Source organism: Zingiber officinale, chromosome 4A (assembly GCF_018446385.1).
Source record: "Zingiber officinale cultivar Zhangliang chromosome 4A, Zo_v1.1, whole genome shotgun sequence".
Taxonomy (NCBI): domain Eukaryota; kingdom Viridiplantae; phylum Streptophyta; class Magnoliopsida; order Zingiberales; family Zingiberaceae; genus Zingiber; species Zingiber officinale.
In genome coordinates, this window is record NC_055992.1 from 93,455,268 (window position 1) to 93,526,574 (window position 71,307).

Here is a 71,307-nt window from a genome sequence, read left to right on the forward strand (position 1 = left end):
GTCAGCATGAAGAGTAGCCGATTCGACACTTCGACAGCTCGGCCAAATACCGAGCTTTCGACGCTCAAAAAGCTCAAGCATGAAAGGACGAAGGCCGAGCGATCGTCTAGTTCGGTTAAACGGTGGGTGCAGCCCCGACCAAGTAGGTAGGGCTCCCTCGCTCGACAGGGCGGAGACGGATAGCAGACCATGGGTCGAGTGGACGCTCGGGCCGACCACGATATCGCCCGGACAACGGACTAGCCGAGTGGCTCTCCCGCTCGACCCGGACATGGTATCACTCCTCCCGTTCGGCCCAATAACGAACAAAAGGAGCAGTTGGGAATATCTTCCTCGGGACCAGTGTCGCCGACAGGCGGCATGGTTGGCGGCATGGTCAGATAAAGAATCGTACGGTGGAAGCTTCCACTATCACGGCAGAGATATGCTCGAGTTGTTAAGGTATGACATAGGGCTGCAAACGAATCGAGTCGGCTCGCGAGCTTTTCGAGCCGGCTCGAAAAATATTCGATTCGTATTCGAATTTATCGAATTCGAGCCGAACTCGAACATGTTCGAACTTTTTTTCGAGTCGAACTCGAACCCAAATTATATTATTCGAACTGTTCGCGAGCCGCTCGCAAGTCTTAATATTTATTAATATAAGTTAAATATATATTAAATAAATAAATTTTGAGCCTTTCGAACCTATTTTCAAGCAATAATTTGAATAGTTCGCGAACATGTTCGAATATTTCGAGCCAAACTCGAATCCGAGCCCTAATTCGAACCGAACTCGAATAAGACATTTTAAATTTTTCGAGCTTCAAATCGAGCTCAAACTCGAATATACCTATTTCGAGCTGAATTCGAGTTTTATATTTTTATATATATTCGGCTCGATTCGATTCGTTTGCACCCCTAGCATGACATCAAGCACGCTTTTCTGACACGTCCTTTCCGGGTATCCTTTGAGAAGCGTGCACGCCTTGGGAAGCGTGCACGTGCCTCTCGGGAGCCCTATATAAGGACCCCCAGACTTTGACGGAGGTATGTTCACTCCTACTATAACTACAGTTACGCTACTACTCTTTACTCTTCTCCACTTCATTCGCTTGCCGCGCGGTGACTGACTTGAGCGTCGGAGGGCCATCGTAGGGGAACCCCTCCTTGGCTCGGTACTAACGACTTGTGGTTGCAGGCTTAGCTTGTCGGAGGTCCACATCATCTTCAGTCTACATCCAGTCAACGTGAGCACCCTCTCCCCAGCGTCCGTCGACTCGACTCTCGGACATGATCAAATTTGGCGCCGTCTGTGGGAACTCACCTGCATCTGAGCCGAGAAGATGGAAGAAGCTGGACGACTTCACACCGTGACGCTCACTCAGGAGGAGCTCGGCACGTTCATACGAGCATGAGCGGCAAAAATAATCGAGCAGCAGCAGCAAAGAGCGTTGGCCGATCGGCTGGCGCAACAGGCGACATCAGCCTCGGGAGGCCGAGCGGCGCAGGAAGACCGGCCTGAACAGTTGGCCATCTGGGGACAGAATAAAGGGCCAACCGACACACAAGGGGAGGCGCCGCCAGCCCCGGTACCATTCCACTGGGCTTTGTTCCAAACGTCCTCCGAGATCGCGCAAGCAAACCAAGAGCGAGGTTTTTCGTCAGATGAAGCGCCCGTTCGGGACGCTTAGAGAGGCAAAGCGCCGAAAGCTAATTTGTCTCCCGAGCGGATCAACCGCCAATTCTCTGAGGCGATATTGCAAGATCCGCTACCGAGGCACTACGCTCCTCTGATGATTGGAGAGTACAACGGATCAACCGACCCGAACGACCATCTTGGTAAGTTCGACAATACCGCTACTCTTCATCAATACAAAGATGAAGTCAAATGCCGAGTCTTCCTCACTACATTATCCGGCTCGGCACAACACTAGTTTCGGAGGTTACCGGATGGGTCGATCCAGAGTTTTAAGGACTTCTGAACGACTTTCCTCCACCACTTCGCGAGCAGCAGGCACTTTCAGAAGACAAGTGTTAGTCTGTTCTCCATGAAGTAAGGGCCAAGAGAGACTCTCCGAGCCTACATCCAGCGCTTTAACCAAGTAGCGATGGATATTCCCTCGGTCTCGTCCGAGACCATGATGAACGCGTTCGCACAAGGGCTCGTGGACGGGGACTTCTTTTGATCGCTCGTCAGGAAGCCGCCCCAAGACTACGACCATATGTTGAAGAAGACCAACAAATACATAAACGTAAAGGAAGCCCAGGCGACTAGAAGGAAGCGCCATCAGAACCATCGGCGCCGCCCGCTCTAAGGCTGCTGACCAACCACCAGCCACCAACAGTGCCCCGAGCCGAAGGAGCACGACCACATCAGGAAGCAAGGCCACACGTCGTCCAGCATGTGGCCTCCGAGCGGCCCAAGCCAAAGGGAAAGGTATGGACTCCTATGTTCTATGCTTTCCATCAGTCGGCAACCCACAACACCCGCGATTGTCGCAGATTCCCCTCGGTCGCTCAAACGGTCCCTAGAAATTATCGCCGCTGATCGCCTTCCCTTGACCGGCGACATAGGCGTCAGAGCATCGGACGACGGGAGGAGACCAGGCGATCACCAGAGCGACAGCACCATCGTCAGCCAAGGAGTGACGACCATCTCCGAGCCTCACACGAACGAGGCAGACCATCCGTTCGGGAGGAGGAGAACAGAAGCAATGCCGCCCAGGGGGAGATCAACATCATAGCTGGTGAACTGACCAGCGGAGACTCCAATCGAGCTCGAAAATCATACGCTCGGAGGCTGGAGATCCACACTGTAGGCTGTAGTCAAGAAAGGGCGAGCGGACCCGAGATCAGCTTCGACCCCAGGGATCTTGAGAGGATTGAAGTGAAGTATGAAGACACCCTCATTATCCGAGCGGTAATTGCCAACTATACTATTCACCGCATATTCATTGACACAGGGAGCTCGGTCAACATCATTTTCAAGAAGGCGTTCGATCAGCTCCAGATTGACCGTGTCAAGTTGCTGCCGATGACGACCCCTATGTACAGGTTCACCGGCAATGAGGTTCAGCCGATCGACCAAATAAGATTGACCATATCGCTCGGAGAAGATCAGTATATAATTATTTGAATTGATTAATTTTGAAAGTAATAAATAGCTTTATAGAAAATTTTCATCTTTCATCTGATAAATGAAAAAATACAAGTGAGGGACTGCCCAATAACTTAACATCCTAGATTTATGTCGCTGTAGAAAAATATCCTACTACTATACATAAAAAATTGAACCGTGCATATTTAGAAGTAACCGGAGAGTGTTTGAGAAACCTGAGTAATAGCAAGATGGTCCAACTTTCGTTAGAGTTTTTATAACTAGTGATCGTGTCCACGCGTCGCGTGTGTAATATAATACATTGAAATCACATTAACTCTTTATAATGAAATTATATTAATTAAAATACTAAAGTAGAGTAATTATGGTAAAGTACCTAACTTTTGAAAATCTGAATTATTTGAGTCTTTGAAAATTCAAATTGTTTGGATTTTCGAGTGTCACCCTTACTGTTTTGCCGATGAAAAAAATTAATTTAATTTAATATTATACTTATCTTAGTAAAAAAAAATTAAGAAAAGTATATTTTTTTAACATTGTTGGACTAAAATATTTATAGAAACTTCTTTGATGTCAATTCTAAGATGTGGGACTAAAAAGAACTATAATTTTTTATATAAACAACCAGAGAAAATTAGTGATGAGAAAAATTCATAATAATATGCCGCAGCTGAGTATCGATCACTGATTGTTTCGCTTGTGGAATTATTAATAAATCTTGAAATTATTTTTAATGTGAATAGAAAAAAAGATATTAATGTAAATACTTCACAAAATTAGTTAATAAAAAGGAAGATTTTTAATAAAATAATAACATATATAAAGTATTTTAGTCTTTAAAAAAACTCTCATATATTTTAATTAAAATTAATAAAAGATAGATTAACATATAAATCAAATATAACATTTTTATTATTTTTTAAAAATATTTTATTATTATTTTTTTCGAAAAATTTGTTGGTTTCGAAAAAATTCTAAATTTTTTAAATTCATTTTTTCGCTTGAATAAAATCTAGGACAAAGCTCTATGCTTCCTAAACTATCGCGTACGGATCACAACCGTCGCCCTAAGCTCTCTCTAAACCTCATAAGCTCTCCGGTAGCCACCGTCCTCCGCTGCCTCCTGAGCTCCGCCGTTCCATCTTTCCCCTAGTCGAGGAGGGAGAGAGAGACTACGCTTTTCGCTTCGCCGCCAGTTATGGCCTCCGATTCCGCTGCCGATGCCTCTGAAGTCGAGAGGCTCTACGAGTTCGGGGAGCGTCTCAACGAGGCCAAAGACAAAACTCTGGTGCCTCGATTTTACTGCTTCCTTCCTCTCTTCGCTAGGGTTTGCTTTCTTATATTGATACCCGTTTGCTGTACGTTTTCGCAGCATGAGGATGACTATCAAGGTATCATAGCGGCGGTGAAGGGGCAGAGCGTGAAGGCGAAACAGCTGGCCGCGCAGCTCATCCCTCGGTTTTTTAAGTTCTTCCCCAGCCTCGCTGCCGAAGCCATGACCGCGCAGTTTGATTTGCTCGAGGAGGATGAATTCGGGGTTAGTTTCATTCTTTTCTCTAGCTTTATTTTTGCGTGTTGGCAGATAGAATGTTTTTCGTTTCAATTGGTGATTTAAATAGAGGTAGTTGCTTGTGTGGTTGCTTGTGTAGTCTTTGCTTCATTATTGTCTGACAAATACACCGAGATCTCGTTTGTGGTTATTCCGTGATTTACCCTTGTAGCATGTGCATAATCTCCACTTTGACGCACTGAAAAGAAAACGGAGATAAATGTGCATTTGTTAGTAAAATAATATATATATAGATATATAGTGTGGTTCTCCGTGTATGACTCTTGCTTCTTTGTATAGGATCGATTATCAAACAGTACACAAATGAAGTTTGTCTCTAATGTGATAATCCATGATTGACCTATATTTTTCCATACTACATATTTAAGAGAAACTAGTTATGTATTTAGATATCGATTTTGTTCATATTTGGTGTTATCATGGATGGCCATACACGAAGTTCTTTGCAGATATTTTTGCATTATTTGATTTTCATGTCTAAGTTTTTGAAAATCATCAGAGTATTTTGCTTCTCATTGTAATAAGTTAATATCATTATCCCCTTCCAACTTACAAAAAAGAAAAACAATAAATAAGTGAAAATCTAAGTTCATGGAATTTTCTTTGTATGATACAATGACACAGATACATTGCCTTATACGATTCTCATGTTTACCATATAGAAATGTGAAACTCATTTTTATCAACTCTTATCCTTAACGGTTAATTGCAAAGCTTACTTCTGTATGTGTGTACTTGTGTATAATGACATCTTTAGTATCTTCTTTTCATATGCTTACTACCGTGTATATGCTAACAGATTAGAATACAAGCTATTCGAGGTCTTCCTCTCCTGTGCAAGGATACCCCTGAACATGTACCTAAAATTGTTGATGTTCTTGGACAACTCTTAATATACGGTACATATTAGTATTTGAGCACTGGTTTGTGGTATTCAATACTTAATATTATGTTTTTTTCCATTAATGTTTTTTCACTTTATTACTTAAGAGGAAAATGTAGAGCGTGATGCAGTGCAAAAAGCCCTGATGACCCTTCTGAGGCAGGATGTAAAAGGTAAAGTTAAAATGCTGAAAATTCTATGACTTATACAAATAATAATGAATGCATGAATTGTACATTTGTCATGCTAGTTTGTTGAAGATGGTAATTGATTATCAAGTGTTAAAGTAATTTCCTAGAATGTGCTGATTTTCTTACTACATTTTTTTTAAACCATGCAACCAAGGTTCTAAAATTCGCTACACGCTAGTCGGGCGTCAAACCAGCACCTAGCGCCTAGGCCGCTTAGGCGGGGACTAGGCGCCGCTAGGTAGATTCCAGTATCAATATAAATTACATAATAAATCACATTCTATAACTCCAACACAATAACATCAAATTGAAAATGATTTCAAAATTACACAACTAATATATCACAAATTTATTCTACTTCTCCATAATTTTCAACAACTTGTTCTTCATCGGACACAAACTCAATGTCACCATTCAAATCGATTTCTCTAGCCTTTTAACTATCTGATTTCTCATAAACGTGGGCTTCTTCATTTGCTCTGATTTCTCCAACTCTGGTTACTTAGTACGATGAAGATGAAGTTTGGTGCTAACCACTAGGGCAAGCCAACAAATCGATTTTCTTGTTGGACCAAAGTTTATAACTTAAGCCCAATACAAAAAAATAATGTTACATTTTCTGTTTTTTTAATTGGGCTTTATATTTTAAAAGTCCAAACTAAAAAAAAAACATGAAAATCTTGCACTATTTCCACCGTACCTAGACGATTCGATCGATTAGTCGGCGCCTAGGGCCACCTAATCCCGCCTAGGGCTGCCTAATCCCGCCAAGGCCACCTAGGCTGGCCGACTAGTATGTTTTCGGTACGGCTGGCGGCTGATTTTTAGAACACTGCATGCAGTTGTAGCTCGGTGATGAAAAGAAATAGAGGAGCTTGAGATTAAATAAATGCACTCAAATTGAATCAATAAGTTGTTTTTAGTTTTTGATCTAAGTAAAAATAATGAAACACTCTCAGTATTCTTTTAATTCTTTTATGAAATTGACTGGCTTTTAAATATCTATTACATAGTGTTACAATATTCACCAAATTGTCCCAATCAACTACCAAAACCTCTTAATCACCAAAGCAAGCATCAATTAAATCTTCAAACAAACAATATTAATTCATCCTCTAGACAATCATCCAACCTTTCAAATGAATGATTGTTTAACCAAAGATAAGATTGTACATTTGATCGGATATTGATTTGGCTATGTGACTGATGCCCTTTGATCAACAGATTAATGCTTGATTGACTAGTATTTTCTATATTCCTCTGTAGTAGATTGGACATGAATAAGTATGACAGACATTGACAAAAGGCATCCGAGAATTCCTTGTAATCATTTTGCCTTGTCTCATTGTCCCAATTCCCAATACAAGATCTTTTGGGAAAGTTTTCTGGAGAAGTATTCATGGAAAGATGCTCCTAGGATTAATTATGCTGGATTTCCAACGAATGTCATAATGTAACTACATGGTTACAAGATTTCAAGTTTTCTAGTATTTTATCTTATTAACTTATAATTCTTTTGCAAAGGCAAGTAGTCACTATTTGAACCAAAGAATCATGCAAATTAACATCACAACAATATGGTATACAAAGGCTCCCAAATTTCAGAGATCGGTGAACTAGGACCGAACAAGATAAGAGTATAAATTTAAATATTAACCATAATGTGGACTGCCCAAGACTCCAAACACAGCAAAAATAAATCATGTTTCCCAACTGTATATAGCCACCAGTTATCTTAATCATGTAGAATTCTATGTAAGATTGTACACTGTCAATATCTAGGTCTTTAAGTTAGGCAGAATTACATTAAATGAGAGTCTTATGATCTTTCTCTACCCCTCCCACATTCAACTATGATGGATTTAACTTGTCTAATCATAGAATCTATTAACTCCTTAAAATGGTCATACCTTTCAACTTATTTATCTGAAAATTTTCAGTCAATTTGAGCTACACTAATTGCACCTATGTTATAAGTGTCTTATCTTTTTTAACAACTTCATATATGCCATCTTAGCGTTCTAAGACTTCATACACAATAAAGCTTCAAAAATGAATTGTTCAGATTGTTTCCATTTCCTCCATAAACATGTATTTGTATTACTGGACTTTCAGCTGTAAAAGCAGCCCTGGGATGGTCTTGCATGGCTATTTTTACGACAGGCGACTTTACTGATTATCCACTTTTTTCTCCCATATGGATTTGTTAAGAACTTTTTGAGAAGGAAATTATTCTGCCTTGGTCCATCAAAATTTTTAATTATCTGATTGATGTTTCTGGTTTTTCAGCTTCTTTAACAGCTTTGTTTAAGCATATTGAGCAAGGAGCAGAGAATATTCGTGAGAAGGTTATTTGTTTTCTTAAGGACAAGGTAAACTTGAATTCATGTTTGTAACTTGCTGTAAATGTATGTTCTTTTCTTAATTGAAGAAGTGCAACCTCAGGTGTTTCCTCTCAAAGCTGAACTGCTAAGGTCACAAGCGGAAATGGAAAGATATGTTACTGATTTGGTGAAAAAGGTAAATCTCCAGTCCTTTTTGTGGGTTTTCGCTGTGTTTTAGATCTTAATTAGCAAATTTGCCATGATATGATTTTCTTATCTGTTTTCCAGAGCTTACAAGATGTAACTGGTGCTGAATTTAAGTTATTCATGGATTTTCTGAGGAGTTTTAGCATTTTTGGTGATGGTGTGCCCCCAGAAAATATGCAAGAACTGATTGAGATTATTGAAGGACAGGCTGACCTAGATGCTCAATTCAATGTAAGTAGTAGGCATCAAATGTGAATATAAATTATACATGATAATAATTGAAACAATTGTATATCATATTCTGTCAAATAAGCTCATTTTCTTTTCATTATGAAATTGTAGAAGTTAAATTCTATTTTTTTTTTTCTAATGGAAAGATATGTACAGTAACAAGTTTTTTTTTTTCCTTTTCATGTGATAGTATGCAATTTGTTGTTTTATTAAACTTTGTTTCTCTTATGATGTATGCATGCAAATCAACATTGTTAAATAGATCAATGCATTTTACTTTGTCTTATTTTGTTTGTTGTTTTATATGCACTTTTATCGTATGAATTTTCCTTCATTTCTTTTTCTATGAGACATGTCCTGCTACTATGTATATGACAGTTCCTTGGCGTAATTTTGAAGGCCAAGTAGAGGATTGAAGATATGGACTAACTCTTCATTTGATCCTTAAACATTTTTTCTAATAGTTTCACTTAGTATTTTGGATATGGGAAACTGCCACCTTTGTGTTTATTCATATTCTCTTTTCGAAGGAGTTGTGGTGGGGGTGTGCAAGAACTCAGACCATTTTTACCCTAATTTTGATTTTCTTTCATGGGGCTAGGTTTTCTACTTTGAAGATTCCACTTTCAAGTTTTGATATTGAAGAAAATCAGAAAACCCTACATGATCTGAGTTTTGTTCAAAGAATAGTTATGGAGATATTCAACTCCTTTGCTATATCACAAAACTATGGTAACATTTTAAAGAACAAAACAATACAATCTAGTATGAGTTAACCTACTAGTTTTTACTCAATAGGACCCAGATTTGTCTTAAAGGTCATTTACCGTTAAAATTATGTATACAAATATGGAAAAGCTTAAAACATCGTGAGAATACAATTCAACTTTGACTCCAATCTAAGAAAATTTGAACATGAAAAACAATCTAACTCAACTGTCTCCCATTCTGATTATTTTCTTTTCCCTAAAATTTGACACAAAGATGAAATGAAATGGGTAGAGCTCTATGTATATAGATTTAAAAAGACTCTTTAAGGTAGGTACAAACTAAAGATGGAAAAGTTGATGGATCAACATCGGTGCGATACTCCATCTACATTTTTGAGCATGGTCTTCTAAGCATTTACTCAATAATTCTAAACTCTATAGTGTAGGTAGAGATGATGTCACAATCTCCTAGATGGGACTAGTAACACATTAACTTTTCTATCCCCAAATTTTTTAAGTTCAAGTATAGTAGCTCATTCATTTAAGCTTATAAAAACTCTTCCATTATTCCACGATTCATAATATGAAACTAAATTAGCATCACAATCTCAGCCATTTAAGACTTAACATCCTTGTCACAATCTCAGCCATTTAAGACTTAACATCCTTGTCAAGATTCAAAGTTCAATAGTAGACTTTAATCCTCCCCAGTTAGTGGTATGTCAGGTGTTCAATGCTGGCTCCATCACAAAACCAGCACTTTCCAAATACTGCATCGCAATTTACCATGTGGGAATCAACTAGGGTGCAACAGGAAAGCCTATCTATTTCTACACTCTTGAAATTAGGTTCAGATGGCAACACATTCGGTTTGCCCTATAACAATCCACTACTCTATTGTTAGTTTCTCTACTTGTTTTATTTATTGATTGATTATTGGGCAATTTATCAACCCTTGATTTTTTTTGATTTATTGAAACACACCCCTATTTTTCTTTTGTCTCTAATATACTTCCCTTCTTTTTTTCTTTCTTTCCCATTATACTCTACATCTCAGAAATCCTTCAATTGAGCAATCGCATGTTGAGATTGAAATCACTTCGTGACAACATTTTCACATGATATCTTATGTAAGGATTCATTTTCACCTGAAATATGCATAAAATGGTCAACATGAAATCAACTATGACTATTTGAGATCTTATTTGTGAGTTCATTTCCACCTAACAAACACATTTTGAGGATTCTTGCATCGTAATGATGCCAAAACTGCTCACTTTGGTCTAAACAAGCTGATTTTTGAATCAACTTGCTTGGGGTAAAATGGTCAACAGGCTTTATTTAAAATCAATTTTTGACAGAATTTTCACTTTAAATCTTATGTGCAAGTTGAGTATGCTGGGGATACTCACCTCCTAATAATGCCTAAATAATCCACTTTTGTCCAAACAGCCTGATTTCTGAATCAGTCTACAAGCTGATGTCAGAATTAGCTGGTTAGAGCTAAATTTGTAATGGAAGTGTATAATGAGAAAAACAAGACAGAGATGCATTTCGGCAAAAAAATGGAAACATGGTAAATCTGGAAAAACAAGTGCATGCTTTGGAAAATTCCCTTGATAATTTTGTTTCTTATGTGTATAAAGCTTGCTGTGCCATATCCTTGTGATAGTGTAGTAATATTATTGTGGATACATATGCCACCATTCAAGACTCCAACTTAATGGAAGCTTAGTGCTTCACTCATGGGCACATTAGGATCAATTCCTCGTAGGCAGTTGTTTTGTCTCATTATCATATGTATGTCTGTTATGAACCGCAAGTGCACAGTTTCGTCGTCAGTAATAAAAAGATATCGAATCTACAGGGGCTGTTGATTAAGTACTAGTTAACTTCGTACGGTGAATTATCTAGACAAACGTAAGATTGTTGGAAAAGAGAGTAAGAGAAAGAGAAGAGAGAAGAGATGGTGGATCTTGAGAGGGATTGAGCTAAGAGGATGTGAGAGATGGTTTGAGGTGCGATTCTAAGATTTTGGTTTCCTTGTGATGTTAGGCGATGTTACATAGATTGCTTAGTTCCTATCCTCTATGTTCATGCTCTTGTAGGAAGTTAGATGCATTACCGACTCTCTCCTGCAGTGGATAAGTCGGCATGATCTCCTACTCCATGTCCTCTGCTACTAAATTGAAGTGATTCCTATGAAGTCCGTTAGTGGGACAACTTGTCACTAACGCCCCTCGGTCATACAACACAGAAAACACTAACACACAATAACATAGAAATAGAAATAGTGATTATGCCTGATCCCCTACTTGTGGAGATTTGCTTCTCCTTTCAAGGTGATACCCTAGACGTTCGTTAGCGGGGCAGCCTGTCACTAGCGCTCCTCGGTCATACGATCTAGAGTATCCCCTCTACGGGATTAACAATTCTACACAACCATTTGATAAAACATGCAAAAGATATATATAAGCTTCACACACACATTTCATCAAACATGAACAAGGCATTAACAAATCATTGAATAGAAACATGGCAAATCCACATAGTTTGACATCTCCATCACATCACAAATACTCCCTAATCCTAGAAAGGAGATCTACTCCATTGCAAAGGAAGAACAATCCCAAAACATAAAGTAAAGTATACTTACAACCCTAGATGTGAGAAGAAGGGGAAGAAGAGATGCTTGCCGATGTTTTCGATGTCTTGGGGATGCCTCCTTGCTCCGGAGATGGACGGATCGTCAAGGGATGAAGGTGAATGGAGCTTTTGGGTTTTCCCCTAAGGGGAGAACCCTTCCCCAAGGAGAGGGGCGAAGTCCCAAACCCAAGATGAGTCAAAGAATGAGGATCTTGACCCTTTTATACCTCTTCCAAATTGCCCAGAAAAACCAGGATTATAAGGGTCCGGTAAACCGGATTTTTCACCCTTTAAACCAGGTTTTCTCATGATTCACCCTGAACCAAAGTTGTAGCTCTTGAAATTGTCTACAATCTGATATTTGGATCGAACCGTGGCTCTAACCGAGCCGAAAGTTATGACAGTTCAAAGTTTGGTTTGCAGTCTGGGCGGAGGTACAGATGAACCCGCGGTTAGGAGGCACGGCCGTGCCATTTAGCACGGGTAGACAATGCTATCTCTCTGTTGGATCTGAAGCAAAGTTGTAGATCTTGAAATTAGCTACGTTTCAGTATAAAGAACAGTTCAAAACTCCAACCGAACACAAAGTTATGGCCGTTTTACGATCGGTCTGCAATCTGCCCAGAATTCAGCACAGCTCTGTTTCGGCGTGGCACGGCCCCGTGGCACGGCCGTGTGGCATCCACATGGCCAGCTTCTTCTTGGCCTCGGCTCCGGTCACACGGCCGTGTGGATTCACACTGCCTTACTCAATTTCCTCTCGGGTTGAGTCACACGGTCGTGTGGCTCACACGACCTTGGCCTTCTTCTTCACTGTTAGCCTCATACAACCGTGTGTGTCACACGGCCTTGGCCTTCTTTGCCTATGGAATGTTGGCACGGGGAGATTCACATGGACATGTGGGTTACACGGCCGTGGCTTGATTTGCCTCTAGTGGGGACACGACTGTGTGGGTCACACGGCCTGCGCTTGTTTTCTTCCGGAGTTGCTCCCATGTGCGTTTTTACTCCATTTTCACTCCAATATGCGTCCTGTCAATCAAAATATGCAAAGAGTAGATCTCCGAACAGAATATAATGGAAGTATGACATTATAATGAAATAGGATGCAATAAACATAGATTATGCTAATGAAAAACAAGTAGATGTGCGTCAAAATATCTATAAAAGTGTATATAATTTACGCACATCAATGCCTTCCAGATAAAATACTTCTGAGGAGTTTGCATTAACCAATGCTCCATCCTAACACCATTGTCATTTCATCCTTGTGATCTTTAAGCCATTTTAGCTGATCTGTTTGCCATGCCAACTGACTCAAACACTGTCGGAAAACAGCAAAGTTGGATATCATGTTGTTTGACATAGGTTTCTATGAGATACCCAGATACATTGGCACTAGATAACTTGATATTTTTGTTTTGTGCAATTGTGCTTCTGAACACAAGTCCCTTATACAAGTCCCTTCTATGTGTTTTCATCCACAAAGAGTAGTTTCATATTGGTTACTATTTTCCACCATACAGTAACAAATCATTCAGAATATATTGCATGGATGAGTGAAAAGATATGATAGCCATTTTTTCTTTTCAATTTACGAAGTTTGTTTTTCGAGCATGTCAAAAAGAACATTGGATTATTCTTCTGTCCTTGCTTTCTTCATAAAATTATAATTATTTCTCATAATTACTTAATTTTGCTTTCGGAGCCAACAGTATTGTTTACCCAGATAATTAGTTAAGAAATCTTACTGGAATCTCTGTTGCTTCAGGTTGAAGACATTGATCATATTGATAGATTAATTTCCTGCATGTGTATGGCTCTTCCCCTTTTTGTGGTAAGTTACAAGATTGCGGACAAGCTTATGACAATTGATGACAAAGTGTTACATTGACGGCTTCTATTGTATCAGAGAGGTGCCTCAAGCAGCAAGTTCCTCAATTATGTCAACAAACACATATTACCTGTATTCGATAAGGTAACTTTGTATGCCTATGTTGATTTTAATTTCCTGTTCCTTTACAGGCTTCTTAAGGTTAATGTGTTCCATACCTTGCCTTTTTAACCCAACTTTTTCATAAAATGTTCACCAAGGATGTTGTATAATGATCTTAATCCAAGCTGTCTGGATGTTTTTGTCTAATCATATTATTGCAATTTGTCTGGTAGCATACTTCTTTGTGCCTGTTTAGATGACTTCCCATTGGTTCTTTTGAGACAAAATGGTGCAGGTGCTTTATGATATGTTTGGTTGATAGAAACCACTGCAGTTTTTTTATATATTTTTTTTCTATTTGTTTTTGATTCTATATGCATTTTTTTATCTTTCGGACTAACCATGTATATATATTGTCCTATGCGAATGCCCCTATTGTAACTGTTTCTATGGTTCTAAATATAATGAAAATTTGATACATCCTTGCATTGACCTCTAGTACTATAATATTCATCATCTGTAGCATGTGTTCTGTGTCTGAGAGCATGTGATCTAATCTTCTCAGCTTCCTGAAGAGAGGAAATTAGATTTGCTCAAGAATCTTGCTGGAACTTCACCTTATGCAAGTGCACAGGATTCACGTCAACTTCTTCCATCCATTGTAATGCTATTGAAGGTATTATGTGTTGCACCATCAGTTCCTTAAAAGTATATAGCACTGTATTCCTTTCTCCCAGCATGCAGTCTTGACTAGAACATTTTACATCTATGCTGTTTTGTCAGCAGAGTGATATGGGATTAATGCATTCTTGGATTCTTTCATGCCATATCTATTGCTATAGACTCCCTTTCTTTGTTCCTTTTTTTCTCAAAGATATATTTGCTATGTTTCTCCGAAGTAATATCTCTGTGTATTTTATCTGGATATGTTTGTTTGACGATGTTGTTGATCTGCTACTAGTTTGTTTTCTTTCCCATTACCTAGAAAATCCATTTTTATGGGTATTTTGATATTGATTGCACTCTTTTTTTGTGCAGAAGTACATGCCTCTAAGAAAGACTGAAGAGCCTAAATATAATTATCTTGAGTGTTTATTATACTCATTTCACCATTTAGCACATAAGGTTATCAACTAGATTTTTGTTTCAGTTTACCTTCACACTTTGTGTCAAAACATATTTTTGTGGTGTCTGATATCATGGTTATGCAGACCCCAAACTCTACCAACAGCCTTTGTGGGTACAAGATTGTTACTGGTCAGCCTTCAGACAGGCTTGGAGAAGATTTTTCAGAGAACTACAGAGATTTCACTGAGAGGTGAAACAATCTTATCCTTTATTTTCCCTTTCAAAAGAAATTTTCAAAACTAGACTAGAGATCAAACTGGTAACACTGCTAATTTGAATGTTCAATTGGTTGAATCAGTTGACCTGGAAAATAATGTAACGCATGAGTTCTACTTTTACCAGTATATAATGTTTTTTTGTATTAATGCTTACCATATATATTTTCAAAATATACAAAAATATAAAACATACTACACAATTTACTATGAAACTCTAAGATTTTAATATTCAAGCCAACTGCCTATTTGGACAGTCAATTATGTATACGGTTGGCATGAAGACTCAATAGTACGACTAACTGCATTAGTGGATGCAAACTCAAGCACTACACCAGCAAGTTCTTTGCTTCTACTTTTGGTTTAAAATTATATTTAAAGTGTCAATCGATCACTTATCCAAAAGCTTGAGGTGGTAGGAGAGAAAGCAATCTATATATGTATATCCTTGATACTCCTTCATAAGTGGGCAAGTATGCTTCACCATCATGATTGTCATCATGGATTTTATCCCTATATTCAGTTGGACGCAAGGCTATATCAGAATCAGTATCCTCTCACCTCCGATTCTAAAATTACAGCCAAATGTCACTGTTCCTCTCACTGTAACATTGCATGCTGTCAATCAATTATCAGATGACTGTTATTTATTCTGTAATCTTGTTAGAGCATGTAGATCATCTATAGGGCAGAAGAGTTTTTTTATTTGGTGACAGTAATTCGTTTTTTGTTTTTATGTATTTTGCATTGCCGTTGTAGAGTTCTATTAATCCAGCGAAAACACAGACCTCACTTGCTAATTCAAGTTTCTTATGATGCCTGATCATCAACTATCAGTGTTTGACGCGCACTAAAATTACTTCGGACACCTTTCACTTTGAGGGCAGTTAAAAGGAGAGTGTTTCCTTATCTCCTATTCGATTCACATTCAATTCTTTCCTTGTTCACCCAGATTCCTTCCCAATTCACCATGATACTATCCCATCTCAATATCTGCCAATTATTTCATTCCCCTTTGTTTTCTTCCATTATTTGTTGTGTTGCCACCCCAAATAAAATATGGGTATTTTTGTAACATTGTTTAATAATGACGAATTGTTCCAATGTCAAATAATTTACATAAACAAAGTCTGGTTCTACTTTCTCCTTGTTTGTTACTCAGTTTTTATGGGTTTTCTTAATTTCTGTTTCTATGCATCAAATTGGACTGATTGGCCTCGGTACTCTGTACTCTAGTACTCTAGTTGAGGCGACCAATCGCTTGATCAATTACAAAAACACTGTTTTCAGGAAGAGAGCATTCACCAATTGGCTGGATAAACATAGCATATCTGTAGTTTCTTAGTTTATGATGCTAGTTTACTGTGTGGCCTCTCTTGCGTTCACAAACCACCACATGTTTGAGCATTCAATGGTGGGTGAGCATCCATTTAAGGAGAATTATTTACTTATGTTTATGCATTTTGAATATTTCAGAACTCCAAAAATATAGGAGCAAAGTTTTTCTATTGATGGCCGGTTTCCTTTGAACATAAACCTTCTCTTCACCATAGTGACTTAATGGTGTGGTTGGTCATATGATGGAATTAACTTGGAATAAAATATATATTTTTAGGTAATGTTCAACTTAACATTATTTTTCATTGAGGGCATATTGGTACTTTTCTCTTCTCCAAACAATTCATACAGGCTAGATTTTATAAAACTCACCTCCTTGGTGGGTTTTTATAATTCCATGTTCTGTAGGAAAATGGGAAAATGGCTACTGAATGAAAATCCTCCATTGACGGATTCCAAGCATAGTGAGCTAGTACTGCATATCAAATATTTTACATCAAAACTTATCTGCTGGTCCACAATGCTCCTTGCAATATGGAACTTTGACAATCATTTTTGTGACGTGAATTGATTGTCTCTAAGCTTGTGTTGGTATTTTAAGGTTTTGTATTTGACATCTTACTGGCAACCTTCATGAAGCAGATTAAAATCCACAGAAGAATTTGTGAAGAATTCTATGAAGAAATTAAACCAAGCAATGAATAATCACGATAAAGCAATGTCTTCAGCAAAGACACAAGAAGCAAAGGCGAAGATAGTGAGTCTTTCCTCATCATTGGTACCTTAAGAATAAATTTTCAGCGAGACTTAGGTTCACCTGAATTCACACTATACTGTGCAGAAAAATGAGCAGCAACAGACTACATCTGCATTACGCATCTGCAACAATATACTGGCAATGACCCAGGTCTGTGTAAGGAGGTTCATCATAAGAAGGTGGTCATCAAGTTAATCTAAACTTTGTTCTATTTCTTTATTTCAGCCATTACATGCCAAAGCACCTTCATTTATTGGAGATGAAAAAATAAACTTATCGTGGAAGAAACCAGTGAAACAATCGTCAGCGTCAGCAGCAGCAGGGTGTGTAAAAAGGCACTTCGACTTTAACCTTCACAGTGCGTTTTCTTCTTCTTCCCTTCCTCTCTAAAAACTATATTTGATACTTGATGCCCAGGGGTAAGAGAAACATGCCTTCAATCAATGGGTCAAGTGCAAGCACCGGAACCAACAAAAAGGCACGAGGCGGAGGAATTGCACAGAACCAGCTCGTTGACAGAGCATTACAAGGTTTGTCACAAGGTGGTAGGAGAAATGGAAGAGCAGGAAGAAGGGGAGCGCGAGGAGGAAGAGCAAGGGGTTATCACTAAGTTATGTAGGAAAATCAATCAGTAGGATAGCTCCAGATGAAAGTGAACTTATCATGCTTTTTTCTCAGCTTCAGACCAGGCAAAAACATAGACGTTTGTTCTGCTGTTTGTATGGTTGTAGCAGGAGACAGCACACTTATGACTCAAGACATGTAGAAACACAAAGAACGTGTTGTAACATTTATTGATTCATCGTAGCTCCTTTTTGTAGTGTTTTGAAAAAAAAATTCTACTGTCATCTTTAGTGCTTTTCGATTCCTTTACGACTGTGTATATCACACATCTTTTGCTTTGAAATTGTTGTAATTGGCCAAGCCCAAGTTTTGTTTGAATGCCATTTTTTCTCAGTTATGTCATTTTTTTTTTTGATGAAATTCTCAGTTGTCATTGCCAAGCCAGAAAACTGCTGATGCTCAAACATTCTTAAAGGTACCATTTCATTTACATCAGTATATTACTTTTTGTTAAATTAGAGTAATATAATAATTGTCACATGATACTCTATTTTATTAACAGACAGATCGTCATCTTGATGAAATGCTTGTGAGTCATATTTAACAAAGTTCATACCTGTCCCGTGAACAGTCTAAAGGCTGAAAATGGCTCTTGCTTCTGAATCATATTACTTAATTGACAATCCTTCTTTTAATTAAAGTAATGGATAAGGAATGATGATGATTTATTACTTCAAGTTACACGATAAAGATGTTTACTACATAAACAAATGTGCTCTTTATCAGATGTTTCATTAATTCCAAATGGATGCCCCCAGGGAAATGTGCTCTGTATCGTATGTTCATTAATTCCAAATGGATGCCCCTAGGGTTAGTGGGGTGGTAAAAGGTAGGGTATATTCTCAAGTGATCATGTTCCAATTCTCACACAAAGTATACCTACGACGATTAAACTATTGGTGATGCTGGATTGCCACTTTGCCAGAGTTTACTTGGTTGGTTGCAAAATTACAAAAAAAAAAAAAAAAAAAAAAAAAAAAATCAAATGGACAAGTATGATGCTCTAATCTATATATATATATAATTTAAGTGGTTAAATTTTCAATTTTATTAAAAGTAGGATAATTACAACTTTATTAGAAAAATCTATTATTTTATCAAACCACTCTCTCTTTTGGTTGAAAATTATATCTTTATTCCACCGTGCTGCGTCGACAACAAGATGAGGTATAACACATTTGCACTATCCTCCAGATGCCAGATCTTGTCGTGCCTTAGTTTCAACCTCTTCAGATTAGGTACGAAGATCTGTTTCTCAGGTTCGGTTAAATCCTTGAATTTGTCATATGCTTGGATGATATTTTGTCGATGATTCTTCATTTCATCTGCTTTTCTTCTTTGTCTTCGTTCTAATGTTCATTGATATATCTTTTTTGCAGAATTAGCTTCATAACAATATATTAGTGTATGCACTTATGTGTCAAGACATTCTTTAAATGTTTTATGGATAATTATTTAGTAAATGTATCATTAATTATTTATTTTTCTGTATGTATATAATTAATGATAAAGTTTCACAGATTAATGGGTATATTAATCTGAAAATAGTCCTTAATCGAACATATATCTAAAGGAACATGGATATCTAGATCAACGCTGAATATGATTAGGTCGAGATAGACCGAGGGATGAATATCCAAGCTTGTACTTGGGGGTGCCTTGAGTTTAGAGATACACTGGACACGACCCGCTCAAGAGGATACCACATATTAAGCATCATTGGTTATTTCTCTTATGAACGAGTGTAACTGATCTTTTGAATTGAGACCTTCATTTATTCTATGTGTGGAGTTATGTGCTTTGACGTCGTTAAAAACAGTCTTTAATCGGATTGTGATTAATACGGTAGTTAGGTGTATGACCAGGGTCGTCTCAATCATTCTTGAGGTCCTAGGCTGAAAAAAATTAAGGCCATAATATTTTAAAAAATATTAAAAATATTATTTGAGACATTTAATTTTATTAGTAAAATTTAAAAGGGTAGTTTTATACATTGCCAATGATTACTTATGCAATTGGAAGGAGTAACCAACAAGGTCACATAGTAATAACTTTATCTTGTGTCAAACCTCACATTTTTATTAGTAAAATTTATAAAAAAAAAAATTTTATGTTAACTAATTTGACAATGATTAATAAATTATTATAATACTATTAAAATACATTTTAATTATTATTATTTTTTAAAAAATTATTAATTAATTTTAACTTCGATGAAGGTGAGTCTTGACGCAACGGTAAAAATTATTATTGTGTGACCTAGATGTAATAAATTCAAGTAATAGTATAGTATATATAGACACTGCATATAATAGATCCTTTCTTAGGATCCGACATTGACTGGACCTTCATGAACCAAACTGTCATTTATCAATTTTAACTTGGATAAATCATCAATTAAATTTATTTAGTCAAAAGTATCAACAACAAATTATTAAAAAAAAGTGTGCATAATCAATAATAATGATAAAAAAAAATGATAATAAAGGAGCATAGAGAAAGAAAAATAAAATTTAGAGAGAAATAATAGTACAACGACTTTCAAAAGTATTTTTATAAAAAAAATATTAATTAAGTATAACAAATAAGTATTTTTGATTTATTAATGAGACTTAATTTTAATTATTAGATTAAATTTTTATGTACAAAATTAAAAATTATGAGTCAAATTTTAATAAAAAAATAAAAATAAATTACCAACCAAATTTAACTTTAATACTAAAAATTAAAATTATCAATCAAATCTAATACGAGTAAAAAAAATAAAAACCAATCAAATTTAACGTTAATATATAAAAAATAAAAAATTATCGACCAAATATAATTTAGTTAGTAAAAAAATTAAAATTATCGATGAAAATAAATCTTGACTAAAATTTATTTTAGCTATAATTTTAAATATTTAATATCAAAATTAATATTATATATATATATATATATATATATATATATCTAATTTGATGGGGCCCAATATAATATGGGCCCTAGGCATAGACCTTAATGGCCTATGCCTTGAGCCGACTCTGTGTATGACAAAGCGTAGAGAGAATAGTGTTGAGTCAATAGAGGATTCATTGCTATCTTGGATTAGGAGTTAACATCCTGACCGCTTGATAGAGATATTAATGGCCATGGGAGGAATGATTTATCATTCAAGAGGAGTCTATTATATCTTGAAAATCAAGTAAACCAATTAATTTGGTAATGATGCACAATGTACCGAATTAATTGGGATGTAGGCTTAGATGAAGAGATTGAATTACATAGTAATCAGTTAATGGTGGTTTACAGTTTATGACTGATATTAATTTTATCACGTTGGGTGACTAAAAACTGTTGCTAGACAACCACCTTAGTCTGTGTATGGATTTACACTGCCTTCGTGTATAAAACCTAGAGGGTCGCACGCATAGCACGTAGACATAAACAATGGTATCGGAAGCTAGTCGAGATCAAGATCAAATATGAATTTATTTGATACAAAGAAAAGAGAATTCGAATATCCATAACCATGATGATTAATGGAGAATTCGAAGAGTCATCATAATGATAATTAATGAAGAATTTGAAGAGTTATCATAATGAAGGTTATAAATGAAGAATTTATGGAGCCTATAACTCTTTATCTTCCTAATTAATGACATTACAAAAAAAAACATTAAAAGACAACGGTTAAAAATCGTTGTCGTAGGCCCTTTAAAATCGTTGTAATTGGCAGTGTTGTTAAAAGTGGGGGGCTACGACAACGGTTTTAAACCGTTGTCTTTGAATGAAAAGACAACGGTTTAAAATCGTTGTTTTTTAGAGCATTTTTTTGCCAGTTACAACCGTTTTGGGGCTACGACAACAGTTTTTAACCATTGTCTTTGAGGGTGATAGACAACAATAATGGTTTTAAGCCGTTGTCTTTTAAATTATTATCTTTTAATACCAATATATCATATTTCAATTTAAATATATAATAAAGAATCATAATCAAGAAAGAATATTTCCCACATCAATATTATTCAAAATGTTAGTTATACAAGAATTATAATTACAACAGAAGAAACATATCTCATGTTCAAATAAAATTTATCCCAATACAAATAAACTCTATTTTCAATTAATGAACAATATGAAGTTGGTGCCGAAGAAGAACTAACTTGTGAAGGACTCAGTACCAACATCCGAGTAATTAGAACCTTAATTATCTAATCAGGGAGGGGAATATCTGCACGATCCTCTCTGACGGGTGCAACTTCAGATATACTCATTCCATCAACTTGAAATGAACCACCACTCTCTATGTTAACATGTGAAGAATTCAATGGGTCGACGAATGTTACTTCAGTCTCCTTCCTGAAGGTTAAGTAGATCACAACAAGAATGTACACTGCCATGAGAGGGAAAACAATGATGCTGATGAGAATGTTAGCAACTGCTGGTAGGCTGCTATCAATGAGCCAACTGACAAAGCTGGTGCTTAAGAAGTAGATGTTGATTGCTACCCGAAGCAAACCAAGAATCCATGACACCACAATGATCTACACAGCAAATATATATAGTCATTTACTCTATTAATTATCACTTGCAAATATAAATTATCTGAGTAAACTTACATATATTGAACTTTTATGAGGTCCCATTTTTGTTTGACTGCTGTTGAATTTGAGAAGAGATAAGAGTGCAAATGGCAACTCAAATGATACCTGCATTACATAAATGAGAATTTTGATACTTGAGAAATGTTGTGTCAAAAATCCTGTTCTCACACTTATATTGCTTCTGAATACTAAGATTATGAAATTTGGAGAAGGAATATCAATAGTACCGATGAGATTATGATGAGCCATCCGGCTCCTGAGGAACCACTGATGATGGACACGATGAGACTTGGAGTGATTGCGATTGATAGAGTCATGAGATTCCTCAACCATTTTTTCATCTTCATGTTTAGAAAACCCTTCAAGGGAATTGGGTAAAGACAGATTATGAATATCATACATTAGTTTAATCTTTGTGTTTCCTATCAAATTACCACCTGCATGATGTATTGCCCAGCGTATGTACCAGTTATTGCAGAGCTCTGTCCAGAGGCTAACAATGCAATGGCATAAACAGTTGAACTAGACTTTCCAAGGACATCCTGAAAAAAAAATGGAGCAGTGTTGAAATTGACACACTTTTTCTAAAAATGGTGGAAAAGTTAGTCCTTCACAAGATAGTAAAAAGGAATGAACAACGAAAGATCAGTAATAAAAATCATCATCTCTGACATGTAATAAAAAATTATTCTTTTTGACAATCGCATATATAGTTTCAACCTAAAAACTCAGTACGAACAAAAATACATTTTTTTGTTTATATTGACAAAAATACTGTATCATTATTCTATTGATTGACAACAATTCAAGGGGAAATCTAACATGTAAGTATAGTTATATAAAGAAGCTATTGTAAAACTTACTTGAGTCAAATTGCTAACTTGGATATTGAACTTTTGAATGACTGCAATAATGTCCCTCTTTAGTACTGTAGTTTCTTCAATAAAGCTACTTGTTATATATATATTTAAATACACACTTTAAAATTTAAATAATGTTAAATAAGGTCCAATGCATTATAAATAAAAAATTATAACAAGTATGAGGTAAAAAAAACATTGAACAACAGACATAAATCTTAAATGAGTTTCATATGCTAAATAAACTCCATCAAGAAGCTACTACTTGATTAAAGGATAAAGTTTCTAGTCTTAGTGAAAGTGCAGGCTCAACTTGCAACTTTAATCAACTTATTCAAGCATAGCGGATACAACTTGATCAAGGGCTTCATTAATTCCCATTAGTGGGTGATTCTTAATCAACAATTATTATCTCAAAGGAGGGATAAGGGATTCTCAGATAAATCTGTTGTAGCATTGCAGAAACTAAGCTCTGATAGGTCTTGTTTCACCATCAAGTGTTTGGAAACAAAATAAAACCATTAGTGTGTTTAAGAAAACAAAGATTTCTAATCTACTTATCTGTCAAGCACCCAAGAGGTATGAGTTTCATCAAGACTAATAATCTGTGAATAAAGTCAATACAAGATGAACTAAGATTAAGGGCACTTTCAAAGAGAAACAATTATAATGTCAAGCAGAGGGGAAAATATAGAATTAAGTATTCAAATTATACAATAGCCCAGCACAAGTGACACAATAGACTTCTTTCGAGACAATTAAGATATTAACAGACTTATTTTGCACTCATTTTTATCTCAAGAATGTTCCATTAAGAGGGAAAAAGTTAAAGTAGATGCAATTATGCAAACTAACCTTTCCATTCAACATTGCAAGTATTTCTTCGATCCGCTCGATCTCTACGACCAGAAAAATGAGAAGCCAATTAGAAATAATCATAAGAAATCTAATATATAAAGGAGTATAAAGGAATCTGACAATGCTTACTCGCATTGGAAGAATAAATTATATCATTGGATTATAGCACCAGAAAAACATGCTAATTACATCAATTTTCAATCTCTAAAGTCAACACAAGGCTGTGCTTACCAACTTGGAACCACATAGTCGAATGAACAAGTCACGTTCTTGCATTAAAGAAAATGTTATCTTTCACATAATCAAATAAAACAGATGCAATGTGTTGACGATTACTGCTCACGAAACTTAGAAGCAAGGAAAGACCTAGTCAAAAGAGAGAGCAAGGAGTCACGATCAGAGAGCACCGAACCAGACGAAAGCTTATTGTGCGCATTCTGAAATGCATTTGATATCTTAGGTAGTTCAACCCAGCGGACTGTTCTAGCAGCATTTTCTATTCGCTTGAAAGGATCCTCTATCTGTAAAGTTGAAAGATCATCAACTAGCTATAGAATGCAAGTAATCATTCCAAGAAATTTCAGCAGAAACATCAACAATCTTACAATCAGGGGCAGCGATCTACAAAAATGATGGCTTTTTTGTCGTCCTTCATATGTCGAGATTCTATAATCTGAACCAGAAGTTCTAATATCTGAAAACTGCACATATAGATTAAATATTGATCAATATCCCAACAACCTCTTTCTATCATAGCCTACTTTATATAAATTCAAGATAAGAAAATCGAGACTTGCTCAGTCTAAAACGCTAAATGTTGTACAATTAGGTAACTAGCCATGAATCTAAAAGATCGCACCTTGTCGAAAAAGGACAGCAAAAGTTGAGCAAGAGAGCTTTGGTATATGATTCTGCTATATCTGAACCTCTGTATATTTGCGGAACACACATCCTCAAAAGGACTCCCAGAGAAGTTACTCCATCATGCAACAACAAAGAGTAGAAAATACACATGCACTAAGGAAAGACCTATATCATAATTATAGACATGCATGCATGCAAAAAAGACGTAAGAAATAAAGATGTTTCAAGGCTCTAGAAGATATATACCTCGATAAGAAATTATTTCTTCATTAATTATTGCTCGCAGTGGTGGGAAGATACACATACCCAAAAGGTCAAACTAAAACCTACCAATTTCCTTTCAGCCCAAAATTTATATATTATGGAAGTTATCTTTCCTCTATGCTGATTTGCAACAAATAAACAAAATAATGCAGTCTTCCTATTGCGCGCGAGGAGAAAACTGCTAAGACCAAAAGTAAATATAGAATATTTAAAAGAAATCTAGAAGAAATAAATAAGCCAAGCAAATTAAGAACAGAAATATCAGATATAAAATGCTCGAAAGCAATTCTTTTTAACATCGAAACATGAAGGGTGAAACCAAACAATCAAGAGAAGAAACACAATATGCAGGAATGTTAAAAACAAGTTTTTTTTTCCTCTCATTTTTGAACAGGAAATTGAACAAATGCCCTGAAGGCAAATACTCCAATTTGGAAGTGCTTAGAAACCATCCCTTTACTCGATCTCTTAATGCTTAAACAAAAAACACAGGAACTACAGTCGCGACAGATCTTTCAAGGAAACCTATACCAAAATGAGCTCGAGGAAAGGGGGAACCTTAGCATTCATCCAATTTCCTCTTCTTTTCTTCTTTTTTTTTTTAATTTCAAAAACAAAAACTTCATTATTAGCAATTTCTTAAAAGTGAAAACAAACTCTTACCCTTTTGTACGCGTTCGCTTCGTGGCCGGCGGCGATGAGGTCGGCGACGTCCTTTTTGAGCCACCACACCGTGGCCTGTTTCTTACTTCATATCGGCCCGATCCTCGCCCTTATGTTCTTCGCCGAGTGCTTGCTGCCGCCCAGTCGATCCATCGTGAATATCCACCACCGAGAACAAAAGCTCCAAACTTTACCAAGAAACAGAATTACTTCTTACCATTTGTTGAAGAATTTCCCACCTAGAATTCCACCCAACATCGTTCTTCTCCCCCTTCTATGCCTCACTCCCCCTGCTCTCTGTTTCACAACTCCTACGGCGAAATGTGAAAGTAATTGATGGCCGGAAGAGTACAGAAAAAGAAGGAAATAGATAACGAGGAGACGAAAAAAGGCTACCTGTGCACCCACAGAACAAGCAAAGATGGTAATGGGGTGGCGGTGAGCTGTGAAAGAATTTATGAAGAAATTAAACGGAGCAGTGGAAGCGGGCGGTAGAAGGGAGGAGGCAGGGCAAGGAAGGGGCGACGGGTTTAGGGCATGGATCGAGAAGGTAAAGGGGCGGAATACGGCAGCAACAAATTTCGGGAGAGGGAAAGAAAAAATGCCGCGGCGAAAAATGGTGAAGGGGAAAAAGCGGCGAAAGAAAGAAACAACGGCATTCAACAACACTTAATAGACAACTATTTTTAAAACCGTTGTCGTAATCCCAGAAAAAAGCGCACATAGACAACAGTTTTAAAAAACTGTTGTCGTAGCCTTTAAAAACCGTTATTGTAGCCCCAAAAAATATAAATAGACAACGATTTTTAAAAATCATTGTCATAGGCCAAAAAAATTGCTAAAAGACAACAGTTTTTGATAAAACCGTTGTTAAAAGGCTAAAAGACAACCATTTGGTATAAAATCATTGTCGTTTGAGTGTTGTTGAATGAGGTTTTTCTTGTAGTATGAAGATCATAAATGATGAATTAATTGAGACCTTAACTCTTTGTATTCCTTGGAGGCTATAAGTAGACATCTTTGGAAAGATGCAAGATGAGAATTCATTCTCTCCGAGTTTCCCTCATCAACTTCTTCTTCGTTCGGAAGAGATCGTAGTGCTTCCAAGGAGTTGTCGATCCAAGAGGCTAGCACCTAACGGATTATGTCAAGTTCGTGATCTAGTGTGCGTGGATACAGCTAGAGGAGTCACACGTGGGGTTTTTATTTGTCTTATCTGTCTGTGATATTATTCACACCTATCGAGGGCTCGAGATATATTTTTATATTATTTTGTGAAAACTATATGTACCACGAAAGATCCATGATTCAATATACATCTTCCATTGCGCTCCGAACCAATAGTGGTATTAGAGCGAGGTTTGTGGTTGGATCATATAGTATGAAGCCGATTCTTCAAAATTTATTTGAGGAATCAGTGTTTCAAGAGATTTAAAAGAAATCTTAATTTCTTTATTGCAAGTTATATGCTGTAACATTTCATGATAGAAATGAATTTTGTCTAAAACCTGTAAAGTAATACGTGTTGTAATTTAGATATAAATTCCTTATGGCATAAGTAGATTAACATGTTAACATCTCCGAGACCTGTTTGTCTTAAAAGACTAAGAGAATTAATGGAGATAAATCTCGTAATGAGATTGTGCAAATGCACAAGAAGTTAATTATGGTGAGACATTTTAATGATTATAAAATCTTTTAGATATATTAAAGTCAAGATTTGTTAAAAGCTCTCCACTAATAACTATGATGATAGTTAGAGTTTTTACATAAGTCGGTACAACTTAGCTGTGGGCTTGTGTCAAAACATCTATAATTTATCATAATTATTAGTGGGTCGACTTAACTTAAATTCGTTGACTTGTTTAGCTCAGCTAAGGTTAACTAGTTTGAGGGGCAAGTGTTGAGAATATAAGGCTAAACAAGACCATACCGAAAGTCACATAGATTTGTGATTGGCAAGTTAAGACCTACTTGATGAATGTAGCATGTAGGTACAACTCAGCTATGTGCATTCTATATGATTCAGGGTTTCTATCCTATTAGGAATTGTTACCAATCAATTCCCGATTCTAACAGTGAGTGTTGGACTTGAATAAAATAATAGGAGTTATAAAAGACCTTTATTAAATATATTCCACAAATACTAAAACTCTGCTTTAAATTTTAGATGGCAAACACAAGTACCTTATCACCGCGAAGCATTCTCGAGAAAGAGAATATCCTCCTCGGTTCCAACTACCTTGATTGGTATAGGAAATTAAAAATCGTCTTAAGACATGAGAGAAAAATTTATGTGCTCGAAGATGAACCACTAAAAGAGCCTATACCTAATGCTTCAGAGGAAGATCAGTCATATTATTCTCAGTATATGGAAGATGCACTAGATGTGCAATGTATCATGTTGTCTTCTATGTCTCTCGAGTTGCAGAGACAACATGAGTGCTAGGGAGATTGATCAGCACTTGCGTGAGCTCTTCCAAGACAGTACGAGAGTAGAGAGGTATGAAACCTCTCGAGCACTATTTCGTACCATGCTGGAGGAAGGAAACCAAGTTGGGTCTCATGTACTGAAGATGATCGGATACATAGAGAGGCTCGAGAGCTTAGGTTCCAAGTTAGACTAGGACTTGGTTGTTGACCTAATCCTGTCGTCACTACCTCCATCATTTTCTCAATTTGTGTTGAACTTCAACATAAATAGCATGGACAAGAGTTTGACTGATCTAATGGTAATGCTGAAAACTGCTGAGAAGGATATGAAGGTAAATCCTTCACTGCATGCAATGATGGTCAGAAAGACCAACAAGCGCCCAAGCATCGGGAAGTTTAATCCCAAGGCTAATGCAGTGAAGAATTCTAGATATCAAGCTCAGAAGAAGCTTAAGAAAGGGATGTAGGTACCCCAATTTGATGAGAATGAGGCCATGTGCTTCCATTGTGGCAAGAAAGGTCATTGGAAGAAAAACTGCTATATTTTCATGAAGAAGAATGTCAGTGGAGCGGATGCTTCAGGTATCTTTATGATAGAGTGTAATCTTTCTATTTCTTCATCATGGGTCATAGATTCTCGAAGTAGTTCTCACATTTGTGTGAACATGCAGGGTCTAAGTGGCTATAGACGGTTATCTAAGGACAAAATGGACCTACGAGTAGCTAATGGAGCGAGAGTTGCTGCATTAGCTGTAGGAACCTATTCAATAAATTTAGCTAGTGGACTTGTTTTGAATTTAGAAAACTGTTATTTTGTTCCTAATTTCTCAAAGAATATCATTTCAGTGTCAAGTTTAGACACCAAGGGATTTATATTTCAATTCAAGGACAAGTTATGTTCCTTTAATTTGAATAATATATTCTATGGGAATGGTTCATTGAATAATGATCTTTATATTCTTAACTTAGATGAACTGATCTATTATATTGAAAGTAAGAAACATAAATTACATGACTCAAACTTAACAGATCTCTGACACTGTAGACTTGGTCATATAACCCAGAAACGCATCGCTAGATTACTCAATAATGGGTATTTGGACTCTTTTGAATTAGAGCTCATAGATACATGTTGTTGAAATGTATACTAAAAGACTAGTTTTTTGTATAAATATTTACTTAGAAATAAGAATCATATTATTCAAATATCTACATTTATAAGCTAAGTGTAGTTGTTCAATTAATTTATATTGTAGATAACATAGTGTGTGGTGTCACACACAGAAGATAATGTTATCAATTCCTTATAAATTATAAACAGTAGCTCACGACTAAGATGGAAAGGAACAAACCATTAGAATAGTCGTAGTGTAATTAGGTATTAGTTTATCTTGATTGATAAATTACACTAGTACACTTCGAGTGTATTGAGCAGGACCATTTAAGGTAAGTTCTTTTTATACTGACTTAATAAAAGAACAAGACCTTAGTTATTATGGAAGTGTGTGCTCTTAATCCTAATATAATAACAAGTACATATATTTAGTATTTATTTCTTTGACTTATCAAAGGGTGAGATTTAGCTCGATAAATCAATAGACCCGATAAGTTGGGAAATGATATTACTTATAGTGTGTATTGTTGATTATGTTGGAGCAATCCCAATGGTCCGTGCGACCATGTGTTTTAGTGTTTGGGCAAAGGGTTTAAGTTAGGTTCACCCTTGTATTTGATATGTGTATTTGAGTTGTGCAGGTTTACATGATACACATGTGACTCAGGTTGATGGCTTCGGGTCCGGTGAAGGATGGAGCATCCGAGGGACCGTGGACAAGGCAGCGAGGACAATGGCCGAGGGAAGCGACTTCGAGGCATATGCGAAGGATGACATTGGGGACGAGCCGCGGGCTTGAATGCATCCGAGGGACGAGAGCCAAAGGAAGTAAGCTTGAAGGCAAGAGGTCAAGGCTGCAAAGAAGTGTCAAGTGAGTCATAAGGGTGAGAGTACGAGTGCACGAGAGATTGTACTCAGAGTAAAATCCTAGTTTTAGGGTTTTACTATAGCAGTACTGTAGCAGTACTATAGCAGTCGACTGCATATTTTAGCAGTCGACTGGTGCAGTTGACCACGCAGTCGACTGGGTGCGAACAGAATTGTTCTGTTCGTTCGGTCAGTGGGGATCAATCGACTGCATGTTTTAGTAGTCGACTGCACCAGTCGACTGCTAGTTTTAGCAGTCGATTGATATCGAGCTGTTGGGATGTAACAGTTGAATTTTCACAGAGGGCAGTCGACTGCATGTTTTGGCAGTCGATTGGTAGGCGGGGTTTTCAACCCGCGGCCTATATAACCAAGGCTTGGATGCTTGGTTATCTCTGACGAAATTAGTGGTGGTAAACCCTAATTAGTAGTCTACTAGTCTCAAGAGTCTTGGTTGGTGTTGTGGTGAGGTTTCTCCACCCACAAGGAGCAACTTGAGATAGCCGGAGTTTTTCGGGGGCTAATCCACCGACGGATCAGGATCGTCCACCTCAAGGACATGCCGTGGAGTAGGAGCCCTAATCTCCGAACCACGTTAAATGAACGTATTAGCGGTTTGCTTGTTTTTCTTTCCTTTATTATTTAGCTTGTTTGTTTTAGTATTATTCCGCTGTGCAAGCTAACGTTGTAGGAAGAGCGAGAATTTGGAGGTGTCGTCTATCCAACCCCCCTTCAAGCCGGCCACCGATCCCTTACAGATTATAGAAGGAAACTGTGTCCTAGTAATCTAGGTTGATAATGTCCCCAAGAGGAGCTTATAAGGATTGTCATGTTAAACCCTGCCGATTAATTAAAATGAGTTGTCAGTAACTCAATTAATTAGTGGGCATCCGACATCTTAAACATATGGAGATTAACACACTCATGATAAGAAGAAGCCCAAAATATAATTTGGGATTGGTGCGGTAGTTCAATAATAATTCTTTAGTGGAATGAATTAATATTGATGAAATTAAATTGGGTGTTCGGGGCAAACACGGGAAGCTTAATTTCATCGGGAGACCAAAATCAATTCCTCCTCTCGGTCCCTATCGTAGCCTCTTATTTATAAAGTGTGATACTCACCTATACCCACTTTCCTACCCAACCTTAGGTGGCCGGCCAAGCAAGCTTGGACTGGCCAAGCCAAAGGTTGAGCCAAGTCAAGGTGGCCGGCCCTAGCTTGGAGTCCAAGCTTGGTGTGGTCGACCATATAAAGAATAAAAGGGATTTTATTTAAAATATTTCCATATGTGGAAGCCATGGTTTTAAAAGAGAGTTTAAAATTAAATCTTTCCATTTATAGGTTTCTACAAGAGATTAAGTGAAAGATTTGATATCTTTCCTTATTTGTAGTTAAAAAGAAGATTTTAATTTTTGAAAAAACTTTCCTTTTTTGTAATTATCCTCATGGTTTTAAATGAGAGTTTTAAAAATTATAAATATTTCCTTTTATAACTTTCTACAAAAGATTAAGTGAAAGGTTTGATATCTTTCCTTATTTGTAGTTAAAAGTAAGATTTTAATTTTTGATAAAACTTTCCTTTTATGAAACCATCCTCATGATTTTAAAAGAGAGTTTTAAAATTAAATATTTCCTTTTATAGTTTATACAAAAGATTAAGAAAAAATTTGATGTCTTTCCTTATTTGTAGATTGAAAGGAATATTTTAATTTTAGAGAAAACTTTCCTTTTTGTAAATAATCCATATGTTTTAATAGAGAGATTTTAATTTATAAAAGTTTCCTTTTATAACCAACCATGAAGGGAAAAATTATTAGAGAAATTTTTATTTTAAAAATTTTCGGAAGTAAATAAGGAAGTTTAATTTTGTGTACAAAATTTTCCTTGAGCTCTTGAAGGTGGCCAACCATATAAAGGGTTAAAGGAAATTTTAATTAAAATTTCCTTATTAATCAAAGGCAAAGAATATAAGTGATTTTTAATAATAATTAAATTTCCTTATTTGCCAAGACCAAGGAATATAAAAGAGGAGGTAGAGGTGCCTTCACCTTACAACAACTCTCTTCTATTTTTTCCTCTCCTCTCTTCCTTGGTGGTGGTCGGCCATATCATCATATCATCTCCTCCTCTTCCTCCCTAGTGGTTGAACCTCATCAATCTCTAGGAGCCTGTTTTGGTGGCCGGATCTAGCTTGGAGAAGAAGAAGAGAAAGGAGGTTTTGTTTCCTAATTTTCCTTGGAGTTTGGTTGGTGGCCGAGACTTATAATCTCTTGGAGAAGGTTGCTTGGCCAAAACTTGGAAGAAGGAAGAAGAAGGGCTTGGATGGTTCTCATCTCGGTAGATCCTCGCCCACACGACGTCCGAGATAAGAAGAGGATTACGGTAGAAGATCAAGAGGTTGTTGCTTACAAAGAAAGGTATAAATAGGAATTGTTTTCCGCATCATACTAGTTTTTCTTTGTATGAATTCCAAATATAAGAGGAATATAATTCTAGGTTTCAAATTTTTTATTCGAGTTTGTGTTTTTTTTGTTTTTCGAATTTGTGATTCGATTGTTCCTTTTGGTTAAACCTAGGGTTATATAAGAAAATTAAATATTATATTTCATTGAAAGAATTTGTCTAGGAAGTGGTGGTTGCTCCCATATCTAAGAAGACCTAGTGCCTCGCCATGTTTAACCTGGATAAGCCGATCTCTGAAATTAATATTTAATTGAATTTGTAACATGAGTGGATTTGGATCAATAATGTTAAATTCCGTTTGCGATCCAAGTCTAAACCTAAAAAAACAGATAAGTTAAATTTGGAATCAATAATGTTAAGTTCCGTTTGCGATTCCGAATTTAATTTCTAAAGAACACAATAGGTTGTTAGGAAAGGTTCGACACTTGTACAAAATTTCTGTACAGTGGAACCGGTACGATATTCCTAGGATCAACCAACACATATGAAGCATGTTTATAAGGAAAAATGACCAAGAAGTCGTTCACCAAGATAGGTGAACGAGCAAAGGAACCATTAGAACTCATATATAGTGATGTTTGTGGGTCATTGCAAGTTCAGGCTAGAGGAGTGTATATCTACTTCGTGACTTTTACTAACGATTTAAGTAGATATGGATATGTTTACTTAATGAGACATAAGTCTGAAACTCTAGACAAGTTTAAGGAGTTCAAGAATGAGGTAGAAAATCAATGTGATAAGAAGATTAAAATCCTTTGGAGTGATCGAGGTGGTGAGTATCTAAACCAAGAGTTCATTGATTACCTAAAAGAGTGTGGGATAATTTCCCAACTTACACCTCCTAGAATGCTGGAGTGGAATGGTATTTCAGAAACGAGAAATCGTACACTCATGGACACGATTAGATCAATGATGAGTCATGCAAGTCTTCCAATATCATTTTGGGGCTATGCCTTAGAAACAACAGCACACACACTTAACCGAGTTCCAACCAAGACTGTAGATAAGACTCCTTATGAATTATGGTTTGGAAAGAAAAAAAAATTATCTTATCTTAAGATATGGGGTTGTGATGCTTATGTGAAGAATGAAAATTCTAATAAGTTTACAGCAAGATCCATAAAATGTACGTTTGTAGGCTATCCTAAAGCTACAATGGGATATTATTTTTATCTCCCAAGTGAGCACAAAGTTATTGTTGCTCGATATGCTACTTTCTTGGAAAAATAATTTATTTCTAAAGAAAGTAGTGGGAGTAAAGTAAGTCTTGAAGAAATTATAGACTCTACAAACAGGTTGGAAGATGAATAGTTGGATAATGAGACAACGCCACAAATACAAGTGTCTCCTTCGTCCGAGACTGCTAAAAAAACGCAAGATCAACGTAAGTCTATAAGAATACACTGAGAGTCAAACAAATATGATTGGCTAGTAACCCAAGATGAGGAAGTGTTACTCATCGAAGATGATGAACCGTCAACTTACGAGGAAGCAGTTGCTTCAAATGATTCTCAGAAATGGCTGAAAGCCATGAAATCTGAAATGAACTCCATGTACACCAACCAAGTTTGGGAATTGGTTGATGTGCTAGTTGGGGTAAAACCCATTGGGTGCAAATGGATCTTCAAGAAAAAGATTGGCATGAATGGGAACATAAGTACCTATAAAGCTAGGCTTGTGGCAAAGGGTTCAATCAACGTCAAGGAATTGACTATGATGAAACATTTTTGCCCGTTGCAATGCTTAAGCCCATTAGAATTTTGCCAGCTATAGCAGCTTACAAGAACTACGAGATTTGGCAAATGGATGTTAAAATTTCTTTCCTAAATGGAAGGTTATAGGAGGAAGTATATATGGTATAACCTCCCGATTTTATAAAATCTAAGAATGTCAATAAGTTATGTAGGCTCAAGAAGTCCATTTATGGACTAAAAGCAAGCATTTCGGAGTTGGAATATGTAATTTGACGAAACCATTAAAGATTTTTCTTTTGTCAAAAATCTAGAAGAACCTTGCGTTTACAAGAAGGTTAGTGGGAGCAAGATTACGTTCCTAGTGTTGTATGTTGATGATATACTTTCTTATAGGCAATGATATCCCTAGCCTAGAATCTACCAAGACTTGGTTGGATGAGTGTTTCTCAATGAAAGATCTTGGGAATGCAACCTATGTCTTAGGTATTAGAATATACCGAGATAGACAAAGCATGTTACTAGGGTTGAGTCAAGGTGTATATATTGATAAAATACTAAATAGATTCGGTATGCAGGACTCCAAGAGAGGATATTTATCAGTGACACATGGTGTGCATCTTTCCAAGACTATGTGCCCAAGAACATAAGAGGAAAGAAGTAGAATGGACAAGATACCTTATGCTTCAGCTATAGGTTCCATAATGTATGTTATGATATGCACTCGACCAGATGTCTCATATGCATTAAGCATGACGAGTAGATATCAGTCAAATCCTGGAAAGGGTCATTGGACTGCAGTAAAGACTATCCTCAAATATCTTAGAAGAACAAAGAACATGTTCTTATTTTTTGGAGGAGACGAGGAATTAGTCGTCAGAGGATATACTGACACAAGTGCAAGGGATCGGTGACTGGCTTGAAGGGGGTTTGGATAGCTAGGCCACCCCCAATTCACGTTTCTTCTCCTACAAGTTAGTGCGTAGCGGAAATACGAAAACTAAAACAATGAATATAAACAAGAATACAAATGCTAACACGATTCCTTTATGTGGTTCGGAGATTACTTGCTCCTACTCTACGACGTGTCCTTGAGGTGGACGAACCCTTGACCCTTCGGTGGATCAATCCCTGACAATCTCCGGCTAGCTCTTACTCCTTCTCGGTGGAGTACAACCCCTCACAAAGCTCTCTTCCTCTTACAAGATGAAGACTTAGATTAAGAGGAAGAGAATGACTTGGAAGCTTTGGACAATTGCTAAGGAGTTATTCAACAAGCATGAGTAATCTCCTTCAAGCCCCAAAGCTTCCTATAAATAAGAGGAGACAGTTGATCATCATATCAACTCATCTCGGCACCAGTCGACTGACAAAACCATCAGTAGACTGGTTCTACCGTTGGAGATAGCCAAAGGTTACTTTGTAGTACCAACAGTTGGCCAACGGTCATTTACCAATCGACTGCTAGTTTTAGCAGTCGACTGGTCGCTGCCGACTGAGCCAACAGAATGCTTCTGTTCGCTGCCAGTCGACTGCTAAAACATGCAGTTGACTAGTGTAGTCGACTGCTAAAACATGCAGTCGACTGGTGCAGTCGACTGCTAAAATATACAGTCGACTGGTGCAATCGACTGTTAAAACATGCAATCGATTGGTGCAGTTGACTGCTAAAAGTTGCAACCGACTGGACTGCACCTTGTTACACACTCACACTCATCCTCTCCGGAGTTGCCCTTGAAGTCCTCTTCCTCGGCCTTCGCCCCTCAAATGCACCCGAGCCCGCGGTTCCTCTCCGTGTCATCCTTCACGTTGCCTTGAAGTCCGCTTCTCTCGGCTCCACTCCGTTGCTCCTCGTCCGGCGGTCCCTCGGATGTCTTCCACACCATACTTCACCGACTCAAGGATCTGAGCCCTAGGATAAGCTTCCCAAGCTTACCTGCATCAAGCTTCTCATGTGTGTTTCACCAAGTCCTGTAAGACCCAAACACACATATCATTGATATCAAACACATATGAAAGTCTAACTTAAACTCTTTAACATACACATCAAAACCATGATCATACCGATCAAGCATAGGTCGATTGCACCAACAATTTCCCTCTTTTTGATGTGTGGCAATATGTTTAAGTTAGGCATAAATAATAACATTGAAAATTAAAAGAAATATGTAAACATGAAGGATAATACACAAGCTCCCCCTTAACACCTTAACATTTGCTCTTCAACCTTAATTTTCAAGTTTTGCACACAATTAGGTTTCTAACTTAAACCTTCCCATTTCTCCCCCTTTGACACCATCAAAAGTTGTACCAAACATAGACCCATACCAAGGTATCAATGTGGACTCAAAATGACCCAAAACCATCTCTTGACAATGCTGGAAAAGAGCTACCAGTCGACTGCTACCTGTCGCAGTCGACTGGCACAAGCCAATTCGAATTTTCAACATTCAAAAGCCAACTTCATAAATGCATAAAATTTTTTAGAAAATTCAAAAAATCATGAACTTTTGAAGACATATTTCTTTTAAGGGGCTCTATCTAGGAAAAATATATTTTCATAAAAATTCATCATATTTTTGAAGTTTTGATAAAAACTCAAATACCTTGAAAATCACTCAAGTTTGTATCAAATTAAATCTTAATTTTGAATTCATATGTTTCAAAATAACTATTCCCAACTATGATCTATGGGCAAGATATCTATTAATTAAACATTTGCTTTCCCCATAGTTGACCTATGATCACTAAAAATTGATACATTTCATAACTCATCAAAATACCATAAGCATATGTGAATTATTTGTATCATCCTAATATCTCACATTTATGATTAGAAAATAATGTGAATCATTGTGAGATAAAGGTAATCTCTACTTAGCCCTTTTGATCATGAATTTCTATCAAGGCTAAGTGTTCTCCCTTAAGGTCTCAAGTCAACCATTTTCAATGATTTGAATTATAATTTCCATGGTTGACTTGACCTAAAATCCTCTAACCCTTGAGGATTGATTTTGGCATCCAATAGAAATTCTTTCTAATTGGATTAACCAAATATTCCTTGGGGATTCATTTTCTATCTATGGTCTTGATTTTTGATTGCCCCTAGCAAGTAAACAATGGTAGGTCTTTTCATTGTTGGGTTCATTGTATCCTAACCCATTTTTCTTAAAACTTGCCCTTTGGCTCCCAATTATCATGTTTAGGGTTTTGGATCCAATTTCAAATTTTCTAAGAGCATTGGTAAGATATTCTACCTTTTCCCATAATTTGCTATTTTCCTCTTCTAAACATGAATCATTTGAACTTCTAGAAGAAGCATGCATATCATTGTCCTTAGAACACATGGATTCTAATTTTTTTATTAAGCATGCAAATGCCATTCTTCAAGGTTTTATTTTTCCTTTTTGCCTTGAACAAATCATCATTTGTACTTTTAATAATCTTAATTAAAATATGAGGAGGAAGATTGTATACCTCACTTACCGAGACGTCCGAATCTGATATTTGACCTCCCCTTTCACTTGAGCTCCCTTCTTCATCTTCACTTAGCTCCTTCCTTCTTCTTGTTCAGATAAGGTGGAGGCTACATCATCAATTCCCATTAGAGCAAAATGAGACACATGATGCTCTTCTTCCTCCGATGACGATGGATTATCCCATGTTGCTTTTAGTTTTTGACTTTCTTCCCTTTTTCTTTTATCTTTTTCTCCTCCTTCTTTCCTTCCTTCTTCTTTAAGAGAGGGCAATCATCTCTTATGTGTCCTTCTCCTTGGCAATTGTAGCAAATGACCCTCCTAGTTCTACTTTTGTTTCTTGAACTTTTTCTAGCATGGGATTTGTTAGTTGAAAACTTTTTAAATGCCCTTCTCATTTTCCTTACCATATACGCCTCTTGATCGCTATCCATTGAGGCGCTTGATTCTTCGGAATCGGAGGATGGTGGGGATGAAGATTTCTTCTTCTTACCCTTTCCCTTGTTTGCCATAAGGGCTACTCCTCTTGATCTATGGGCTTCTCCATCTAGCTCTTCAACTCTAGTTTCATGGAGCTCCATTGTTGAGAAGAATTCATCTAGAGAAGATTTCTCTAAATCCCTCGAGATGTAGAATGAATCTACAATTGAGCTCCAAGTTGTGGTTCTTGGGAAAGCATTGAAGGCTTTCATCATCATGTCACGATTTGAGAGTGTCTCACCTACACTTGTTAGTCCATTAATAATTTCCTTAATTCTATAGTGTAACATTGATACCTTTTCTCCTTTCTCAAGCTTGATGCTATTGAGTTGAGATCGGAGAAGGTCTCTCTTCGCTAATTTTTCTTCTGAAGTCCCTTCATGAAGCTCCACTAGTTTCTCTCACAAGTCCTTGGCACTTGTGTAGTTTCCAATCCTAGTCACTTCATGTTAGGGGAAGAACATTTAGTAGGTGATGCATTGCTTTGGAGTTTGCTAAATGCTCTTCCTTTTACCTCTTGGTCCATCTTATTATCTCGATTGCCTCATTGTGGTCATCCTTGGGCACTTCAAAACCACTTCTCATGATTAGCATAATGTCAAAGTCGGTATCGAAGAATACCTCCATTCTCTTTTTCCACCAAGAGAAATCTCCTTCGAATTTGGGGGGATGAATGCTTGAATCGGCCATTTTGATGAATTGCTCTTCTCGACGATTAGTCCGTTGAAGAGCTTCCTTGCTTTGATACCACTTGTAAGGGATTGATGGCCGGCATGAAGGGGGGTTGGATAGCTAGGCCACCCTCAATTCGCGTTTCTTCTCCTACAAGTTAGTGTGTAGCGGAAATACGAAAACTAAAACAATGAATATAAACAAGAATACAAACGCTAACACGATTCCTTTACGTGGTTCGGAGATTGCTTGCTCCTACTCTATGGCATATCCTTGAGGTGGACGAACCCTTGACTCTTCGGTGGATCAATCCCCGACAATCTCCGACTATCTCTTACTCCTTCTCGGTGGAGTACAACCTCTCACAAAGCTCTCTTCCTCTTACAAGATGAAGACTTAGATTAGGAGGAAGAGAATGGCTTAGAAGCTTTGGACAATTGCTAAGGAGTTATTCAACAAGCATGAGTAACCTCCTTCAAGCCCTAAAACTTCCTATAAATAAGAGGAAAGAGTTGATCATCATATCAACTCATCTCGGCACCAGTCGACTGGCAAAACCATCAGTCGACTAGTTCTACCGTTGGAGGTAGCCAACGGCTACTTCATAGCACCAACAGTTGGCCAACGGTCATTTACCAATCGATTGTTAGTTTTAGCAGTCGACTAGTCGCTGTCGACTGACAGCGAACAGAGACTGAGCGAATAGAATGCTTCTGTTCGTTGCCAGTCGACTTCTAAAACATGCAGTCGACTGTTGCAATCGACTACTAAAACATGCAGTCGACTGGTGCAGTTGACTGCTAAAAGTTGCAATCGACTGGACTGCACCTTGTTACACACTCACACTCATCCTCTCCGGAGTCGCCCTTGAAGTTCTCTTCCTCGGCCTTCGTCCCTCAGATGCACCCGAGCCCGCGGCTCCTCTCCGTGCTATCCTTTACTTTGCCTTGAAGTCCGCTTCCCTCGGCTCCACTCCGTTGCTCCTCGTCCGGCGGTCCCTCTGATGTCTTCCACACCATCCTTCACCGACTCAAGGATCTGAGCCCTAGGATGAGCTTCCCAAGCTTAGCTGCACCAAGCTTCTCATGTGTGTTTCACCAAGTCTTGCAAGACCCAAACACACATATCAAACACATATGAAAGCCTAACTTAAACTCTTTGATACACACATCAAAACCATGATCATACCGATCAAGCATAGGTCGATTGCACCAACAACAAGTTTTCAGACAGATCAGGATGATCTAAAATCGCAGCAAGGATATGTGTTTTGTCTGAATGGTGCAGTTGTTTACTGGAGGAGTTCCAAGCAGAAAACAGTTGTAGATTCAACAGTTGAGTCCGAGTACATAGCAGCTTCAGAGGCAGCAAAGGAAGCTGTGTGGATCAAGAACTTCATAGCGGAGCTTGAAGTGGTTCCTAGCATTGTTGATCCAGTTGTGCTATACTGTGACAATAATGTGGTCATAGCACAGGCAAAGGAGCCAAGATCTCACTAACGATCCAAGCATGTACTAAGGAAGTATCACCTCCTTAGAGAGATTGTTCAGAGGGGTGATGTGTTGGTTAGCAGAGTAGATACCGTCGAGAATATCGTAAACCCACTCACAAAGGCCTTACCTCTATAGAAACATAAGACTCATGTGAGGAGCCTAGGACTGAGAGTCCATAGTGTTTGACAATAGTGCAAGTGGGAAATTGTTAATGTGTGCACTTATGTGCCAAGACATTCCTTATGTATTTTGTGGATAATTATTTAACAAAAGGCTAATATTTATCATTAATTATTTACTTTTCTGTATGTATATAATTAATGATAAAGTCTCACAGATTAATGAGTATATTAATCTGAAAATAGTCCTTGATCGAACATATATCTAGAGGGGACATGGATATCTAGATCAACGCAGAGTATGACTAGGTCGAGATAGATTGAGGGATGGATATCCAAGTTGTACTTAGGGGTGCCTTGAGTTTAGAGGTACACTAGACACGACCCGCTCAAGAGGATACCACATATTAAGCATCATTGGTTATCCCTTTTATGAACGAGTGTAACTGATCTTTTGACTTGAGACATTCATTTATTCTATGCGTGGAGTAATGTGCTTTGACGCCGGTAAAAATAATCTTTAATCGGATTGTGATTAATACGGTAGTTGGGTGTATGACAAAGCGTAGAGAGAATAATGTTGAGTTAATAGGGGATTCATCGCTCTCTTGGATTAGGAGTTAACATCCTGACCGCTTGATAGAGATATTAGTGACTCAAAATCCATGGTCATGGGAGGAATGATTTATTATTCAAGAGGAGTCTATTATATCTTGGAAATCAAGTAAAACAATTAATTTGGTAATAATGCACAATGTACCGAATTAATTGGGATGTAGGCTTAGATGAAGAGATTGAATTACACAATAATCAATTCATGATGGTTTATAGTTTATGACTGATATTAATTGTATCACGTTGGGTGGCTAAAAATTATTGCTAGACAGTTACCTTAGTCTGTGTATGGATTTACACTGTCTTCGTGTATAAAACCTAGAAGGTCGCACGCATAACACGTAGACATGAACAATGGTATTGGAAGCTAGTCGAGATCAAGATCAAATATGGATTTATTTGATACAAAGAAGAGAGAATTCGAATAGCCATAATCATGATGATTAATGGAGAATTCGAAGAGTCATCATAATGATAATTAATGAAGAATTTGAAGAGTTATCATAATGAAGGTTATAAATGAAGAATTTATGGAGTCTATAACTCTTCATCTACCTAATTAATGAAGATCATAAATGATGAATTAATTGAGGCCTTAACTCTTCGTATTCCTTGAAGGCTATAAGTAGCCATCCTCGGAAAGATACAAGATGAGAATTCATTCTCTCCGAATTTCCCTCGTTAACTTCTTCTTCGTTCGGAAGAGATCGTAGTGCTTCCAAGGCTTTGTCGATCCAAGAGGCTAGCACCTAACGGATCATATCAAGTTCGTGATCTAGTGCACGTGGATACTGCTAGAAGAGTCACATGTGGGGTTCTTATCTGTCTTATCTATCTGTGATATTATTCACACCTATCGAGGACTCGAGGTATGTTTTTATATTATTTTATGTAAAATTATATATATCACGAAAGATCCATGATTCAATATATATCTTCCGCTGTGCTCCGAATCCAATACAATAAACACATATATTTTTCAGTTTTCTGTTTCAAACTGATAGATTTTGTCTTTGTTTTGAACTCTGTTTTTTCAGTTTGCTTTCACCTTTTGTCTCCTCAAACTATCTAACCTCGTGTTTACTGAGAGAGCAGGATAGAGGAAATTCAGAAAGGAAAGTAGGGAGAAAGATACACAAAAGTGTTGCATACTTGGAGAGAGAATCAGGGGAAATAGAAAGCTGGATCACCAGAGACACCCTGCTTTCCATACTTCCCTAAAACTGGGCTTTAGTGTGGTGTAGAAATTACAGTTTGGTAAGTATTATAACTATGCACAGTCATAAAATAATAATTACTATAATTGTGTAATACTTATAATATTATAGCTGTAATTATGATCTCGTAATTACTACGAGTAAAGTATATAGAATGAGATGTTTTTTTAATCATAAATGAAAGAGGACGTCTGTTGTTTATTTTTAACTACAAAACTTTCTCTCTCATGTGATTGGATTTATACAGATCAACAAGCATTAGACAACGTTCAAAGTTAGCCGAGCTAGACTCGGACCCTTCCCATATTTAAAGCCATCCTAAGCTCGTGAAGCATTGCATCAGTGCAAACGACTAGGCAGCTTTAATTGTACGCCCCCATGCTTGCCAAATAGCAGTCATTAGGCCTGCCTTTCGTCCGTAATTATTCGTATTTACATTAATATAGATAGATATTTTTTTAAAAATAATAATAATAATAATAATAATTAGAGAGATTAATGTAGTATTTGTTTATCCATTGGCGGATCTAGGGGAGCGGGGGTGTGCTTGAGCACCCTTTGCTCCCAGAAAATTCTACCAGTATATTGTAGTTCGACGGGCAACGAGAAGGAAGACAAGCTCCAACTCTCTTCTTTGAGCACTATCTTCCTATTTTTGTCTGGATCTGTCACTGTGTTTATCTATGCAGTAATTACGCTGGATGAGTATTTTTGAATGCCACTTCCAACATAAAGTTACTTAAAGACATATTTATTAAGAATTAGTTTATAGCTGACTGATCCGGTGGTAAGACAAGGCTCGTCCGGTAAGAAGTTAAAGTGGTCAACATCCAGGGTAGGCATCCGATCGGGCGAGATACCTTCCCGAGCGGCAGGAAGAATAGCCGACCTGACATCGACAGCTCGGCCTAACGTCGAGTTTCTGACGCTCATAAGGCAAAAGCGAGAAAAGACGAAGACCAAGCAACCCTCTCGCTCGGCTAATAAGGGACACGACATCAACCCGATAGTTAAGGCTCCCTCGCTCGACAGGGTGGATTCGGACATCAAATCACCGGCCGAGCGGACATCCAAGTCGGTCTAACTTGGGTGTCGCCTGGAGGGTGTTAACCGAGCGGTTCCTCCTCTCGGCCAGGGGAAGGCGCTAGCCGAGTGATTCCTCCGCTCGGCCCGGTAAAGGATAAAGGGAGCAGTTGGCGATATCTTCCTAGGAACCAGTGCCGCCGATAAGAGACATGGTCGGCGGGATGGTCAGACAAAGAATCGTACGGTGGAAACTTCCACTGTCACGTCAGAGATATGCTCGTGCTATTAAGGTATGGTGTCCGACACGTTTTTTTGACACATCCATTCCATGTATGCTTTGAGCAACGTACATATCTCGGGGAGCGTGTGCGCATCTCTGGAGAGCCCTATATAAGGATCTCCAGACTTCGACGGAGGTATACTCACTTTTTTACTGTATCTACAGTTCTCGCTTCCCCTTTGCTCTACTTTTTTCTACCGGAAATCTTACTTGAGCGTCGGAGGGCTATCGCCGGAGAACCCCTCCTCGGCTCGGCATTGTGCTTACATGTCTACGTCGACGGAAGATCTACGCTTACAGAGTCTTCAACTTGTCAACGAGAACATCATATCCTCAACGTCCATCAACCTGATTAAGAGATGGAAAGAGATTTTTATATGAATTAATCATTATTTTTATTATAGTAAATATGTTATTCATTAACCAATTGAATATCTCACGAGAATTATTTAATTTTTTTTTAAGTAAAAGATGATTATATTCAAACACCTCTCACATTATAAAAGAAAGATAAATCGTAAGATTAAATTATAACCGTGAATAAAGTAGCTAGGAGATGGGTATAATTTTTCTTTGCGGAAGTGAATCCGTTGAAAATTAATTTCTATACCATTAATAATAAATCTGCTGACTTGCACCCCTAGACGTCTTCCTACTCCTTTTAAATATCTTCCTACCGAATGCGTGGAATAAAGCTGCTAAATTAGAGGCCTTGATGATTAAAATCCTGTTAATCAAAACAGCTGTCTTAGTGAGCTGCCGGGTCCCACCTCTTAGCTCCTGCCCGTTCGATTGGCATCTGACGGCACTCGCTTAAGCGCAGGGATCGGCTCAGTTTCATGGTTTTGAAACGAGTCCGAAGCAGGGCCCCCAGAGTCCATGATTGAGGGGCCCACTTGGAGCAACGTCTCAGTGGTAGTTGTTTTTTGCCTGTCTCGACTGAGACACGGAACAGCTGACACCGGAGGAGTTATTTTGCATACTAATAGTAAAAAAAATGGGGAAAAAATTATTTAAACCTTTTTTAAATCCCTTGAAAGTTTTAGAAAACTCATTCTATCCGTCCAAGTTTTGATTTGTTTTTTTTTTTTCATTTTGAAGTATTATCACAAATAAATTTAATATTTAATATTTTAAAGTTATATAAACTCATATTAATGACTTGTATTGAAGACATTGTTATAGTATTTTAAAATTTATTTGCAAGTTGATTTACAAAAAGAGCTTGTAATCATTCTGTTATGGTACAAAGTCATTAAGGTTTAAGATTTTTTTTTAAAATTTCAGAATTGTAATATCAATTTGTAATTTCAAAATGTTAAAAAATTTGAATTTATTGAGGTGCAATATCTAACTCGTAGTCAAATTTTACCAACAATAATTTTTTACAAAAAATGAACCCTAAACTTGAAATTACACTAACACAAAATGAAACCGATATAAAAAATGCATATCTTTAGAGTTCTATATGAGTTTTTTTTTATAATTTTCAATATGTTAATTTATTACTCTCTTCACAATTAAAAATTTTTTCCTGTGTAAATCCTACATTATCAATATTTTTACATAATTAATTACTAGTCCATCTATATTATTAATTTTGAGATAAAAAAATAAATTTAAAATTCCCCTACTGCTTTTGAACTATAAATCTTAAATGTTATCTTCATAATGATTAGAATTTTTTTCTTCAACTTTTTCATATCACAATCTCTTTAAAAACTTACTATTGAAGATGTCCTTATAGCTCCTAGTAGTTAAGAGGGTTCTAGCTTCCCACTAGTCGTAACAAGAACTTATGGTTTGAAAATTTTCTTACCGCGATAATGTTTCCAATAAACCCTCCTAGAAGAAATCCTTATTAAAATCAAAATGAAAAAAAAAAATCTATCCACAAAATTCTCATCAAATCCTTTTATCAAACAAACAATTTCCTTTGTTCTTTTCCAAACCAACACACTTAACCCCCACTGCCATTGGTCTTCACCTTCCTCAAACCAACCTTTCTACTCCCGCGCTGTTTACTAGGACGAATTATATATATATATACAATTCTATATTGTACACAACATTCATGCCCTTTGCGTGAAAAACAGTCCTTCACTTCATCTTGTTTCCATGGGAGGATCCTCACCTACTGCTAGTCTCATCACAAGTCCTTCCAATCGAGTTTCCTGTAACCTCTTCGTGCTCTCTTTGCCTCTCTTAGTTTATCGCTAATCGTACCTAATCGTGAATGATAAGTAAACGATAGAGCATCGCGGTTTGGCGCTCAGCTGCTCCGCTTGCCTTCCGCTGTCCGCTCTCTCTTGTCTCTCTTCTTTTTACAAAGGAAAGAGCAGAAGAGAGGAAACAGGGGAGGGAGGTTTTGTCGTGGTGCTTTGCTTGTAGTATCTGGTCACCGCTAGTACGGTCACCGCCAGTCCCGCATGGCCTCGTCGCCGCTCGTTTTCCTCCTCTTGTTCTGCTTCCTCTCTGGGGGCGACGCCGACCTGGCCTCCGACGAAGCCGCGCTCCTGGCATTCCGCGCCGCCATCGCTCGGTCGGGGCTGCGGACGTGGAACGCGAGCGCCCCCGGCGCGCCCTGCACGTGGCAGGGCGTCGGCTGCGACCGGAGCCGCGTCGTCTCCCTCCGCCTCCCTGCGGTAGGCCTCCTCGGGCCGATCCCGGCGGCGCTCGGCAACCTCACTGCGCTCCGCACCCTTAGCCTCCGGTTCAACGCTCTTTCTGGCCCGCTCCCCGCTGAGCTCGCGGGCCTCGCGGAGCTGAGGAGCCTCTACCTCCAGGGGAACCGCCTCTCCGGCGGCATTCCGGATTTTGTTGCTTCCTTGAGCAATCTCGTTCGCTTCAACCTCGCTGACAACCAGTTCTCCGGAGGGATCCCGCTGGGGCTTAACAATCTCACTCGCCTGAGCACGCTCTACCTCGAGAAAAACAACCTCACGGGCGAGATCTCGGGGCTCGATCTGGGTAGCATCGTCCAGTTCAACGTGTCCTACAACCAGCTCAACGGGTCGATCCCGGTCAGGCTCCGCTCCCAGCCGGCGTCCGCGTTCATTGGCACGGCGCTCTGCGGAGGGCCCCTGGGGCCGTGCCCTGGCGAAATCGCGCCCTCCCCGTCGACGCCGGCACCGGCTCCCGCTTCAGGGCGTCCCGGCGGCGGAACGGAGACAAATAACAACAGGAAGAAGAATAAGCTCTCCGGCGGGGCGATCGCGGGAATCGCCATCGGCGCCTCCGCATTCCTCCTCATCGTCCTCGCGGCGCTGATCCTCCTCTGCCGAAGGCGAAAGGCGCGGTCTCTGGGCGCCACAGCTGCGACGGGCAGTAAAGGGGCAGAGACGGAGGCGGGAGAGCAAAGGAACAGAGGATTAGAGGAAGGCAGCGGCGGCCGCAACGTCAGCGCGGCGGCAGCGAAGGGCTCCTCGGAGTCGTCCGGGGCGAAGAAGCTGGTGTTCTTGGGCGGCGACGCGGCGAGGCGGTTCGACCTAGAGGATCTTCTGCGGGCGTCGGCGGAGGTTCTAGGGAAGGGCACGTTCGGGACCGCATACAAGGCAGTCCTAGAGACCGGGTCGACGGTGACAGTGAAGCGGCTCAAAGACGTGAGCTTGCCGGAGCAGGAGTTCATGGAGAGGATCGAGGCCATCGCCGCCATGGACCACCCCAACCTGGTTCCCCTCATGGCCTACTACTTCAGCAAGGACGAGAAGCTGCTGGTCTACGAGTACATGCCCATGGGAAGCCTCTCTGCTCTCTTGCACGGTACTCCCCCAAAATCCACACCATCCTTCATTCGAGTTCTTCAGCAATTTCGTTCCAAACACTTGTTCAAGGACACAACTCGATTCTCAAAACATCAAACTTTTGCTCGATTAATGTTCAGGTAACAGAGGATCTGGTCGAACGCCTCTCAGCTGGGAAACAAGAACCGGCATTGCCCTCGCCGCCGCTTACGGCGTCGAGTACATTCACTCCACGAGCCCTTCTTCCTCGCACGGCAACATCAAGTCCTCCAACGTCCTCCTCACCAAGTCGTACAGCGCCCGTGTCTCCGACCACGGCCTCGCCTTCATCGTGGGCTCCAACCCCACCGCGAGCCGCGTCTCCGGCTACCGAGCGCCGGAGGTCACCGACCCCCGGAAGGTCTCCCAGAAGGCCGACGTCTACAGCTTCGGCGTCCTGCTGCTCGAGCTGCTCACCGGCAAAGCCCCGACGCAGGCTGCTCTCAACGAGGAGCCCATCGACCTCCCTCGATGGGTGCAATCAGTCGTCAGAGAGGAATGGACGGCCGAAGTGTTCGACGTGGAGCTGTTGCGGTACCAGAACGTGGAAGACGACATGGTTCAGCTCCTGCAGCTCGCCATTGACTGCGTGGCGCAGTACCCCGACAAGCGGCCTCCGATGTCCGAGGTGGCCGTCCGCATCGACGAGATCCGAAAGTCGAGCTTAGGATCGTCCTACCGAGACCAGCACGACACGCCGCGAAGCTTGGAAGAGGATGACCACTCTTAAAATGGGACTGTGATCGTGGTTACGTTCTTTTCATTTCTTGCCATAAATCATCAGTCTGTGCATGTTTGTTTGCTCCTCTTTCAATTCGAAGCACAATTTGTTCTTCTTCTTTTGTTGTTCAGAACACACAACCCTCTCCAGTGACTCCATTGATACATATCTTCATGCCATTTTTCTTCTGTCATTTTCCCTCCTCTTCCTCTTCTTCTCACTCTCTTCTCAACCTCTTGTAGTATGTAAGCATTCTGTTCTATTTGGAATCATTAAATCTGTGATTTGAGGTTTGGTACATGGATGAGCAAATTTGTTATGCAAAGAGAAACAATTCATTGGATTGTGTTGGGTGATCGAGGGAAGTGGTTGAATGGGTCCGTCGATTGCTGTGTTTACTTGATAGGCCTAATAATTTAGGCAGGGGGAGTGAGCTTCTGTCTGTCTCTCTGGCTTTTTGTTGATTGAATCAGGTGGCTTGGTTGGGCTTCTTGCAATGATGTTTCACATGCTTGCTCTGCAAGTGGAGATGTTGGAGCACATGATTATCAACAACTATCGTAATGAGTAGGAATTTGAGACTCTAACTTTTAATCGATTAATTTGATTTAATTGATCTTTACTCACCCCTACTAAAGAATAAATCATGAGTTTGTGGTCAGTTGTTGTTGGGCTTTGTGAGCAAGCCATCCATGAGCTCATGGCCAGGTGGTCAGGGTGGATGGGGTCTCTCTATTTTGGACTTATAAAATTTAGACTAAAACTTATTATAATTGGCTGTATTTTTTTAAAAAAATAACTCGATAAAACTTTTAAAATGCTAAAATCCAAATTATTGGATGCCATTTATATTCATTTTTCATACTTGGAGACAGAATTCCTTCTAATTTCAAGGCAATTCGAATTTAGCACATCGTGGCATACGAGTCGGGTATGGATCCCCGGGTGCTCACTGGTACAGCTTGCCACGTGGCGGCAAGCCGCACACGAAGCGAACGCGCGCATACTCCGCTTCCTGCGGGCCCTTTGCCGTTTATAAGTTACCCCTGGCCCCTGGGAGAAGGAAATCGGAGCCAGAGTTGGAAACCAGCGAGAAGGGCGAGAGGCAGCGAGGGTTTGCACTCGGCGATCGTCCGTTTGTGGTATTCTTCTAATCTTCTATATGATTGCCATGCAGATTATCGACACGTTTTCTATATTTTTCTCCGATTCGTCGTTGTGTTTTCTTTTTGTGGGAATGAAGTTGTTGTTCGAGTTCCATGTCGTCAGTTCCTCGCATTGATGCTGACAAGAAAGGGGGGTTTCTAGTTCTTTCTCTCTATGTTCAAAATGCATATGGCCAGCCTTTATTAATGAACTTTAAATTTCATCGTAGATTGCTTCTGTTTTTATTGTCGCATTGCATCATTTCCATCGTGGATATGCTCGGGTCATAAATTCCACTCTCAATTCCGTGAAGAATAGGATATGTAAAGCCAGTGTATCTGTTGTGTATCTTGCTTCTTTTTGAGGGAAAGGGAAGACAGAATTAAATGGGTATTTGGGGGTAATTACTTCTTGTGAGTAGCAAACTGCAACGCTAGGTAGGTAGTATGTGTTGTTTGCGTGTATACGGCAAGAAAAGACTTACTTGTTGAGGATTTCATCTATGTTTCACAAGATTGTTTGTTTCTGTCAGTTTGGATTCTTCCATATCTCATCTAGATTGTCGTGTTGTGAAACAGGAAGGTGAAACTCACTTCTGGATGAAGATAGGATGGTAGAATAGAAAATAGTTTCGTCCATGACTCCATTTAAATGCAGCAGAAAAGCATTTGAACTTTAGGTGTATATTATGCAAGAATTTCTTTAACACTACATTTGATTCACGGAATGGAAATAATTAGGAAATCGTTATTGCTAGAGAATGAAACATAATAGGAGTTTTTACTATGCATTATTATTTCTTAGTTTGATTCATGGGATAAAAAATTCCAACATTATCAAAATAAATATTCATGGATTCGATACAGGTAATAGTTATGGAAGATTGATAGGGGAAATATCAATTCTGTGAGAATTGTTATTCCAAATTCATTGTGCATCCAAATAGCTATTCCCTTAGAATTCAACAGGATTGGAATACCGATTCTTGCAAATCGAAAATGCAGTAAGTGAATTCAGTCTTTCAAGATGATCCAAACCACATGATATGGCTTCTCTTGGGGACCACTGAAATAATAATGAACTACACTTGATTCATTATTTGGATGGAAGTTGTTCATTGATACAATAGGCTATTTTGGATAAGTATTCTTAAAGAGAATTTTAAAGAATAAAAATAATGTATGAATCACATAGTGAGAAAATAGAAAAAATAGATTTGTTGTATATTGCAAGTATTTTTGTTTCACAAAAGATTAGCATATGCTTCTGCAGTCCATGCCAAGTTAAATATGTTACAGGTCAAGAATAATAATACATGAGTTTTGAATCCCACACAAATTTGTTTGGAGTGTTTTTCTAATATAGTATCTCATGGCATGTGAGTTGAAGGGACATTCTCTTAAACCACCACATTCATCCATGTGCAACTATGGCATGAGGCTTCTTTCTTCAACACATCCCCTCACACCCTTATCAATGTAGAACTATTGCGTGGAACACCCCTTGCTTCATCATATCTTGAGGGAATCCAATAAAGTTGAAATTGTGTAGCATATTTTTCTGGAGACGGTAGTCAGCTTCTACATATTTTGATATTGGCATTGTTTGGTATTTTGGGCTTGGATTTCCAAACTATCATGTATTTTTAATAAGACTAGTACAACCATGGTATCTTATGCTGGAGCAAAAGGTTATAACGCTCACCCCAGGTGGCCCAGTATCGCCAACCCTCGACTAGATACATGCAGGTAAACTACAGGGGATATTTTTTGCCCTAGCAACTCTTTGCATAAAGGAGGTCAGGCACCCAACGGGACATTTTACACCTACTGAGAATTGATTCAAGACCTATTGGAGCAATCACCCATGTAGTTACCAACGGTGTCAACCAGTGGGGGCCACAATATCTTATGTTGTTATGCTTAGAGTAGGTTTTGTTGAATCGTGAAAGACGAGAGACGGGGATGAATCTTGTTCGATTTAAATTTTTTTCGTTTCTTTCGTAAAACTAGAGTATGCAGCGGAATAAAGCAAAGAAGAAAAACAAAGGATGCGTCTCTTTTTCACTTGGTTTAGGGCCAGCCAACTCTTACTCCAAGGCTCATGATCTTTGATCACTTTCATTGGGCAATCCACTAAATGATGAAATAATACAAGTATGAATACATTGTGTAAGTAAAATAAATATACCGACAACAACGTATAGAAGATGAAGTGTAGGTTGTCGAAAACCTCTCGGCGTCGTAGTAGTTGTCCTTTGCACCGCACGAGCAAAGAATGAGCACAGTAGAAAATTGAAGAAAATTGAAAAGCAGGAGTTGTACATGGATCGAAGCTCGAGGGCTTCTTTTATAGGTCTCGTTCCGTTGACTGATAAAGAGTTCCGTCGACTGAACCTATTCGTCGACTGATCCTTCTATCCGTCGATGGAGCGTCTGTTCCTTCCTTGTTTGTGATGATCCGATCGGTTCGATCATGGAAATCTTATTGTTCCGTCGACGGATCAAGATCTTTCCTTCGACTGAACATCTTTTTGTCATTTGTACTCTGATTCGAATCTCGTTTAATTTTGAAAATATATTGATGCGTCTACCAAACACTATTTTTCGTCAACGGAACCAAAAATTTCATTTGCGTTTTGAATCTCACTGTTCCAATACTTCATGGATCCGTTGACTGCACACCTTTATCAGTCGACGGAACATCATTTTCTACAAGTGTTAGTAAAAAGAAATAATATTTGCCCTATAAAATAGAATTAGAACAGAGATATATATATATATACATGAATAAGATAGCACTAACTGTCTTGATCGCAACTTAGAAATCTTCATCGGTTTCTTTGTTTGGATCAACTCCTACGGTTTGTCCCTACCGGGATACGACCTTACTGCACTCTCTCCAGAAACTTACCTCACTCACTTGCCAAACATTTAGTCCTCCACACCTGTTTGGAATTTCTCCACTCAGTGTCTGATCGCCTTATCCACTAAGACTTTTCCTACCATACTAAATTAGCACAACAACAAATAATAGTAATGCAAAATAATGTTGGTAAAACTATACCTAGGTTTACCAAAATCCGGTTGTCCGGTCGACCGTGCATGATCGATCGGAAATCATTCAGTCACACATGCTTGGTTCACTTCTCTAAAACTTCTTATTACTTAGGTTTACCTCCCCCTAAGATTTTTCATTATCCGACTTTACTCACCAGGACTTTCACCACCTAGATTCACTTACTAGGGCCTAACGTCACTTGCCAGGGCTTTCACCACCTAGCTTCACTCACTAGGGTCTAGCTTCACTCATTAGGATTTTTTACTTGGAGTTTACTCCTCAACATAGAGTTACCTCCCTCTAGGGTTTTCCGCTTGCCAAGCATGTCACCTTGACCTACTTAGACTTGCTAGTCACTTGATAGACTACTCACCCTTACAATCACTCGGTAAACTATTCACCACTTGTAGTCACTCGGTAGACTACTCGCCACTTGTAGTCACTCGGTAGACTACTCTCCACTTGCTAGTCATCTGGTCTTGACCTGACTAGACTTCTCACTTGACTAGGTCAACCTTGACCAAACTCCATTAAACGTTTTGTTAAATATCAAAACCCTGGAGACACCAACAGATTCCATAGATGTTTGATTAAACTGATCAGGATGAAAACAAAATTTGCAAGAATTTGTTTTCTTTCTGACAATAAGTTGTTATCGCATCTCGATTAGACATTTACCTTATGACATTGTTTGTTAGGGAAAAATGAACAAATGGTGTAAAAATCAATACTGCAATTGGTGGATCTAAAAACCTCTTATGGTGTTTCTGGTAGTCATTAACGTTAAAATGATGGATACTTTTGAATATGGTTCATATTTACAGGAACTCTTTTTATAAAGACAATGGCTGAGGGTGAGGATATTCAGCCTCTTGTCTGTGACAATGGCACTGGGATGGTTAAGGTAAATTAAGATTCCTTTTCTAAATGCAGCTTATGCATCAGTCATTCTAAACTTCAAATCACTCTAACCAACAAAATTACTTATTAAATGAAAAACGCTTAACCAATTTTTTCATTTTAGGCTGGATTTGCTGGTGATGATGCTCCGAGGGCTGTTTTCCCTAGCATTGTAGGTCGCCCACGCCACACAGGTGTGATGGTAGGCATGGGACAGAAAGATGCATATGTTGGGGATGAGGCTCAATCAAAGCGAGGTATTTTGACCTTGAAGTATCCTATTGAGCATGGTATTGTGAACAATTGGGATGACATGGAAAAGATATGGCATCACACATTCTACAATGAGCTTCGAGTAGCCCCTGAAGAACACCCAATTCTCCTTACGGAGGCTCCTCTCAACCCAAAGGCCAATCGTGAGAAAATGACTCAAATCATGTTCGAGACCTTCAATGCTCCTGCTATGTACGTTGCTATCCAAGCTGTTCTCTCTCTGTATGCTAGTGGGCGCACAACTGGTACAAAATTACTCTAAAATTGTAATGTATTTATTTTTCAGTTCCCATTCAGGTGATATGCAATTTACTTTTTTTTGTTGGACGAAACTTTTGTGCAGGTATTGTGCTGGATTCTGGTGACGGTGTTAGCCACACAGTGCCAATCTATGAAGGATATGCTCTCCCACATGCCATACTTCGTCTGGATTTAGCAGGCCGTGACCTTACTGACAACCTCATGAAGATTCTGACAGAGCGCGGTTACTCTTTCACTACCACTGCTGAGCGTGAAATTGTCAGAGACATGAAGGAAAAACTATCCTACATTGCTCTTGACTACGAGAAAGAGCTGGAAACTTCCAAGACCGACTCATCCGTGGAGAAGACCTACGAACTCCCTGATGGGCAAGTGATCACCATTGGTGCCGAGAGGTTCCGCTGCCCGGAGGTCCTTTTCCAGCCATCCCTTATTGGGATGGAAGCTGCAGGCATTCATGAAACCACCTACAACTCCATCATGAAATGCGACGTCGATATTAGGAAGGATCTCTACGGAAACATTGTTCTCAGTGGAGGAACCACCATGTTTAACGGCATCGCCGACAGGATGAGCAAGGAGATCATGGCCTTGGCTCCAAGCAGCATGAAGATTAAAGTGGTCGCTCCTCCTGAGAGAAAGTACAGTGTTTGGATCGGAGGCTCCATTTTGGCGTCACTTAGCACCTTCCAACAGGTTAAACTCAACTACCTTTATGAGTATCTGAGAATTACGTGTCGGAGATTATCTAACACACACCCTTACTTTTATAGAGTTGCTCATGTATCGTTTGATCTTGATTGCAGATGTGGATTGCCAAGGCAGAGTATGATGAGTCTGGGCCATCAATAGTGCACAGGAAGTGCTTCTAATTTACCAGGCCTAGGAATCAAGATGAACTCAGAAACATCACGTGAGATGATTCTTTATCGCTGTATTTCCTTTGTTGTTGTTTTTTAGGCTCTTTGCCTCTTGGTTGTTTTCCATATGTTTGGAAGGCATTTTATTGGACCACGTCTGTTATGGACCATGAATCTTTTTTGTTCACACTTTATCTTCCTAAATGTTAAGGAAGAAATTCCTTTTATACGTATTGATCTACCTTAGAGCTCATTTTTTTTTTTACATTTTATAATTATCATACCAGAGGAAAAGATATCTCCCTTAGTTACACTCAAGTGTCAAAATGAATAATTACTGACTGATAATTCATTAAATGTGTTTTCCATTTTTATTAAGTAAACAAGGGATTCTATCTCAATTTCTATGCAATCAATCTCTTTCATATATCGTTCGGGCTCCAAAGTAAAGGAAGGCATTAGTACTGTTTGAACATTCAATGGCTTGGAGTTGAACTTCACTTTGTTCGAAGAGGCATTGGAGATGAAATACACACAACTCCAAGACTTGGAAATGAACTTCACTTAATCTGTTCAAAGAGGCATCCGTTACGCAACTCCAGCACAAATCATCATCTATTTTTGCAAGTTGAACAAATGCCAAGAGAATAGATAGACAGGTCATGTCTTGAGTCACTATAATGTAATCATGAGATAGAGATCAGAGGTCGGCTTAAGAAATAGAGATGGATACAAGTCTCAAGTACCTCTCATGCCTATGAACACTTGGAAGAAACCTAACCTAAAAATTGCTTAGTTTAGAAGTATATATTATTATTATTATTATTCCTCTCTAGCTACCTTATCGGAGTAAGTTAGGCCAACAAAACAAATGTTTGCTCAAGAAATTAATAATAAGGTCATGCCACCAACAAATCAAATTGAATGCATGTCTACCTCCATCTTTTTCATTTCCATTCTTCCTTACCTTTCAAAAAGAACTAAAAGTATAGCTCTATTATTCGTGTCCATATGTTTATATATGTATATATTGATAGTTGACCTAATCCACACCATGCATTATTCTAGGACAAGGCTTGAGGTTAACTAATTAAGAGGGTTAGCTAGGGTGTAGATATCTTCATGTAGGTTAGAAAATTGGAGAAGTGGATGTTGAAAGGAGAACGGAACTCTACTCACCAAGCAAACCCCACAAACCTTCTCTCTCTCTTCGTTAATTAAAATACAAAACATTAGTTAGGTCACACGTAGCATCAGCTTGTGTGGTGCAACCGTAACTATCTTCGATCTACTTCTCGATCAGGACATATATATATATTATTAATTATGCCAAACATGTAGTTGCACCCGAAGCAGTTTCAATTCTTTCTCCATCAGTTGTCGTCTGCAATTAAGTCGATCGATCGGTATGAGCAGAGGCCACTGGAGGCCGGAGGAGGACGAGAAGCTCAGGGACACGGTCGCTCGGTTCGGCCCTCACAACTGGAACGCCATCGCAGAGAACATTCCAGGAAGAACAGGTGCTAGCTGTCTGATGATGATCGATCGATGATGATGATGATGATTTGTGATCCGATTTTCATTTCTTGATTTTTTTTTTTTAAAAAAAATAATTTTATGCAGGAAAGAGTTGCAGGTTGAGGTGGTTCAACCAGCTGGATCCGAGGATCGACCGGAGGCCGTTCTCCGAGAAGGAAGAGGAGAGGCTGCTGGCGGCGCACATCCTCCACGGCAACAGGTGGTCGGCCATCGCCAGGATGTTCCCCGGCCGCACCGACAACGCGATCAAGAACCATTGGCATGTCCTCGCCGCCCGGCGGAAGAGGCCTCTCTGCTCGACTACTGCACACCCGGCGGCAGGAAGAACCCTGCCAATCAGGATGCATGGCGCTGCAGGTGATCATCAGTCAGCCTTGACTAGCTAGCCATGAACAAAGTTAATTTGTGGATTTTCTGTGCTTGAGCAGTGGAGTTCTATGATTTCCTGCAAGTAAAGAGCAGTGGTGCAGAGTCTGGGGAGGCAACCACCAATTGCAGCTCGAGCGTGGAGCAAGAAGAAGAGGAGGAGGAAGAAGAAGAGCAGTGGAGGAAGCATATTGGTGGAGTTCCCTTCATTGACTTCTGGCAAGTTAGAAGCTCTTCATGTGCAGTCAACTACAGCAATTGAATATGCTTGTGATTATAATTAGTTCAATTAAACTCACTGATAGATCGATGTAGGTTAAATTGTATAGTACTGAAACTGTATGATCAGTGTTCAGTGATGCAAAATTGCCTGTCCCACGGGTTGTCCAATTGGCTAAGAAGGTGGTTCGATGGATATATGTCTTCGGAGAAAAAAAATTTCTTCTACCCTCGATTATAAACTGACATTGTAATTTACTTCTATTCATATAAGTATATAACGTTGGGACGAGCTAGCTATGAGGAGCGTATGAAGTGAACGTAATTATGTTTTATTGTAGTGATATAAAATTGCCTAACATGTGTTCATTTTTTTTTTTATTGTTTTTTGTTTATTTTTTTTCAAGGGAAAATAAAACTATAAAAAGAATGTATTTTTTGTGGAGATTATTATATAGTTGATAAGAATGAAAAAGTGATTTAATTTCATAGTGAAGGGAAATCCTTTGTTCATAATTACATAGGCAGCCATTGTTTTGGCAGTTGGGTGTATATTTTTCACTCAACAATCCTACAGATTCCTGATTTATTAAGAATTTTTCTCAATATTCCAAAGAAACAAATATTAGCATTTGAAACATTATGTTATATATATATTTTTTTTTCTATTAGAGCAGAGATGAATAGATGATATCGCTCAACTCAAACGGTTCAATATTATCGGTCCTACGTTAAGATACAATTAACAGGTAAATCATAAGGACATTTTATCCTAGCACCATGATCCTTTGCATTGGAAAAGATCAGATGCCTAACAAAGTATTTTATATATGTTATGAATTGACTCCAAACCTTTTCAAGCAAACACATATGTAAATACCAACCTGTGGTGACATGTTATATTTTTTTTCTGGTTAGCATAGGTGAACGTGAGGTCTATTCAAGTCTAATTTCCAATGATTTTTCACTAACACCCTAGCAATTCCCTCGCAAAAAATTCTCACAGCAAAACACTTACAATGTGAATATTCTCTCCTCAACAAATTTTTCCTTCGTCAATTGACCAAAGATTGTTGAAGTTGTAGAATTCTCAAAAGACATACCTATTTTGGTGACCTGAGTCAAGTTTCAAAAAAAGGTCCTCGAGTTGAATAATATGAATATTTCAAAATGTAATAAAAATTAAATGTTACTAATATGTCTTGTTTCTGTTTTAACTACAAAAGTATAATATATATTGTTGTTATTTTTTAGCGAGCTTACCACATGTAAAGTAAAATATGAAGTTAAATAATATTTAATATTATAAAATATAATCAAACAAAAAAGATAAATATTAACAATAATCATTTAAATAGAATATGTCTAGCTAAAAAAATATCAATTTAGTTCCTATAAGCAGGACGTTCCATTATTTTCTTTTCTATAAATAATATCATCAATTTATTTAATCTTTCTTATGACATGATTGATCAAAAATATATTTTAATCATTTTAATTTGGATAAGCTCCTTTCTACAGATGCCACTGTAACTGATATAATCAACAAAATTTTGTAGGCAACATGAATAACAGTCATCCATAGTTTTCAAATAATTTAAAACATCTAATTCTTTGCTTCCACCGATAAATACTGCTTCAAGATTGATAACTCTATGCCCCAAGGCATAACGTAGATGGTGAGCACATAACATTTCTGGTATAATGATCAAGGGTCGATTATCAGAAACTAAAGACTTGGGGTTTACCCCCACCATGCACCTAGTGTCTGTGTACCTGCATTTATCTCCCTCTATATCTGTGGGGTCGGCACTAAGAGAGTCGTTAAGGTAATGGATCTATTTTTTTTTTCAAGATTGATAACTCCATATACATATCATCTCTACAATGTCTATCGTGTCATTATATCTCAAAATTTTTACAAGATTTAATTAGGCTATTATTATTAACAAACTTCAATCTCTCTGAATTAAAAAAAATCTAAATATTTCTTCGTACTTTTGAAATTGTTCAAATCAAGTTTTTAATGAAGAAATAACATGATCCATTAAGAAGAGAAAATAATTAACTCTAAAAGTTTCTTTAGCTAACTACATCACATCTTTACAACTACTTTCATCAAATTATTTCTTTATTCAAATAATGAGTTTTTCTTTTAAAGTAGCTTCAATATCCATTTCTTCTGTCATTTGCTTCGCTTTCATCATGATCTTATCAAATCCAAACTCTCTATACTCTTAAAAAGTAAGAATAAGTCATTTTAATCGTTTAATTGCAATATCAATGTCCATATTTTCACCTTAAAGAAACTTACTCACGATATTGATCACATGCAACAACTTTTACCAAATTACCATATCAAGTTCTCAAATTTTATTTTTTCATTATAACCTTAAGTTTTTCTTTTCTTAGGCATGTATCTAAAATCCTTAGAGTTATTGCCTAAGTTATCACCTGTCTTCCTAAACTTAGGTGAGGTAGTCCTAATATGATATGAAACATATTTTTCCTTAATCCTATAATGCTTTCTATTTTCATGATAAATAGCATTAAAATGATATAAACTAGACCTAGCATGCTTTCTTATCATGGTTCAAAGGTTTTGGTTCAATAAATAATACTTTGAGTTTTCTTTTGAGAGCTCCCCCTTAAGTTGAGCTTCTTTCTTAACTCTTGGTCGGTATCTTCCTCTGTGGGCATTAACTCCGGTAATACCCTTTTTGACTGCACAAGAAGCACGCAATGTGCTTCTTGCCCTTTCGTATCACAGAGCCGACCTTTCTTGGCTTCTCCTTAGCCTTTGGTGTCACTTGTGTTGGTGCAACCTTAGGTCAAGGTTGACCTGGTTGACCCGACTCGAGTTGACCTGACTCGAGTTGTATTTTGATGTTTGACGAGAATAGAAAAGTTGTATCTTGATGTTTGACAAGAATACAAACTTGGGAGATTGTGGGTGCAACCTTCGGTCAAGGTTGACCTGGTTGACCCGACTTGAGTTGACCTGATTCGGTAAAGTCCAAGTATGGAGACTTGGCACGGGAAAAGTCCAAGTATGGAGACTTGGCACGGAAAAGTCCAAGCAGGGAGCTTGGCACGGGAAAAGTCCAAGTATGGAGACTTGGCACGGAAAAGTCCAAGCATGGAGACTTGGCACGGAAAAGTCTAAGTAGGGAGCTTGGCATGGGAAGTCGGAGAGGGCTCGGCAGCTCGTTCTCCGGACTAGGTCAGAGAGGGCTCGGGAGCTCGTTCTCTGGACCAGATGAAGTCGGAGAGGGCTCAGCAGCTCGTTCTCCGGACTAGGTCAGAGAGGGCTCGGGAGCTCGTTCTCTGGACCAGACAGGGTCAGAGAGGGCTCGGTAGCTCGTTCTCTGGACCGGACGTGGAAGTCGGAGAGGGCTCGGTAGCTCGTTCTCCGGACTAGGTCAGAGAGGGCTCGGGAGCTCGTTCTCCGGACTAGGTCAGAGAGGGCTCGGGAGCTCGTTCTCTGGACCGGACGAAGTCGGAGAGGGCTCGGTAGCTCGTTCTCCGGACTAGGTCAGAGAGGGCTCGGTAGCTCGTTCTCTGGACCAGATGAGGAAGTCGGAGAGGGCTCGGTAGCTCGTTCTTCGGACTAGGTCAGAGAGGGCTCGGTAGCTCGTTCTCTGGACCGGATGAAGTCGGAGAGGGCTCGGTAGCTCGTTCTCCAGACTAGGTCAGAGAGGGCTCGGTAGCTCGTTCTCTGGACCGGACATGGGAGAGGGCTCGGTAGCTCGTTCTCTGGACCGGACATGGGAGAGGGCTCGGTAGCTCGTTCTCCAGACTAGGTCTGAGAGGGCTCGGTAGCTCGTTCTCAGGACCAGGTAGGGTTTAGGGGTGGGAGCTAAGCACTGGATCGGTCGGTGACCGATCCGATGATCTGTTGATCGATCGGTCCGGTGACCGATCGAATAACACAGAGTGTGTTTCAGGATTACCGATCGGTCGGTGACCGATCGGTAATCATCTGAAGCGAAGAAGATCGGGAGAAGAAGAGGGACGGTGCCTGACCGATCCACTGAGTCTGATCGGTCCCTGATCAGAGAGTTCGGCAACTCTCTGTGAAGCGTGCTGATCGGTCTGGGGACCGATCAGCATAGGTCTGGACCGATCAGGATGGAGCCTGATCGGTCCAGGTCTAGCCGTTGAGACACAACGGCTAGATTTCTCTCTGTGTCTTTTTTGTCTTCTTCGCAGGTTCATATAAGGGGGTTTCAAGGGTTGGCTCGGAGGAGCTACAGTGCTTGTTCTTCTTCCTCACTCTTGCGATCTGAGCTTTGCTGAGCTCCCTATTCCTGAAGCTTCATGTGAGCTTCCCTCGACTGGGTGATCAGCTGCTGTTGACATCGTGAAGTTGCTGCTTCATCGAACTCCAGTCGACGAGAAGGCAAGCAAAGTGTTTTTACATTTATATTGTTCTTGTTTTCTTTCTCTATTTGTTGTACTCCATTCTTGCTGTTGCAAGAGAGATTGTGGCGAGGTTTCTCCACCCAGAAGGAGTTCATATTAGCCGATTATCTGGGGTCTCATCCACCGACGGATTGATAGGCTTCGTCCACCTTACGGACACGCCGAGGAGTAGGAGTATCATCTCCGAACCTCGTTACATCATCGTGTTTGAGGTTTGATCTTCTCCACTTTCATTTCTACATTGTATTTCCGCTGCGCTAACTAAAATTGTAGGAAGAAACGCGAATTTGGGGTCGGCTATTCACACCCCCCTCTCTAGCCTCGACCGTCGATCCTAACAAGTGGTATCAGAGCAAGGTTGCTCTTCATCGGATTAACACCCGAGGGAGCACAAGCTAGAGAATGGATCAACTTGGAGAAGACATCAAGATTCCACCCTTCTACGATCGCGACGACTTCGCGTATTGGAAGGTAAGAATGAAGTATTTTCTTATGACTAACCTAGTGAATTGGAATTGTGTACGAGTAGGTTTTACTCCTCCGGTGGATAAAAAGGGAGAACCTCTCGAGAAGAAGAAGTGGACGAAGGAACAAATCTACCAATCCACAATCAATGACGAGGTAACGAAAATCCTTGAATTTTCATTACCTAATGATATCTTGTGTAAGTTAGGTGGATACAACGATGCCAAGGAGTTGTGGAACAACTTGGCTAAGTTCCATGAGGAGAGCTCCAATTCAAGTCATGAAGAGGAGTCAAGTGAGCCAAGTAGCTCACATCATGGAGGTATGCAATTAGAAGTTGAGGGCTACTCAACATCTAAGGAAGAGGAGGAGGAGAGTTCTTCTTCAAGATTGGAGCAAGAAGAAGAAGCCTCTACTTCCGGAAGGGAGAAGAAGAAAGCATACAACCATCCTCAACCCTAGGTAACTCAAGCAATTTACTTTCAAGTAAATTACATATAATGTGCTTTGAGTGTAGGGAATTTGGGCATTACAAGAGTAAATGTCCAAAGAGGATTAGGAAGACTCCACCGGCACCAAAGGTCAAGGAATCCGGAGTCCCGATACGCAAGGGCAAGGAGCACGTGGTGTGTTTCCAATGCAAGCAAAGGGGACACTATAGGAGCCAATGTCTGAGGGGGAGGCAACCTCACAAGGACAAGAGACCAAGCACGTCTATGGGGGGAGCTAAGGCAAACCCTAAGGTACCCTTTAAGGCATATCCTTGCAATTCTAATAGGACACATGCTAGTAGCTTTATTGCATTTGTCAATAATGATAAGCATGATAACAATAGAAATCAATACATGTGCTTAGGTGCCAAACATGTTAGCCTAGGTAAGGACAATTCTAGAAATGCTAACCCTAGAATTAACTCATCTAAGGCTAAGGAGAACCTAGGTAGAAATCCCAAAACAACTAGACATATGCCTAGGAATACCTCAAAGATAAATGACAAATTAAAACTTGAGGTATTAGAAAAGGAAAATCAAGTCTTGAGGTCAAGACTTGCAATTTAGAAAAGGCCCTTAAGAATTTAGAGAAGTCAACTCTAGGGTCTAAGGGTCAAAAACCAAAGCACAAGGACATGAGAGGTTTGAGTCACAAACCTAAGTCTCAAGTGGTCAAGCCCACTTACCATAATGTTCCATTCGATTATAGAACAAAACCTAGGGCTAGGAAGACCATCACCAAGGTCACAAGGGGAGTCACCCCTAGAGTTGATCTTGATGAGTCCCAAATGACCAAGGCTTTAAAGCCTAGGAGGGTCATTAGGAGGGTTGCTAGGGAAGTCATCCCTAGTGAATATTTAGTGAACCCAATGAGCTCAAATAGGTTTTGGGTTCCTAGGAGCGTGATTCCATCATGCTAGATGGGTTAGGGTGTGCCAACTTTAATTGGATAGGTAGTTAACCTAATCATGGCAAAAGGTGGCACTTTAGGAATGTTCAAGGTGTAATCAAGCCTTGAAAATGAGATTAAGAAATTATTTCTAAGGTGATTAGCATGTGCCAACCATATTCGAGGAATTCTCTAGGGTCAATCTAATTGGCACATAGTGATCTAAAAATCTTTAGTATATGATTTTAGGTCTATTACACTTAGGAATATGGAATTTATGGCAAAATTATCAAAATTATCAAAAATGGCAACTAAGGCTAGAATTAGGTATTTTCTATACCTTTATATATTATTTGTCATGTATTGTTTGCCATATGCCATGTCATGACATCATATTTAATTTATTATCATTTAAAATGTCATGATAATACTTAGGTTAGCTATATGTCATGCCTTATTTAAGTTTCATACTTTATGTCATGACATCATGACATTGGCACATGTTTTTACTTATGATATCATTATATGCCATGTCATCATCTTTTGCATTTATAATCAATTAATTTGATTTAAGGACAAAAACACAATTTGATATGGAAATCAAATTGTTGTTTAGAAAATGCATGAGAACTTAGCTTAAGATGATCTAAACCCATATCTCACATCAAAATTGACTTGGATGTGTTTGATACACCTTAGATGTGTGTGAGATATTAGGATCATGAGTTAGGATCAAGGTGCATAGTTCTTGTACCTAGATGAGCCTAATTCAAAATGGAGGATCATAGGGAAAGCTTGTGTACAAGTCATGTACATTTAGCCCTAAGATTGTGGTCCTAAATTGAATGGTTTAAAATCATTTCAAAATTGATTTGAAAAACCTTGATGAAGCTTTTCTAGTGATAGCATTCATCATTGAGCAAGTTGATACAAAGATGGATTAACCTTGAGCTATTTCAAAGTTTTTCGAACTTTGTATCAAGATTTAAAAATGGATGTTATTTTCATAGAAAACTATTTTTCCATGATAATATATGTTATGAGGAATGTATCCTCAAAATTTTACAATTTTTGGAATTTTCTGTAATTTTTTAGGGGTTTCTGAATTTCGGGAGGAAAAAAATTCAGAACTCTTATCAGAGAGTGGTGGACCGATCAGAGAAGAGCCTGATCGGTCCAGAGTAGTGTGGATCGGTCACTGGACCGATCCAGGGAAGTCTGATCGGTCTGGTGACCGATCAGCGCGTGCCAAAATGCTGATTTTCGACTGATTATCTGAAATTTCAGCTGTGAAAGTTGTATTTTAGATTTCTAAAGGATTGAAACTCTCCAAGACATTGTTGACATTGTTGGTGCAATGGTCAAGGGGAAGTTTTACCTATTGGTCAAGTGGGAGTTGACTTTTAGGGGGAGTTTTTACTCGATTTCTGAGGATGAGTGATATGGGATTATCACTAAGTTGATTATTGTCTTTAGTATCAAGGGGGAAATTAAGGGTTTCAATGAAAGGTATGAGACTTTCATTAGGAAGAAACTCTTGACCTTGATTCACTCTTTTTGATATGTGTCAAAAAGGGGGAGAATGTCTAGAGAATGTTCAAGGAAGAACATTGGAATTTGGGGAGAATGCTCAAGGAAGAGCATTGGAGAACTATTGGAAAACCTAAGTTAGGTTATCGGGTTAACCTAACTTGATTATGATTTTTGTCAAACATCAAAAAGGGGAGATTGTTGGTGCAACCTTAGGTCAAGGTTGACCTGGTTGACCCGACTCGAGTTGACCTGACTCGAGTTGTATTTTGATAATTGACGAGAATAGAAAAGTTGTATCTTGATGTTTGACAAGAATACAAACTTGGGAGATTGTGGGTGCAACCTTCGGTCAAGGTTGACCTGGTTGACCCGACTTGAGTTGACCTGATTCGGTAAAGTCCAAGTATGGAGACTTGGCACGGGAAAAGTCCAAGTATGGAGACTTGGCACGGAAAAGTCCAAGCAGGGAGCTTGGCACGGGAAAAGTCCAAGCATGGAGACTTGGCACGGAAAAGTCCAAGCAGGGAGCTTGGCATGGGAAGTCGGAGAGGGCTCGTTCTCTGGACCGACTAGGTCAGAGAGGGCTCGGGGCTCGTTCTCTGACCGGACTAGGTCGGAGAGGGCTCGGGAGCTCGTTCTCTGGACCAGATGGTCGAGAGGGCTCGGTAGCTCGTTCTCGGACCAATCCTAGATCCATAGGCATTGGATCGGTCAGGAAGTCCGAGTCGGATTCTTGGCACGCAAAGTCGGAGAGGGCTCGGTAGCTCGTTCTCTGGACCGGATGAAGTTGGAGAGGGCTCGGTAGCTCGTTCTCCGGACTAAGTCGGAGAGGGCTCGGTAGCTCGTTCTTCGGACTAGGTCAGAGAGGGCTCGGTAGCTCGTTCTCTGGACCGGATGAAGTCGGAGAGGGCTCGGTAGCTCGTTCTCCAGACTAGGTCAGAGAGGGCTCGGTAGCTCGTTCTCTGGACCGGACATGGGAGAGGGCTCGGTAGCTCGTTCTCCGGACTAGGTCTGAGAGGGCTCGGTAGCTCGTTCTCAGGACCAGGTAGGGTTTAGGGCTGGGAGCTCTAAACCTGGATCGGTCTGGTGACCGATCCAGTGATACGCTGGTTGACTGATCGGTCTGGTGACCGATCAGTAATCATACAGAAGCGAAGAAGATCGGGAGAAGAAAGAGGGGGATCGGTCTGTGGACCGATCCACCTGAGTCCTGATCGGTCCACAGACCGATCAGAGAGTTCGGCAACTCTCTGTGAAGCGTGCTGATCGGTCTGGGGACCGATCAGCATAGGTCTGGACCGATCAGGTTGGAGCCTGATCGGTCCAGGTCTAGCCGTAGAGACACAACAGCTAGATTTCTCTTTGTGTCTTCTTTGTCTTCTTCGCAGGTTCATATAAGGGGGTTTCAAGGGTTGGCTCGGAGGAGCTACAGTGCTTGTTCTTCTTCCTCACTCTTGCGATCTGAGCTTTGCTGAGCTCCCTATTCCTAAAGCTTCGTGTGAGCTTCCCTCGACTGGGTGATCAGCTGCTGTTGACATCGTGAAGTTGCTGCTTCATCGAACTCCAGTCGACGAGAAGGCAAGCAAAGTGTTTTTACATTTATATTGTTCTTGTTTTCTTTCTCTATTTGTTGTACTCCATTCTTGCTGTTGCAAGAGAGATTGTGGCGAGGTTTCTCCACCCAGAAGGAGTTCATATTAGCCGGTTATCTGGGGTCTCATCCACCAACGGATTGATAGGCTTCGTCCACCTTACGGACACGCCGAGGAGTAAGAGTATCATCTCCAAACCTCGTTACATCATCGTGTTTGAGGTTTGATCTTCTCCACTTTCATTTCTACATTGTATTTCCGCTGCGCTAACTAAAATTGTAGGAAGAAACGCGAATTTGGGGTCGGCTATTCACACCCCCCTCTCTAGCCTCGACCGTCGATCCTAACAACTTGACCATTCTTCTTGTTTAACTTAGGACACTTACTCTTGTAATGTCCACTTTCCCTACACTCAAAGCAAATAATGTGATCTTTATTATTAACAATTGAAATTGTTATATCTTTCCTTGTAGGGGTGACATATGATCCTTTATTTGATCCGAATGTAAAAGTTTTTTCTTGATCCGGCATTGATGATGCATGCCCCCCCCCTTCCTCAATCCTCGAGATGGATGCTTCTTTCTCTTCACCCTCGGATGTTGAGCATTCCTCAATCTCTGAATTCTCATGTACATGAAACAAAGAGTATGCTCCCTCTTTACCTTTATCGTTGCACTCCATTGAGGATGGATCTTCACCAAATTACTCCAAAGCGTCTTTCCATCATAATAGTCTCTAATTTAGCTCAAAATATTTCTCGGCAATAGATTGACCAACAATTTGGTCACTTTGTCATTGGTCTCGCATTTTCGAATTTGCTCCTCGTTCCAATTGCTTCTCTTAATGAACTTACCTTTCGAATCCTTTAGAGTTTCAAAGCCTTCCATTAGAGCAAATCATTACTCTATCTCCATCGTCAAGAAACTTTTGATCTTTGATTTTCAAAGATTGAAGCTTATCATTGTGAATGGTGGAGGCATCCTTGTGTCAAATTTGAGCCCATCTTAGAAATTCATCTTAAAGTTGAGCTCCTTTTTGATGAAATCTTTGACTTTGTTGACTTTAGGGCTTCAACTTCTTCTTCTTCTTCCTCTAGCTCATTGCCCTTTCTGGCGATAAGTCCGGTGAAGAGTTGTCTCGCTTTGATACCACTTATTGGGTTACTTCGGGGGGGGGGGGGGGGGGGGGGTTAGCTCCATTCACTTCGTCAATGAGTTATTGCAGCGGAAAACACTCAAGCAAATGCTAACGTCAAGATTTACTTGGTATCCACCTCAAATAAGGTAACTAATCCAAGCATCGGACCCCTCTCTCACACATCCATTATGTCAACACTCCTCAGAAATAATCTGGAGGTGAAGAAGTCTCGTACAAGCTCTCTACAAGAATACACAAACAAGAAGTAAATACAATAATACAAATAAAAACCTCTTCTTACTTGATCTCTTGTAGCTTGTAAGCGCCTTTTGAACCTTGGGAGTACAACAATACTTGTCTCTAAGAAGCTCCAAGAACTGCTGACAATGGAAGAGAAGATGTGGGAGAAGACTGATGAAATAGTGCATGAAAAACTCATTTTTAGAGTTTCCGTTGGTGCCTTAATCGATTAAGAATCTCCTTAATCGATTACCATGTCAACAACCTGCATAACAGCTACTTTTCTGAAGCTTAATCGATTACCCTAATCAACCTTCTTAATCTATTAGGAAGCTTTCTGTTTATGCAAGAGTAGCCCGTAAGCGATTAAGCTTCTCTACTTAATTGCTTACCGTAACTATTGTTTCCTCAGAATCAACCATAATCGATTAGTCTAATCGATTAAAACTTGCTTATTTGATTATCCTAATTGATTTAGCTCCATTCTATTTCTCGTGACAATGGGCTTAAGTGTTTAGGGTAATCGCTTAAGCTATGATAATCGATTAACCTAATCAATTACCAAATCCTAACTTCCAAACTTATGTAGAGGATTCCTTTACCTAACATCTGGTCAACCGTGACCTGTTGGGACTCCTCCTCGCCTAGCATCCGGTCAACCTTGACCTCTTGGGACTTCTTTACAAGTGTCCGGTCAATCCTTTGACCTACTTGAACTTTTCTCCTCGTGTTAAGTGTTCGATTAATTCTTTGACCCACTTGGACTTTTCTTCTCGTACCAAATGTCTGGTCAATCCTTAGACCCACTTGGACTTTTTTCCTCGTGCCAAGTGTCCGGTCAATCTTGACCCACTCGGATTTCTAATCACCAAGTGTCCGGTCAACCTTTGACCCACCTGAATTTTCAACTGCTTGGCTTCACTCACCAAGACTTTCTCATTGTCTAGCTTCACTCGCTAGGGATTTTCACCTAACTTCACTCACCGAGATTTTTCATCTGCTTAGCTTCACTCACTAGTGCTTTTTGTTGGTTGCTACTGGGAATATCGTACCGGTTCCCCTGTATAAAAATTTTGTACAAGTCCTGAACCATTCCTAACAACCTATTGTGTTCTTTAGAAATTAAATTTGGAATCACAAACGGAACTTAACATTATTGATTCCAAATTCAACTTATCTGTTCTTAATGGTTTAGACTTGGATCGCAAACGATGCTTAACATTATTGATCCAAATCCACCCATGTTACAAATTCAATTAAATATTAATTTCAGAGATCGACTTCCAGGTTAAACATGGCGAGGCACTAGGCCTTCTTGGGTATGGGAGCATCCACCACATCCTAGACAAAGTTGTTGGTCCCTTTGGAGGTCAGCAAGAGGGGAGGAGTGAATTGCCCTGAAAAAAAATAAATCTAACCTTTCTCGAATTTTCAACTAAATAACAAACACTTGTAAAAAAAATAGAGACTAATTAAAAGAAAACAAACACAGGGGATTTACTTGGTTTGCAATCAGAAGATTGCTAATCCAAGACTAATACGGCGTACTATCTGATGATCTCCTTCGGGCGGAGTAGCCTTTTTACAACGTTGACAGCACAGATAGAAAAGTAAAACACAGAGAAACTGATTACAAGTGAAGTAAATAAACTGTGCAAATCAGTGCTATATTTATAGCACTGTTCGGGGCACCCCAAAGGATTCTGGGCGCCCTAGGGGGGATAAAACTTTATCCCCCAACGTTCAGATCGAGTCAAACCTTGATCTGGTCAAAATCCACTTCTGGGCGACCGGAATGGTTCCGGGCGCTCGGACCACTTAAGTCAACCCAGTTGACTTTTTGTGGTCCAGTTCCACTGCTCTGGTTCAGCTCGTCTCGGTCCGGGTCTTCTGTTCCGGCTCCGCTAGCTTGGGTGATCTCGGCCATCCGGAATAGGGCTCACCCGAACCCAAGTTTTGGCCTTCTCCTCGAGCAGCCTTCCTTCCCAGTTTCTCGTCCCTCGAACGTCGCCTACGTTCTTCTCGTCCACCGGTGTACTCTTCCGTAGTCACCTCGTCCCTCGGACGCATCGAGCCCGTCGGCTCTCTCCCCGTGTCGTCCTTCTCGTTAGGCGCATCTTCCGTTCGACTTCCTGTGTTCCTAAGCTCCTGCACACTTAGACACAAGGGTTAGACAAAATAAAACCTAACTTAACTTGTTTGATCACATCAAAACTCTTTGGGGTTTCAACAATCTCCCCCTTTTTGATGTGAGCAACTCAAGTTAAGCTAGGGTAAACATATACAATTAAAACAATTAATTTGCAAATAAGTCCAAAAGATTTTTCAATTTAAAGAATGTATACCTCCCCCTAGACTTAACATTCTTCTCCCCCTTTGATCACATAAAAATGGGATTTATTTTAACAAGTTTAAGGTAAATTATAACTTAAAGAAACTATAAGTGTTAAAAAAATTTCATAAGAGAGAAAAAAAATTAAGGCAAATTGCAACAAAAAAACTTTCTAACTTAAAAGAAATTTTGAAGTGTTCGACAAACATAATTTTTAAGTTTCAAATTAAAAAAAATTAAGTTTCAACCATAATTCAGAATTTAGAAGAAATTTTCATAAGTAAAAAAAAATATTTTTGAATATGTTTTCTAGAACAAATTAAATAACTCTTTTAAAGCATTAAGTGATTTAAATTAATATTTTTTCAGTCAGTCAATTAAACTTTTCATTTCGATACTTGGCTTTCAGGTAGTGGCGATGCACTAGACCTTCTTGGTTATTGGAGCAACAACCACTTTCTAAACAAAGCTGCATAATGAAATTACATGTTTAATTCTCTTGCTGAAAATGCTAAGTCTAATTTTGATTTTTAAATTAAGCAAGTTTTTGGAACCCAATAGAGGTTCCTTCCTATAGGGTTAATCAAGTATTTTCTAGGTACATAGGCTTTTGCTATTTTTCTGATTTGACTTTGGTGAAACTTATAGTACCAGTTTAGTCCTCTATAATTTTTAAAAACCAGAAATATTTGAACATGTAGAGTTTTTCAATCTTTCTATTTCTTCTTTTAATTTTTCATTTTCAAGTTTAATCTTATCAAAATCCTCTAATAGACATGATTTTGCTAAAGTTCTTTTTATTTCTAAGTTTTCATTTTTTTAATTCAGTATTTTTACCTTTTAATTTGTACATAGACTTAGTCATAGCCTTAATACCGAAATAAAGCTGATCAGGAGGTAAGAGACATACCTCACTTACCATATCAGACTTGAAGTCTGACTCTCCTCGTGATTCGCTGCATTCATCTGATGTCCCTCTCCCTTCATCGATGCTAGGTTCTGATGTACTTTGCCCTTCATAGCTTGCCATCAGTGCTATCCTGACATATTCTTGAATCTCGGACTCAGATGATGAACTATCGTCCCAAGTTGCTTTTAGATTCTTATGCTTCTTGGGTATCTTGACTTTGTCCTTCTTTAGTTCTGGGCAGTCTTCTTTTAAGTGTCCTTC

General features: G+C 39.0%; 5 protein-coding genes and 1 long non-coding RNA gene across 6 annotated transcripts; 4 read left to right on the forward strand and 2 right to left on the reverse strand.

Annotated features, from left to right (window-relative positions):
- The first annotated feature begins 4,142 nt into the window (after positions 1-4,142).
- On the forward strand, positions 4,143-18,202 carry LOC121970179 (apoptosis inhibitor 5-like protein API5). Its single transcript, XM_042520704.1, has 16 exons — positions 4,143-4,388; positions 4,473-4,637; positions 5,470-5,569; positions 5,661-5,726; positions 8,034-8,116; positions 8,190-8,264; positions 8,357-8,506; positions 13,634-13,699; positions 13,775-13,840; positions 14,364-14,474; positions 14,837-14,923; positions 15,010-15,116; positions 17,122-17,236; positions 17,321-17,386; positions 17,462-17,559; positions 17,654-18,202. Exons 1-16 carry the CDS (start codon positions 4,299-4,301, stop codon positions 17,844-17,846), a joined length of 1,638 nt encoding a protein of 545 aa, XP_042376638.1. The 5' UTR covers positions 4,143-4,298; the 3' UTR covers positions 17,847-18,202.
- Positions 18,203-22,613: 4,411 nt separating this feature from the next.
- Positions 22,614-24,169, reverse strand: LOC121972501 (metal transporter Nramp1-like). Its single transcript, XM_042524161.1, has 4 exons — positions 24,162-24,169; positions 23,310-23,424; positions 22,884-22,988; positions 22,614-22,805 (listed from the first exon to the last, which is right to left on the reverse strand). Exons 1-4 carry the CDS (start codon positions 24,167-24,169, stop codon positions 22,641-22,643), a joined length of 393 nt encoding a protein of 130 aa, XP_042380095.1. The 3' UTR covers positions 22,614-22,640.
- Positions 24,170-24,665: 496 nt separating this feature from the next.
- Positions 24,666-25,078, reverse strand: LOC121973447. The gene is made up of 3 exons (XR_006109612.1): positions 25,024-25,078; positions 24,770-24,865; positions 24,666-24,685 (listed from the first exon to the last, which is right to left on the reverse strand). It is a non-coding gene; the product is annotated as an uncharacterized LOC121973447 (long non-coding RNA).
- Positions 25,079-46,215: 21,137 nt separating this feature from the next.
- On the forward strand, positions 46,216-48,706 carry LOC121970180 (probable inactive receptor kinase RLK902). Its single transcript, XM_042520705.1, has 2 exons — positions 46,216-47,667; positions 47,789-48,706. Exons 1-2 carry the CDS (start codon positions 46,335-46,337, stop codon positions 48,415-48,417), a joined length of 1,962 nt encoding a protein of 653 aa, XP_042376639.1. The 5' UTR covers positions 46,216-46,334; the 3' UTR covers positions 48,418-48,706.
- Positions 48,707-49,467: 761 nt separating this feature from the next.
- LOC121970182 (actin-like) lies at positions 49,468-55,154 on the forward strand. Its single transcript, XM_042520706.1, has 5 exons — positions 49,468-49,550; positions 53,439-53,518; positions 53,639-54,032; positions 54,131-54,744; positions 54,855-55,154. The coding sequence occupies exons 2-5, from the start codon at positions 53,459-53,461 to the stop codon at positions 54,918-54,920; spliced, it is 1,134 nt and encodes a 377-aa protein (XP_042376640.1). The 5' UTR covers positions 49,468-49,550; positions 53,439-53,458; the 3' UTR covers positions 54,921-55,154.
- A 1,103-nt stretch (positions 55,155-56,257) lies between these two features.
- LOC121973448 (transcription factor MYB54-like) lies at positions 56,258-57,324 on the forward strand. The gene is made up of 3 exons (XM_042524875.1): positions 56,258-56,428; positions 56,532-56,804; positions 56,876-57,324. Exons 1-3 carry the CDS (start codon positions 56,317-56,319, stop codon positions 57,073-57,075), a joined length of 585 nt encoding a protein of 194 aa, XP_042380809.1. The 5' UTR covers positions 56,258-56,316; the 3' UTR covers positions 57,076-57,324.
- The last annotated feature ends 13,983 nt before the right edge of the window (positions 57,325-71,307 follow it).

What these genes read in the sequence shown, in the direction of transcription:
- LOC121970179 (XM_042520704.1), top strand. Translation starts at nt 4,299, where the DNA reads ATGGCCTCCGATTCCGCTGCCGATGCCTCTGAAGTCGAGAGGCTCTAC. An exon ending in TCGAGGAGGATGAATTCGGG is followed by an intron (nt 4,638 to 5,469) that starts GTTAGTTTCATT and finishes ATATGCTAACAG; the next exon opens with ATTAGAATACAAGCTATTCG. An exon ending in TGGACAACTCTTAATATACG is followed by an intron (nt 5,570 to 5,660) that starts GTACATATTAGT and finishes TTATTACTTAAG; the next exon opens with AGGAAAATGTAGAGCGTGAT.
- LOC121972501 (XM_042524161.1), bottom strand. An exon ending in AAGTTAGCAATTTGACTCAA is followed by an intron (nt 22,989 to 23,309) that starts GTAAGTTTTACA and finishes TTTTTTTTTCAG; the next exon opens with GATGTCCTTGGAAAGTCTAG. An exon ending in CTGGGCAATACATCATGCAG is followed by an intron (nt 22,806 to 22,883) that starts GTGGTAATTTGA and finishes ATTCCCTTGAAG; the next exon opens with GGTTTTCTAAACATGAAGAT.
- LOC121970180 (XM_042520705.1), top strand. Translation starts at nt 46,335, where the DNA reads ATGGCCTCGTCGCCGCTCGTTTTCCTCCTCTTGTTCTGCTTCCTCTCT. An exon ending in CCTCTCTGCTCTCTTGCACG is followed by an intron (nt 47,668 to 47,788) that starts GTACTCCCCCAA and finishes ATTAATGTTCAG; the next exon opens with GTAACAGAGGATCTGGTCGA.
- LOC121970182 (XM_042520706.1), top strand. Translation starts at nt 53,459, where the DNA reads ATGGCTGAGGGTGAGGATATTCAGCCTCTTGTCTGTGACAATGGCACT. An exon ending in ATGGCACTGGGATGGTTAAG is followed by an intron (nt 53,519 to 53,638) that starts GTAAATTAAGAT and finishes TTTTCATTTTAG; the next exon opens with GCTGGATTTGCTGGTGATGA. An exon ending in TGCTAGTGGGCGCACAACTG is followed by an intron (nt 54,033 to 54,130) that starts GTACAAAATTAC and finishes ACTTTTGTGCAG; the next exon opens with GTATTGTGCTGGATTCTGGT.
- LOC121973448 (XM_042524875.1), top strand. Translation starts at nt 56,317, where the DNA reads ATGAGCAGAGGCCACTGGAGGCCGGAGGAGGACGAGAAGCTCAGGGAC. An exon ending in GAACATTCCAGGAAGAACAG is followed by an intron (nt 56,429 to 56,531) that starts GTGCTAGCTGTC and finishes AATTTTATGCAG; the next exon opens with GAAAGAGTTGCAGGTTGAGG. An exon ending in CAGGATGCATGGCGCTGCAG is followed by an intron (nt 56,805 to 56,875) that starts GTGATCATCAGT and finishes GTGCTTGAGCAG; the next exon opens with TGGAGTTCTATGATTTCCTG.